The sequence below is a fragment of the Cyphomyrmex costatus genome, unplaced genomic scaffold, assembly GCF_001594065.2.
Source record: "Cyphomyrmex costatus isolate MS0001 unplaced genomic scaffold, Ccosl1.0 scaffold265, whole genome shotgun sequence".
Taxonomy (NCBI): Eukaryota; Metazoa; Arthropoda; class Insecta; order Hymenoptera; family Formicidae; genus Cyphomyrmex; species Cyphomyrmex costatus.
Window position 1 is genome coordinate 113,039 of NW_017276747.1, and position 64,491 is coordinate 177,529.

Genomic DNA, 64,491 nt, shown 5'->3' on the forward strand with positions numbered 1-64,491 from the left:
CCCCCCCCAACATACCTATCCTGATTTTCCTCTTTTATGAAACGATACTTTTATATTGAAAATCAGTCAATTAGCTTTCCTAGTCGCAAAGATATCGCAATTTCTCTGTTTCACCCCCTATTTTGGGGGGGCGCTTTCACCCCCTAAAAACGTTTTACCGCCGATAAGAAAAAATACGTGTCCCTTAGTTTTTCGTGTACTACAACATATCCCAATTGCAGAAAAATCGGCGTATGACACTTGGGTAGTGTTACTTGTTAGATGATAGATATGAGAAATTTTATTTACATTATATCAGGATTGCGCACCTGTGTTTTTAAACACATAATAATGAAAAGTACACACACACGCGCGCGCGTACACATGGAAAGGAAGAGTGAAATTATGTATTCGTATATTCTGCACTATCCTAATAAAATATTCCAAATTCAAAAATATTTCAAAAATACTCTACTGAAAAAGATTGCTAATTTTAATACGTGTTCCTTTTCTACCAATACGGCGAAATGTTTTACAGTAAACACACTACAAAATTATTTTATGTAAAGTAAATGAGTTATTTTACGAATTACAAGTTGTTTCTTAGGGGAGGTGTAAGTGTAAAATACTGCATTTCGTGATAAATTAGCTGCTCGAATTCAACTTCAGTAACAGTTTTTATTGCGTTCTCTGATATTTTTTCGATCCCTTGGTCACTTCTTTTTTGCATTTTCAAAGCTACGTGGGGATTAAATTGCAGTTCATTTGAGTTGCTCCTAAAAGCAGTTCATATCATGCAATTATCTCACAGTCACACTATCGATTGATTATAAATATCTAAATTAAGATATATATATATATGTATATATATATATATATATATCAAACCGAATGAGACAATGCCACAACGGCCTAAATTGGATCACGGGTGCTTCTAAATAATTGTGCGTGAATTTATATACTAGATACGAATTGTAATTCTTCGATTGTGCGCTGAAATTTTTTAGCAACACTAATGCGTTTCGTAGTATATAAATTCACACATAATTATTTAGAAGCACTCGTGATCCGCAGCTTAGGCCGTTTTGTGACATTTTATCTCATTCGGTTCGAAATTTAACGGCCTAATAAGAATTGATATTGTAAGATATATATATATATATATATATATATATATATATATATATGTGTGTACATAATATGTTCAACACATGGGATTTGTGGAGTGTAAGTTATCGAAGTATTATTGTAATCGTTAACGGAAATAATGTGCTCAGGTTGTTGCAACTTTTGTGAAATTACTGCGCGCGAAGCTCCGCTTTCGTCAACAGATTTTTTAAATCGTTTCATCAGATTTTGATCTGCGTCGCTGAATACACACTTTTTTTTTCTTGATAAATACGATTTGCTTTGCAAATCTTTTATGCTGAAATTTTCTTTATTTTTCCTGTGTGATAATAAAATATCGACTTAAATAAAAGAGTGTATATGTGCGTGAGTGTGTGTGTGTGCGTATAGTAATTATCTATGTGTATTGTGTACAAATATATATATATGTAATTATTCATATGCAAATTAATTATTAATTAATGTTACATTTTGTAATCTTTATCAATGATCTTTTTCATATTCGAGATAAACTCTTCATCATCGTTTTCTGTATCCTCTACAAAAACTATGTTCGGCTGCATTTTCGTTAAATTGTTTCTATATATGCAACCTGAACTTATTTCTCCTGTACAAAAATAAATTGGTATCTCGCAAAATCTTAATAATACAATAAGAATGTGCATGTATAATTTTTAATAGCTACTGCAATATATAATAATGATAATTTTACCTGTCATAGTGAGTGAAATATTTTTATAATCAATAATATTATTTTCATTATTCCTTTCCTCGTTACTTTTTGCTTTTGTTGTAAGAAGTTGATGTATTTTATTATATGAATGATTGTTATTACTTGAAAATTGCGGAATCAAGAATTTTTTATTTATTTGTGTATCACTTTTATTCATGGTTTAATAAAAAGCTAGATATTTCTGTATGAAATTTAAAAAATGCAGTTTCCGCCACTTGTAAGAAAAATTATTCTTCTAAAAATTGAAAATAGATATATAAAACAAAAATGATCATAGTTATAAAAATAAATAACAATTAATGAAATAATATCTTTCAGTTGTATAAAATTTTTTTCTTAACTTCCATAGAATAATAAGAAATTTTGTCTAGTCCTTTTTAAATCCTACGAATTTATAAGTTTTATATAAGTTTTATTTTATATTACATGAAAATCGTTTTATTAATTATTTAAATTATTTATGTATTGTAATAATTTACATGATATATTTAATTAATGTAAATATACTTAAATATTATAATGATTTAAATAAATTTATAATTAAATATGTAATTAATAACATTTAAATAAGAGTTAAAAAATCAAAACATATTATAAAATACTTTTTTTCTTATACGATATGAATCCTAAAAAAATTCAGTTTTATATTGCATAATATTGTTTAATTAATAACAGCTTTAAACAAAATTTAAATATATATTATTCTAATTAATAATTTATATAAAAAGATTCAAATCAATTCAAATATATTATTACTACCATAAAATTTCATCATTATTCGAATATAAAAAGTAAAAAATTGATAAAAATGTTATAAAAGTTCAATAATTTACATTACTAAGCGCTCTGTGATTGATGCAGATGTAGAATTTATAAAAAATTCTTTTTTTTCTCAAATAGATTCTGACAATTTCCATAAAGACAGGTAAAAGCAGGTCCGTAAAGTATCATATCATAACCTATATAAAGATCCAGCGGTATGTTAAATATCGAATGATTCCAAATGATTCAAATTCGAAAATAGATTGTCAGCTATTGGACGCGTTCAGCGGACTCAACTGTTGAATCCACTGAATGTACCCATTGGCAGCATTGAAAATTAGGACCTGCGCACAATGGAAAAACATAATCTAGCATGGCCTTTAAGTTAGGTTAGGATCAAGAAATACGCACAGCAAAAGTACAGTTCAGTACAGTTTCGTATTTGTGTATGTCATGTTATAACCTAGGTAACTTCCAAATCGTTATCTTTTCTTCTTACAGAAATAGTAAAGTCAAACAAAACGGAATAGTGTTTATGAGAATTCGCGATAGCTTCGGAGGACCATGCAACTCGTGACAGCAATGAGCGCTAAGTTACCGGGGATCCTGCGACAGTGCAATGCGAGCACGCGCTTATTCCGCGGAAACCGGTCGGCTTCGGATTATCGTACATTACTGCCGATTTACGCCAGATTGACACGAACAGAGCACTCAGGTTATAGATCAGGATTACTTAGAAGTACCCGAATTCACCCCGCAGTGACATCGGTGAGATTTTTCACGACGAAAAGATACTCCGATCGAGACCCTCCGAGGTATAAATTAAAGAATTTATTTTAGAATAAAAAAACAAAAATTATTTAATAAGGTTCTCGAAATTCAACAAAGGTAATTATTTAGAATACTCCCCCCCCCCCCACATAAAATTTTAATAAAAATACACTCATTCATCTCAAAATGAAAGAATCTGGCAAAAAAATGCGACGATTGGTCTTGTGAACCGAGATATTAAGCATTAAAGTTCAAGATTTAGAATTTAAGATGTCTGTCAACCCAACTAAATGGTCATATTCAGCAAACTCAACTCAACTGGGATACGTTCACGAATTATGCTCAGATAACTCTGGTGCATTTTTGCTATAATATATATGTAATGTAAACTATAGCCTACAGTTATCTAGGCACAATTCCTGAACGTAGTCCTGTGCAAAGCTGATCTGTGAATGCTTGCCACTATTGGTTAGTGATCTAAAAGAATTATGGTAATTCTACAATGTGCTCTTTGTTTCCTGTTTCTTACTGTTTGTCTCTTGGCTTTTGGTCAAAAAGACAAGAATAAATAAGGCTAATTTTACAATGTGCTTTTTGTTTCTTGCTGTTTGCCTCTTGCCTTCTTGATCAAAAAGCTAAGAGACAAACAGCAAGGAACAGGAAATAAAGAGCACATTGTAGAATTACTATAATTCTTTTAGATCACTAAAAATATAAAAACGCTACTTTAAAAACATAAATCCATTGCTTTAAAAACACATTGCTAATGCAAAAAATTTGTGTGTATAAAACAATGAATTTTTGTTTTTATAACAGTGAATTGTGTTTTTAAAGCAGTGTTTCATGTTTTTAAAGCATTAAATTTATATTAATTTTTAAAGTAGTGAATTTGTGTTTGTAAAGTCATGAATATTATATAATATATTTTTTTTGTGTAATTAGAGAATATTTATTTTTAGGAATGCAATAAGTTAGACTGAGAGACAGCTGTAGTTTGTTTCACTCTAACTTATTGCATTATTTCAAAACTAGTTCAGAATTCTTCGAAAAAGAACCGATCTTACGTATATATAGCATTGTAACAAGTCAGGATAACACATATCTTAACCTCTAAAATTTTGAACTTTAACGCTATATCTCTGTTCACGAGGCCGACCGCCGCATTCAATTTCTTGCCAGATTCTTTCATTTTGAATAAAAACACGTCGAATGAGTGTATTTTTATTAAGATATTTTATTAAGATTTTATATTAAGATGTTTAATGTAAAATTGTTCGGGGATATGAATGCATATTTTGTACTTATTGCACTTTGTTGATTTTACTTTAAATTTTAATTTTCTGAAAGCCATAGATAAATATTATTTTAAAATAAATAATAAATAATATTAATATTTGGGCAATGAGAGCATCAATACAGTATGTGAATGCACTCCCATTACTGCACTATATTGATGCTCTCATTGCCTATATATTAATATTATTTATTATTTATTTTAAAACAATATTGATCTATGGCTTCCAGAAAATTAAAATTTAAAGTAAAATCAACAAAGTGCAATAAGCCAGACATAAAATTCAACATTTTTTTGAAAAAAAAAACAAAGTTTATTAAAACTGATAAGAGAACAGGGCTACGAGCCATAGATTCATTAAAATCTTTAATTTTATTAATTCTAATATATTGCGAAGAATATCACGTAATGTTGGCGTTTCGTCCCGGCTTCCAATACTGGACTCATCAGTAAGGTATTGTAATGGAAGCCTACCTTAGACGCCGGTGTAAGTTATTAAATCGAGATTCTATATAAAGAGATATACGCGTGACTCAGCACTTGCGAGAATTTGCGAATATCAATAGACCTCTGATGGCGGGTCGACGTAGTAATATTCTTCGCAATATTAATCTAAAGTCATTATAAACGTGGAAATGGCATTGTAAGAGTCAAACGAAAAGAAAATTAACAACAAATTAATACATATATTCTAAAATGAACTTATAAAATTTACATAAATGTAACGATTAAAAAAACAGATGTTAATTATATTACTAGTTTCGACCACCAAATCTGGTCCTCTTCAGATGAAACACTTAACGTTGAAATGTACATAATTATGGACAAACATCAATACAAAAGAAAATCTTGTGCATAGTTAAATATATAACTGAGAAGTTAATCTAAAGTACTATATGTATTCCCCTCCCATCCCCCTCACATTGCGCGCCGAACAATCGTCGGTCTTAAAACGCAACTCATCTATCTGAAAAATCCCCCCAAATTGCGCGCCGAACTATCGTCGGTCTTGAAACGCAACTCATAATCATCTGAAATAACGTCCCCTTAATCAAATTGTAATACTAAACGCATCATTTTGCCCGCGTAATTTTAAATTTTTTAATTGTAATAAGGCTCAATGGATTTAAAACTGATAAGAGAACAGGGCAAATATTAGCCCTAAAATATTCTTCGCAATATATTAGAATTAATGAAATTAAAGATTTTAATGAATCTATGGCTCGTAGCCCTGTTCTCTTATCAGTTTTAAATCCATTGAGCCTTATTACAATTAAAAAATTTAAAATCACGCGGGCGAAATGATGCGTTTAGTATTACAATTTGATTAAGGGGACGTTATTTCAGATGATTATGAGTTGCGTTTCAAGACCGACGATAGTTCGGCGCGCAATTTAGGGGGATTTTTCAGATAGATGAGTTGCGTTTTAAGACCGACGATTGTTCGGCGCGCAATGTGAGGGGGGTGGGAGGGGAATACATATAGTACTTTAGATTAATATTGCGAAGAATATTACTACGTCGACCCGCCATCAGAGGTCTATTGATATTCGCAAATTCTCGCAAGTGCTGAGACACGCGTATATCTCTTTATATAGAATCTCGATTTAATAACTTACACCGGCGTCTAAGGTAGGCTTCCATTACAATACCTTACTGATGAGTCCAGTATTGGAAGCCGGGACGAAACGCCAACATTACGTGATATTCTTCGCAATATATTAGAATTAATAAAATTAAAGATTTTAATGAATCTATGGCTCGTAGCCCTGTTCTCTTAAAAGTTTATTAATTTGGAGAAAGTATTGTAATTTTTTAAATACAAATTACAATATTTCCTTTAAACGTTTCTCAAACACTGCAAATAGTTGCATACAATCAAAAATCATAGTGCCTAGTCATACAAGATATAAAAAGTGTGTATACTGATACCTTTGGCTGTCTGTCATTTATTTTCAATCAATTTAGATTAAACAATTGAGAAACATAGGGTTGCGTTCAGGAATTACTAGGTAACTTTAGGCTATAGTTACCTAGTAATTCCTGAACGTACCCCAGAGTGAGGCATTTAAAACAGGGGGTCAATCACGTAACTTTTTCTCTAGGGCGGAAACGTGAAAAGTGAAAACTTTTATGAATGTATGTATGAACATATACACACATACATGCAAAAAATTTTCACTTTTCACGTTTCCGCCCTAGGGGAAAAAGTACGTGATTGACTCCCTGGTCATCTAAATAACTCACTTGTTTTTAATGATACGAAAAAATGTTTTTAGATGAAACTGTTTCGATTTTTGAGGGAGGCGTGTTTTGGTCACGTTTTTTATCTAGATAGAAATACTAAAAAGATATGAAGGTCACTTCCATTTTCTAAAATAGAATTATATGAATTTTTTAATATGAATCCTTTAATAATTTTGTACATAAAAGTATAAAGGTACACATATATATATATATATATATATATATATATATATATAATATGAGAAAAAGCTGCTCGTATTCAAGTAAACTATTGGTTTTTTGATATCTGTACCTTCATACTTTTACATACAAAATTGTTAAAAGAATCACATTATATATAAAAAAAAAATCACGTAACTCCATTTAAAAAAGTGGAGGTGATCTTTATATCTTTTGGATGTCTTCATCTAGACAAAGAACTGTGACCAAAATACGTCCTCCTCGAAATTATTCCACTTTCATCTAAAACATTTTTTCATATCGTCAAGCAAGTTATTTAGGTGACTTGTTTTAGATACTTCACCCTATATATTGGCTCCTCTTTTGCAAGTAAATTTAAAAAGAAAGCGGACAGAAGGGAACAATACTAGTCGTAATATAATACACTTTTTATCAGTTAATTTACTTACATGAAGAATAATGTTTTTGATCGTTACTTGATCTTTCTACATATAATAAAATAAAAAAACATTCTACATATAATTTATTACGTTTTTTTATTGGTATCACTTAAAATTACTATGAAGAAGTTAGCTATAAAAAAATTACTTTATCAATTATCAAACTAACTTAACTACATAAAGATCATCAAAACGTTACAATTTAGAAATATTTTTTTTATACATTTTATGGAATAAAATGAAATTTTATTTTATATGTGTGTATATATATAAGGTTTTTTGATATCTGTACCTTCATACTTTTACATACAAAATTGTTAAAAGAATCACATTATATATAAAAAAAAAATCACGTAACTCCATTTAAAAAAGTGGAGGTGATCTTTATATCTTTTGGATGTCTTCATCTAGACAAAGAACTGTGACCAAAATACGTCCTCCTCGAAATTATTCCACTTTCATCTAAAACATTTTTTCATATCGTCAAGCAAGTTATTTAGGTGACTTGTTTTAGATACTTCACCCTATATATTGGCTCCTCTTTTGCAAGTAAATTTAAAAAGAAAGCGGACAGAAGGGAACAATACTAGTCGTAATATAATACACTTTTTATCAGTTAATTTACTTACATGAAGAATAATGTTTTTGATCGTTACTTGATCTTTCTACATATAATAAAATAAAAAAACATTCTACATATAATTTATTACGTTTTTTTATTGGTATCACTTAAAATTACTATGAAGAAGTTAGCTATAAAAAAATTACTTTATCAATTATCAAACTAACTTAACTACATAAAGATCATCAAAACGTTACAATTTAGAAATATTTTTTTTATACATTTTATGGAATAAAATGAAATTTGATTTTATATGTGTGTATATATATATATATATATATATATCAACATATATATATATATATATACATGTTAAAAATTTTATTGATATTTTTTTATTAATCAATAATTTTCTGTCAAGTTAAAAAATAATTTTTTTCAATTATGTTAAGAAACAATATCTTATAAATGTATTAATTCCAATATATGTTTAAAATATTGTATCTAATTTCTGATAAAGTATAGGTTTTTGTTTTTGTCATGTTGTTTAGTGATGGCAATGGAGAACAATCTGGAGATTATCCTGCTTCACTGCCTGCAACTGTAGTGGTGCCTGAAGTATGGCCTCACGTACCAGTCATTGCTATCAATAGAAATCCAGTATTTCCTAGATTTATTAAATTAATTGAGATTAGTAATCCAATTCTAATCGATTTAATACGTAGAAAGATAAAGCTAAATCAGCCTTATGTAGGAGTTTTCTTGAAGAAATCCGAAGAGTAAGTTCTTTCAAATTATTCTCTAGCGTTAATTTATACTGACGTAAATAATGCCCTAAAATTAATAATTATGTGAATGGTATATGTAGCGTATAAATAATTTCTATTCTAATATGTCATTTATTTCTACAGAAATGAAGCTGATGTCGTTCAAAGTTTAGATGATATTTATCCGATTGGAACTTTTGCTCAAGTACATGAAGTGCAAGACTTAGGAAATCGGTTAAGATTAGTGGTTATGGCACATAGAAGAATCAAGATTGTTAATCAAATTTTTGAGGATGCCAATCCAAAAGTAGAACACGGTACGAAATGTATTTAATTATTGCATTTTCATGTTGTTAATATAAAGTCACATTTTACAGAAATCTAATGTTCTGTCAATTGACAAAAATTTTCTTGTTTAACTTGACATGGCCCTGTTCTTGGATTATTCTGTTTAAATATTATCCTGCCTACTTTATACAGAGATGAAACTGACATTTCCACTATTAAATACCACAATTACCGTTCCTGCAGACGACACAATGACCAGTAACAAGATTAACCGGAGATCATTGCGTAAAAAAGAGAATAGACTTGTAGAACGAACTGAGAAAATAGAAAAAGTCAATGAAACAAGCTCTACGAAAATAAAACCGTTGGCACTGGAGAAGAATACGGAAAAACCATTAGTTTCATCAATTCCTCAATCTGATAGTCAACCTATATTAATGGTGGAAGTTGTAAATGTCACACATGAAAAGTTTAAACAAACTGAGGAGATTAAGGTAATATACAAAATAATATTAAAAAATTTCGTAATATTATATGTGAAAATAGTTCCATTTTTATATTTTGTTTAAATTAATTGATGAAAGCAAATTAAATAAATATTAAATATTCAGATTTTATACAGGCGCATTATAAGATATAATAGTATTAAAAATCAAAATTGAAAAGAATGTTTACTGAAGTTTATCTTGTCTTATTTCTTCTATATTTTCTTTTTATTTTCATAAAAAAGGTTTTTGCCTCGTAAAAATTGGTTATTTTAAAGATAAGTTAATTTTAAATGTATCTTATTATGTAGTGTTACTACAATATTAAAAATTGTATTATCAGAAATATTTTTTAAACAGGCATTGACGCAAGAACTCATTAAAACAATCCGAGACATAATTAGCATGAATCCTTTGTATCGCGAATCTTTACAACAAATGCTACATCAGGGACAAAGAGTTGTAGATAATCCTGTTTATCTTAGTGATTTAGGCGCTGCCTTAACTGGAGCAGATGCACAGGAATTGCAACAAGTTTTAGAAGAAATGGATGTGAGTACATTGTTGTTATTATAGCATATGTATAAAATTTCCATATTGTTTATATAGAAAATATAAAAAAAAATATATATATATAATACTTTATTCGTAGATTCTAAAAAGATTGAGATTGTCACTTGCACTTTTGAAAAAAGAATATGAATTAAGTAAGTTACAACAGAAAATTGGTAAAGAGGTTGAGGAGAAAGTAAAACAACAACATAGAAAATACATTCTTCATGAACAATTAAAAGTTATTAAGAAAGAATTAGGGTTGGAAAAGGATGATAAAGATGCGATAGAAGAAAAATATAGAGAAAGAATAAGACAAAAGACAGTGCCTAAACCAGTTATGGACGTGTTGGAAGAGGAATTGAATAAACTTTCTTTTTTAGAAAGTCATAGTAGTGAATTTAAGTGTGTATTCAATATAATAAATATGTATATTATATATATTTGTTGATGATTTATACAAACTTTACATGAATTTTGCGTTTCTTAGTGTTACAAGAAATTATCTCGATTGGCTTACGTCTATGCCATGGGGTGTGACAAGTACAGAGAACTTAAATCTTCAAGATGCCGTGAAAATTTTGGATGAGGATCACTATGGAATGGATGATATAAAGAAAAGAATACTTGGTACACAAATGCATTTATATACATGTCTATTTATGTATTATTTAAGTATAGTATGTTTTTTTTATTGTACATTATACTTTTAATTATTATAGAATTTATTGCTGTTAGTCAATTGAAGGGCAGTACTCAAGGAAAAATATTATGTTTCTATGGGCCTCCGGGAGTTGGCAAGACCTCGATAGCTAAGTCAATTGCTCGTGCTTTGAATAGAGAATATTTTAGGTTTAGTGTCGGCGGAATGACGGACGTGGCAGAGATTAAAGGACATAGGAGAACATATGTGGGAGCCATGCCAGGCAAAGTCATTCAATGCTTGAAAAAGACCAAAACTGAGAATCCATTGATTTTGATAGATGAAGTCGACAAGATTGGCAAGTATGTAATCTGTATAAACATAAAAAAAAATAGATATTTTCTTAAGATAGAAAATATCTCCAAAATATTTATAAACATTTATTTGAATAATTTAAAATTTTTTCACATTTTTATATTTTTGATAAATGATTTCTACATCATTTATAACATTACATTGTAGAGGACACCAAGGAGATCCGGCATCTGCTCTCCTTGAAATGCTCGATCCAGAACAGAATGCAAACTTCCTGGATCACTATTTAGATGTTTCAGTAGATTTATCGAAAGTACTATTTATTTGCACAGCAAATGTAACAGACACTATTCCGGAACCTTTAAGAGATCGTATGGAGATGATAGACATGTCCGGTTACGTTGCTGAAGAAAAACTTGCTATCGCGAAACAATACTTAGTTCCACAAGCTAGAAATGAATCTGGTCTCAGCAAAGAACAAATCAACATACAAGACAATGCACTCACGGCATTAATCAAATCTTATTGTCGAGAATCAGGAGTGAGAAGTTTACAGAAACATATAGAAAAAGTGCACAGGAAAGTGGCATTTAAAGTTGTCAAGAAGGAAGTCGAGACAGTCGATATTACTACGGACAACTTGCAAGACTTTGTGGGCAAGCCTGTGTTCACGCATGACAGGATGTACGAAACAACGCCTCCTGGAGTTGTGATGGGATTAGCGTGGACTGCCATGGGCGGGTCCACATTATTCATCGAAAGTACCATCAGAAAACCAACGGGAGGTAAAAAAGCTGAGGGTACATTCGAAGTCACTGGTCATCTGGGTGATGTAATGAAGGAGTCTATACATATCGCCATGACTGTAGCAAGGAATTATTTGAAACAGGAGGATCCTTCGAATACATTTCTGTATGATTCTCACTTGCATATACATGTGCCTGAAGGTGCAACCCCAAAAGACGGCCCTAGCGCAGGAGTGACGATTGCTACTGCATTGTTATCCTTAGCTAAAAATCAAGCTATCAGGCAAGATGTTGCAATGACAGGCGAATTGAGTCTTATGGGCAAGGTTCTTCCTGTTGGTGGTATCAAAGAGAAAGTTATTGCAGTAAGTATAAACATAATATTGTATATTAAGACTCCTAAATATTTAGCCAAGAACTCCGCGTTGATGGTGGCGACACCGAATTAGTCGGCAACTTGACAAAACTAGTAGTTACACACACAAATACAAGCCCATGTCCGTATGCTCATTTTCGGACCGAAGGCGAACACATGGACGTGCTTGTGTATGTGTTGTTATAGCACCTTGCCACGGTAAAAGGTTAAACTAATAGGTATGAAAAATTATGTTTTGACAATGAAATTTTGTGTTGCTTGCCATTTCCATATTTATATGCTTAATTGTGAAAATATGACTTATCTCGTATTTATGAAAGTCTTAAAAATGGGCAGACACTACATTTATTTTGAAATTTTGTACGTAAAAGCATATTTTTCACTCGTTTCGACAGCTGTTAAACCGTGTTTTCTGCCGAATATAGGCTCACTTTATGTTTTTATCTTTTACTAACTATCAAGTGAGGAAAGTATAGTTTCTGCCCATTCTTACAAATGTTAAGTGATCTCGTCATTACGATTTATCCAAATTGTCTTTATTGAAATAATCTCTTTGTTCTATATACAGTTTCAAGGTACAAAATTAATAAACTATTTTTAGGCGAAGCGAGTCGATGTTAAATGCATAATTTTACCTGAAGAAAACAAGAAAGATTTCAACGATCTACCTAAATATATCACAGATGGCCTAGAAGTGCATTTTGTCTCGACGTTTAACGATGTTTATCGTATATGTTTCACAGAAACAAATGAAACCGATTCTCTTCGATCTGCTAAGCCATTCACTGATCATACTTCATCCGCACAACCAACATTTGGATAAAATAATATACAAGACGGATCATTCCGAATCAGACGTAGATATGTTTGTATGAACTTTTTTTTTTACCATGTTCAATACTATCACTTCTCATAGTATTGATTTTCTGAATCTTTTGTATATAGCTAGTATTCTAAATACTATATACTAAATATTTAATATGTATATATACACATCATATACTAAATTACTATGTTACTGATAAAACATCCCATTTCGCATTTTATTTCTTGTATATATTTTTAATAATTGAAAAGGCAATTTATATATTATGTAACGAAGATATCTAAATAAAAATAATTTACTTTTTTATTCAAAAGATTTTTTTTTTATTACATATCTCGTAAATATCTAAAATAATTTTATTCCTAATTATTCGATTCATATTTAATAAATACTGGAAATTTTCTATTTGTAACACAAATGTAATTGAATAACTGATAAAGTAATTATTTTGGAGCAGTTACTTTAAGAACAGTGTGTGTACATATAATTATATAAGAGAAAAAAAAGAAAATTATATTTAAAAAGAAAACTGTTCACCTGTTGTTATGTTAAAAGATTCTATTATATTATTTTGTAAGAATATTCGTTATATTTTTAACATTATTATAATGCAATATGCAATTGGAATTGCAAATATATGTATATATAAATAAAATATCTCATTAATTTTTCTCGGATTGCTGGTATCTTTTCTTGTTAGAAGTTTAATTTTTTTCTTTGACAATTTATATCTAATCTGTGTATAATAAGTATGAAATATTTGTCTATTTTGAAGAAAAAATGTATATATGCTAATCCATTACACTTCCATTAACATTAAACATGTAAATTTGTGATAGTACTTTTCTATATGACATGTGAAACTGTATTGTATAAACAAAAATCTTGATTACAATAAAATATTAAAATAATATAAACCTTTGCCTTTGCAATCTTTAAAAGTTAATGACTCTAAATATTAATAAAACGAGCATCTTTCAGCTGATTACTGTCAAATTTTGAGCGGATTTCATTGAGAAGTTTTATTTCTGTAGACGATTAAAGCGAACAACATTTGTATTTTCTGTAAAATGAAAAAAAACGAGTTTCGTACAGTGATCAAACATCTACATATGAAAGGCTTAACGCCAAAAGAAATTCGGTCAAAGCCATTGGATAATCTTCATAGCACATCTGCACCAGCGTTTGCGACTGTATACAATTGGGTGAATGAATTTAAACGTGGTCGTACATCCACATGTGATGCACCTCGTTCGGGACGTCCAATTGAGGCTGCTACGCCAGAAATCATCGATAAAATCCACGATATTGTTTTAACTGATCGACGAGTGAAAGTGCGTAAGCTTGTTGAGGCCACAGGCATATCACATGGCACAGTGATTTCAATTTTGCACGAATAATTGGGTATGAAAAAGCTATCGGCAAGATGGGTGTTGCGTTTGCTCACTGTGGACCATAAGCGCGATCGTGTGACGATTTCAAAATAATGTTTGGAGATGTTTCAACGTAATCCAGATGAATTTCTGCGTCCATGGATCCATTACTTCACACCCGAAACGAAGAAACAATTAAAACAATGGACTTTACCAGGTGAACCAGCTCCGAAGAAGGCGAAGACCGTGAAGTCGGCCGGAAAGGTGATGGCCACTGGCCATCATTGGGATGCACGCGGTATAATTCATATCGATTATCTTCCGTCGAAGCAAACGATTATTGGCGATTATTACGCAGCCTTATTGGGCCGTTTCAACAACATTTTAAAGAAAAAACGTCTCCATTTGGCGAAGAAGAAAGTGCTCTTCCATCAAAACAATGCATGGGTTCACACGTGCCCGGCACCGCACATAATGTATACTGATGTATACTATAAATTTTTAGAATAGTAGTATTAATATATTTATTATTTTTAGTATTGGCAGTGAGCATCGAAACTGCTACAGACTCGAAATAGTCGTTAATTGATTTTGATTATTCAAACAAAGCGCCGCACACAATTTTCAACTGAAAATTGTATTTTGTTTGGCTGACTATAGGGTATATAGATCAAAGGTACTGACACAGAATAAAACTACTGTTCTTACTTATACTGTGACAGAGATTATTTTCCAATCACGAATTCGAATTACGGGAAGGAGACTTATCTTTGAAATATTACACATTACAATCTAAGAGAATGGCCTTAATAAAAATCAGACAGAGTTTTTACATCACGCCTATGCGAATATTTTAAATAATTTTAAGAGATGAGTTATAGATATCATATAAAAACATTTTTTAATTTTTTATATTTTTTATTGTTTTTTAATTCATTAGTTCACAGTATTGATTTTATTTAATTTATGTAATTGCATTTTTATCTAAATTTATTTTCAATATTATGTTATTTAATTTTTATATTGTTGAGATTTAACAATACAAAATCTCTCAGTGCCTGTTTCTTTGTCAGTTCTTACTTATTAATAATGACCTAAAACGCACAAAGCTTTGTCACACAAGGCTTTGTTAGTCGCTGTTTCGACTTCATTATATTGTTATAATGTACAGCGATCATACGCAAATTTTGTTCTTATGTAAATTATTTTAAAATTGGTCTCAGTAATTTGCACAACGGATATAACTTTGTTACGTCTTACATTAATTTTGTAATTGAGAATTATTTGGTCACAATAAGTAATTTTCAATTTTTAACTATATTATATTGTTAATATTAACACAATTAATTCAATCTTTCTACCTCACAATATTTTACTATTATTGAATATATGACAATAATGCAACGCCTTCGGATTTAGTAATTGGAATACGTTTGCCCATAACCAAGTCTCCCCAACATTTATTGACCTTATTTGAGAATTTTATGCTAAAGATTGACTTGAATTAAGTCGAAACGTTCGTATCAATTTATGTAATATGTTAGTATAAAATATTGTTTAATATTTCATGCAAATTGTTAACTTACGAATTCACTCACTTGCCTATTTTATTAATATTTAGAATCATTAATTATTTAATTTTGAGAGTTTGATAATTTATTTATATTTCAAAACTTAACCTTTAGAATTTTAATGTTAAACAGTAATCAATAAATAGTAAATATAATAAAAAATAAAATAAATGAAAACAAATTGAAATGTAAATTTTACTTTAAGATAATTAAGATAATAAAAAGTTAAGGATTAAGCAATAAATTAAAACATATAAATTAAATAATTTATTATTTTTAAATACAATTTAAGTGTTATAGATTTAACTAATATCCTTAAAATAAATTAATATGTAGAGAAATTAAAGATTATATTACATATAGCGCTGAGATAAAGATATTTTAAGCAATAACTGGCAATAGAATACAGAAGAGGATAAGAAACAGCAGAATTAGAGAGATATGCAAACATACAGGACAATAGTAAAATGAATGAGATCTAAGAGAAGAGAATGGAGAGTTGGATGGAGGTCATAGGAAGGATGGAGGACAGATTAGCAAGGTCAGGATAACAATGACTTAAAAGCCAAATATCCAAAATTCACAAGACCTTCGAATCGCTGACCAAAGTTGAACATCATCATCCTAGAGCAAGTAGAGGCACAAGTGACAGACAGGACATAGTCCTAACTTAGGAGAAAGAAGAAGAAAGATTATATTAAAGTTTTTAGTCAATTAAATATTCACAATATTATATTTATCCTAGTTCTAATATTAAGATTAAAAAATAAATTAATAAAGGATAATATAAGGATTAAGGCTTATTGATAGATGTATTAAAAAAAGTTACATTTTATATAATTGTTATCCATAAGTGATAAATATAATTAAATATAAATAGAATTAGATGATAGAATTTTACATTTATGTTAAGTTGGTATATCCATCTTGCTAAGTCTGATTATGAAGTCACACAGCCTCATTTGTACTTGAATTTCCACCGGATTATTTGTTACATAGAATCCTGGCACTCCAGCCTTCTCCAATATACTTTGCTGGTCAGCTACTTTTTGATCTAACTGCAATACCAATTTCATGTCCATTTGCTTCAATTCCTCCTTGTGCTTCTTGTACAGTGCGACTTTTGTCAAGGTCAGCTTGTCATCTGTCATTATTGCTGATAACACTTCTTGGAACTCAATCTTTTGTTGATTCAAAAGCTGGAGTCGCTGTTGGAAGAGATGCTTCTCAGTGACGTGCTGTATTTCCATCAAACCTTTCACTATCTCAAAAATAGTATCGTTTAGCAATGAGTTTGCTAAACCGGACAACAATTCGTAAGGTAATCGCATCTGATACTTTGGCGGTAATTCTCCAGCCATATGTTGCAACTGTTCCATCAAGAAGTACAATTTCGTTTGTAGATCTTGAGGAGTAGGGTTGACGGCATCCATACTTTTCTTTGAGAAAAAATAATTATTACACAGAATACAGTACCATTCTTCGATTTTGATGAAGGTAATTATACAGAATACCCCCTCCACCTCCGATTTCGATAAAATAGGGCCATTCGACGCGTTTTTGCATAAAACGAAAGAATTTTGCAGAAATAAGTGTCGCTCTGCCCTACGAACCAAGATATTTAATGTTAAAGTTGACGACTATTCAGGTTAGAAAATCTATCATACTTAATGGACAGAGGTCTGCCCCGACAGTACCATCATGGTATATATTCTTATACCATGAGTACCATGATGTAAGAATATAAGGTGTTTCAATGCGCATTGTAGGCGGGGCCGAAATTTGAGCAGCCAATAAAAATTTAGCCCCAAATTCAGCGCGAAATTTAAATCAAGTATTATACATGATGTGAATAAAAGCTTAAAAAATATATAAAGTTTTCATAATAGTGAATAATAATAATAACAGTTTGCTTCTTTCAGGGCAAATATGTTCATGTAGTAATTTGAAATTGAAGTTAAATACACATACGTACTGCTATAAAAAACCGTAATTGTACAACAAACTGTTTGGACACGGTTACTTGTCATAGATATGAATAACATTAATCATGAAGAAAAAACAGTCAATGATTAAGTAAAATGTCCATTAAAGCTAAAATAATTCAACTAACCTTAATGGATTTACGATGTCATTTGGAAAATTTTACTCTAGACTTAGATAAGTGAATTCTACATGTAAAATAACGTACTTACCGTAATGATTTTAAAATAGAAAATATTAAGCATTACAATTAGCATTATTTAGCATTACTTTTACAATTTTTCACGCAACACGACGGCATTGTAGCAGTAAATCAGGAATAAACTTATTAATGAAGCCTTCAGTCAATAGGTTATTAGCTGACACTGTTGCGGATCTTGGATGAAGCCATATTGTTTTTTGCATTTGAGGCAACTTTCTGATTGGTCGACACTGCGCATCTCGGGAGTTGAAACACCTTATATTCTCTAGTGACCCTCTAATAAGAGTCTGGCCACCTTCTCCCCGGTTTGTGATTGGTCCGACATTTATCATCCATTCCCGCAAATTTCTTTAAATTTATAAACTGTAAAAATTAATAAATTCGTAAAAATTAAAGTAGAATCAATTACAATTTTTATTTTTATTATTATTTAACTTATATTAACATTATTAAATATTTTCTATAAAAACTTTTATGTAAAAAAAACGTTGCAATATGTCTTTCATAAAATAAAAACAACAATTAAGTAAGTATTATAAATAGATTGAAAATATAAAAATTAATATATTAAGAATATATAAAATTTATAAAAATATTACAAGATTAAGAAACTTTAATAAAAATTAAATTTAAATACAAATAATACAATTAATGCTTTAAAATTCTTAACAAAAAATACTTAGGTAGCACCAATAGGGAATAAATAAAGTAGTATATTTATGTAGAAAAAAATATTTCATGCATATTTCATATTATTTATGTATATTAGATATACAGTATTTATATTTAATAAAAATGTTTTTGTAATTATTATATTTAACATATATAACAAAAATGTAAACATATATTCCTTTAACGCATAATAAAAATAATATAAATAATAATATTAATCATAATAATATAATAATATTAATAATAATAAATACGATGCATGAGGCGAGACGAAACAGAAACAGAAACTATGAAGTTTGTAGAGCTACAATCAACTACAACTTACAGCGCCACTAGAATGAGATAGCATGATTTTTTCTCTCTCGCACAATTTCGACGAATAATGGCGGACTTCACGTGTCCAGACTCTTATTAGAGGGTCACTAATTAGAGGGTCACTACCTAGGACTCGACACGTACGCCACCGCTGCTAACGCGGCATATTTGAACAGACTACGGGTGGACAAGTCGCTTTCTTACAAGTATGTTTTTGATATACTTACATTTATGTTGGATTATATATGTTTTATTATCAAGAATTGACTCTTATTAGCCTTTGTTTCCATTTTGTTATATTTTGAACATTGATAATGACCCGATTGGTGTTGATGTAAAATTAAACGACATTATTTTGGCTTGTAGCTTTTCTAAATTATTGAATTTTAGTATTTTTCTAAAAGTATATAATGAGTATCTTACAAATTTTGCAATATTTCAAAATTCACATTTCAAAACTTGTAGAAAAAACGTCGAACTTTGTAGTATTTTTATCAAGTGTTCCAATTTATATAAAAAAAATTTTCGCCAAAAAGCTACCAAGTATAACATATATCATTTGCCTTTGTTAAATAATTATGTAAAAAAAAATTATTAATTTGTAACAAAATTTTCGAGTGTAAACTTTTTAATAATTTTAATAAATAATTAAAATAAATGTGTCGCTTTATAATTTTTAGAACGTGAAATGAAATTTGTTAACGATATTTATAGTCATTTTCTCGATGTAATTATTTTCAATATAAATACTTTCTACATTTTATGAAATGTAAATGAGGGATTTGTGATTTCATTAAATCTCGGTATATATGTTATAAATTATAAAGTGTGAGGTAAATAAATTAAAATATTTAATTATTTACTACAATTGCATATTATAGATTTATTACAAATACAAGAATTACTATCTATAGGACATCAGATCACTGTGAAAGTATTAGGAAAAAGTTCTATGCAAGTATCTCTTCACTCCGTGTTATATTTTGCACAGCCTGTTTTTTTTCTCTTCTTTTGCGTAATTTTAATCAATAAGTAAATTAGCAATAATTAGCGAGGATGTATATATTCTAGTTTAATTCGCAAATTATACACAAATTCCTTTTCACTAATTTACTATATTATATGTACAATATATTATACATAACACTTCTATCTATCTTGTATCTTGACATAAAAATAATCATTTTATATTGTTCCTCATTTTCTTCGTCTTCTTTTGTAATGGACGTCCTACCATTATCGGAAGACCGAATACTAGCATCGTGTCTATTAAAATTATTATGCTACAAGTGTTTCTTTTTCTTAATTTTTCTTAAACAACGCGTAACAATAGCAATCACTTTACAAACAATCCTGGCGTGACAATATACAAAAATTTATTATGAATAGTGACATTAAAATTTCTCTTTATTATATGGCTTTTTACAATTTCGTATTTAATTGATCGGAATTTTTGTATTCATATTTCAACCTATTCCGTTTAATCAATTTATGTTCATCATGAAAGTTCGTTTCACCATATCAAATATTATAGTATTTAGATTGCTAAATTGAATTTAATAATGATATAATTGAATGCGCATATATATTTTAATTTGTCTCTTTACGATGTTTTATTATTAGATGTGTACGCATATTAACGCCGTTTTACTTTCGATGTTACCATCAATAAATGCATGCAGGATGTAAAACTTGATTGGATGTGGAATGCTATGTATGATTTTTTGACTTTTCCTGCAATACGAATGAATTAAACGATACAAAATTGATTTACATTTTTTCCATTGTCAAGAATTAGGTCTCTATATTTTCATTATTCTGACGATTTTTATTTTTATGCGACACTTTTTCTTTTGGAAGAGGCATTTCTAATGCATGTTCCAAATAGGCAAACTGCAAGATGCATTATACAGTTTACAATTTTATTCTTATTATGAAATCAAAAAGTCATTTTAAATACATCGGCATTCATATGTCAATATTGTTATTATTTGAAATAGATTAAATAATTTTCAAGAAATTTGTTGGGAAGAAATTTATATATATATCATAGAAGGAACATGTATCTGAAATACATGTCTATTTCTATCTTTGATACATTAAACAATACATTATATGTAATTAATAGTGCAGCAAACAATATATCTAATGTTGTACATAATATAAAAAATCGATAGAAATTCATCATAGCAAAAGAAAACAAAATTACAATTTGAGAAATATTTTAAATATATATACAGGACAGTTCGAAAACTATGTATGCGTTGTTCTCATATTATTTTTCTTTTTATATGAAATAATATATATAAAGGAATATATTATATCGTTTATAAAATAATTAAAATAGCGATTTTTTTACGCAAATGTTCTAATTCAATTTTTGTCTATAAAAAGTGTCCATCTACCGATAAAGAAACAGTTATACCAAAGTGTCGCATTCTTTAATTATTTGTTAATTATGTACATGCTGCGCCTGTTGAATATCATCATCATTGCTATCGTCTCGTTTCACGTATTGTGGTTTTTCAACGCCTTTCACGCACTGTTCTGTAATGTGAACGGACACTATGTCGCTCCCTGGTACTTCAAACATAGGTTCCAATAGGAGCGATTCCATTATCGCTCGCAGACCCCGCGCTCCCGTTTTTCTTTCCATTGCTAAAGAGGCAATTGCATTCAGTGCGTGTATATCAAACGTTAACTCCACCTATGTAAATTAAATAGAATTATAATTTAATTTATTAATATATTAACAATTATTGTGATTAAAAATAATTCATCTTGACTTTACTACAAAAATATAATTGAGGGGCTGGATTCTATAAGGGGATACGCGTGGATTTCGCGGGATAAGTATTGACCACAGGGCTAATTTTGAACATCGCTTCAATTTTGACAACTAATTCTTGTAGAAAATTTCATAGGAAATCTTTTTTGTCTTTAAATAAAATTTGTACTTTTTTTGTTTTCAAGTTATAAACAAAAAAAGTAATTTTTTTAATGAAAAAATTTCAATAGATTTTTGTGTTCAACTCGCCATATCTCAACCAAAGAATATTTTTCTTTGAAATTTTAACAGGATAAACTTTAATATGTTTCTCGGAATATAGAGCATATAAAAAGTTTTCGAAACATTTCACAGCCAAATACCGAATTTTTCAAAATAATCCTATTGAATTCGTAGTTTTATTCATTTAATCACAAAAGTTATAGTACGAATTTTCAATTTGTCAACTTTTACCGATACTACAGTTTTGTTTATTAGTTAAGAAAGTTTTTTGGAAAGTTTTAGCTCTTTAAATATTATATGATTGTAAAGTAATAACGATTTATATATCTATCCGATTACGTAGCGCGCTGCACGCAACGCGAAGTTCGAGCCGTTCGCTTTCGCGAAACGTAGAATAGCATCTCATTACATACAACGGAAAGGAGTATGTTTATATTCGCTAATAGATTAAAAAATACGCTATTGTGATCAATTTTTATTGACAATTTTTTATATGATACTCTAATTCTTATTTTGTAACTGTAAATAATTAAGTTGAAAAAGATTTTGAGAGCCTTTAAATATAGTTTTGATACATTATTAATATCCTTGTTTCGCGGAAGCGAATGACTCGAACTTTCGCGTTGCGCTACGTTATCGGATCTACATATAAATCGTTATTACTTTACAACCATAATATTTAAAGAGCTAAAATTTTACAAAAAATTTCCTTAACTAAAATTATAGTACCAGTAAAAGGTGACAATAATTCATACGATAACTTTTGTGATCGAATAAATAAAACTACGAATTTGAGAGGATTATTATGAAAAATTCGGTATTTGGCTCTGAAATGTTTCGAAAACTTTTTATATGCTCTATATTTCGAGAAACATATTGAAGCTTATTCTGTTGAAATTTCAAAGGAAAACATTCATATTTAGCTGAGATATAGCGAGTTGAACACAAAAATCTATTGAAGTTTTTTCATTAAAAAAATTACTTTTTTTGTTTATGACTTGAAAAAAAAAAGTATAAAGGACCCCGCACGTTTCTTATGGGAAAGTACTTTCGGTCAAAATGGCTGAAAATTTAATATGTTGTAGTTTATGGTGTCCTGATCAAAAGTCTCAATGGGCACGTGGTCCTGGAATCAACAAGTTCTGAGATATTGGAGCTCAAAGGGCGACATCGGCTTCATATCGATTATTATGAAAAGTAACATATTGCTACGTTGCCTTCTAATATACAGTATAAATATTTTATTGGTATATAAAAAAAACATGTTTTTATTGTCTAGAATATGTATTTATTGTATTATCTTCACAGCATGTGTTAGTTAGTTGTACGATAACAAGCGTAGTGATTATGTTATTGTGATGCGTGTGTAAACTTTTACCGCAGCACCTGTAAAGCCTCGGTTGCCTAAGAAAACCATTTTCTTTCCCTTATATGAGTATTTGTGTTTGCAGAAAATGGTTAATAGATTGCGAATACCATGTTGTATATGTGAAACAGCTCTAATTCCTCGAAATATGGTCAAACTATACGGTGATGATAATGCAGGTAGGCAGGAAATAATTATGTCCAGATGAATTGATGCTGGGAGACCGCCTCTTGACATAACACCACTAAAAAATATTTTTTCGACAATCTAAAGAAAGTCTGTGTACATCATGAACTGTATTGCAAATCATACAAGAATGGGATGAAGTTTATTTTAAAACATTTAGATTTAAGCATGAAGGATTATTTTCCAGTGCTTGTAGTTCTCGTACGATCGAAAAATTGCAATTGTTGCATATCCGAGTTAGTGGTGTTATGTCAAGAGGCGGTCTCCCAGCATCAATTCGTCTAGACATAATTATTTCCTGCCTACCTGCATTATCATCACCATATAGTTTGACCATATTTCGAGACATTAGAGCCGTTTTACATATATAACATGGTATTTGCAATCTATTAACCATTTTCTGCAAACACAAATACTCATATAAGGGAAAGAAAATGGTTTTCTTAGGCCACCGAGGCTTTACAGGTGCTGCGGTAAAAGTTTACACACGCATCACAATACCCAATTAATCACTACGCTTGTTATCGTACAACTAACATACCGTGAAGATAATAAATATATATTCTAGACAATAAAAACATGTTTTTTTTATATACCAATAAAATATTTATACTGTATATTAGAAGGCAACGTAGCAGCAATATGTTACTTTTCATAATAATCGATATGAAGCCGATATCGCCCTTTGAACTCCAATATCTCAGAACTTGTTGATTCCAGGACCACATGCCCATTGAGACTTTTGATCAGGACATAAACTGCAACATACTAAATTTTCAGCTATTTTGACCGAAAGTACTTTCCCATAAGAAACGTGCGGGGTCCTTTGATTTACAGACAAAAAAGATGCGCTATGAAATTATATATACAAGAATCAGTCGTCAAAACTGAAATTAGAGCGATGTCCACAATTAGCCCTGCGGACAATACTTATCTCGCGAAATCCACGCGTGTCCCCTTATAGAATCCAGCCCCTCAATTATTAAGCTTTACCTTATCCATTGAAAACAGCATCTGATATTGAGGAATAATGGCATTTTTCGGTTCAGTAAGAATTCTCGCTAGCATATCCCTATCGAGCGTGTGGAAAGGCACAAGAACAGGAAATCTACCAACGAATTCAGGTATCATGCCGAAATCGATGAGATCTCTAGCTTCCACTTGTTGCAACAACATGTCCTTTTCCTTATTGTCCCTCTCGGTAGAAGGTGACATATTAGCGACATCGGCTAAAGTTGCCGCTCTCCTGCCCGGGCTCTCGGCCGCGGGTGTCGCGCCAAATCCGAGATATTTTTCCGATTTGCGCCGTGCTATTAACCTGTCTAAACCGCTATAAGCCCCCGACGCGACGAAAAGAATATTCGTAGTATCCACTTGCAACATTTCCCCACGCAATTTTCTTGAACTATTTCTCTCCGGTACGTTCACAATTGTTCCTTCCAACATCTTCAGCATTCCTTGCTGTACACCTTCCCCGCCTACGTCACGCAATTGATGAATTCCAGGAATAGCACCTATCTTGTCGACCTCATCCAAAAACACGATGCCCATCTGAGCACGATCCACCACGTAATTAGCGTCCTGAAGGAGCTTAGCTATGACACTTTCAATGTCCTCGCCAACGTAACCAGCTTGGGTGAGAGTGGTACAATCACAGATGGCAAATGGAACGTCCAGGCATTGCGCTATCGTTTGCGCAAGTAACGTTTTACCAGAGCCCGTAGGTCCTAGCAACAGTATATTACTTTTTTCCAGTTTTAACTGATGTTGCTTGCTATCTAATATAGCTGATCCAGGAGCTGATTGACTGCTCGCTTTTTGCTCGCTTCCCGGATTGACAGTGTGCTGGAACCCGACTCCTGGAAACGGATTTCCGAGGCCTGATATATGCAATAAGTCTGCAGCAAAAAAAAAGACATTTTATGATAATTGTATATGAAATGATACATTTTTAATGTGGGAGCAAGTATTACCATAGATCGCAATCTGTTTCAACCGCTGTTCTAAGAATTCAATTAGTTTTAAAACATATTCTAATTTTATGATACTTATTATAATAGTCCAATTACACAAAAATACACAAATTTTGATTATTTCATTTTTAAACAATTTATAAGATTGGGGCGTTGTTCTTTACGTGATTTAAGACCTCTATGAGTGAAGGGATGATTTGTCTCCTGTGTGCTAACTGGATTAACGTTAGTTTGTGCCTGATAGTTTTGAGCTGGCAGATTGTTATAGATCCTCTTATAATGGTTGTAAACGGCAACACTCAGTACTTTCTTTGCATACTCCTGGCCCACTACGTGTCTGTTTAGATATTCAAATATCTAAAAATATCATATTATTATTATACTACTTTTTCTCATTCTAAAGCAGATATAATCAAAATGTATCTAATCTTATTTAGAAAAACAATCTGATTATATAAATTAAATAAAATGAAATAATCTTTATTAAAACCAATTAGTTCTAATTACCTTTTTCGGAGGTGGAGGAGGTTTCCTGTAAAAGCCCTGCTTACTATCTTCCGGCCTAAGTGCCTCTTTCAAGCTCCTCTTGGAATCAATTTCTGACAGCACAACGAAGAAATGATGGCACTTCTCGCACTTGACAAATCTCGTGGATGCTGTTATTTGTAAAAATAGTAGATGATGTATTAGAATGTAACATCAGTGCTTGTACACACACAAATATATGTAAGATATTAACTTAAATATAGATAAATATAATTCACAGCAATTTTGACCCGAGTTTGTTAAGATCAATTTCTATACAACAATGTTGTACTTACAAACAAATGTCTCAACATGTGTGCAGGGATCTCCACACTTGGGACAGGTGAGAGTACTCTTCTTTCCACCGCCTGTGCCACTACTTGATGATCCGTTTGACGAAATGGTGTCTTTCGAGGGTGGTGTGGGTTCCGTTGGAGCTTTACCCAAGCTGCCGCTGATTGTCAAGCCTCTGCTGGCCACAACAACTCTAACGATTTTGTGTACTGTGCCATCACAAACAGATACAAAATATGATCTTATTAGATCTCCAAGAATGTGTTCTGTTTCATGCGTAACATACATGATGTATAATTTTATCTTTGTTCTCTAGACTCTTTGGAGTAAAATTTTATTCTATTAAAAAGTAAAAATTGTGCCTCGAAAAAAAATAGTTCAATTTTCAAACTTTAAGAGTAAGATTTCATTGTTCAGAGTCACAATTTATTCTAAAAGTTTTAGAGAGTGTGTTGTTCATTGATTATTAAAAAAAGGATAAAATTATGCATCATGTGCATCATGCGTGAAACGAAACGCAGCCTAGTTATCTATCATACTTAACAAATTCAGCTGTTTATTCGAGATAGACGGGGCTGTTTACAAACAGCCTATACTCACCATGATTGGTGACATGGTTGGAGGAGGCTAAGCGACCCGCGCTAATCAGACAGCAACGCACGCAGCTCATGGTCGGCGGTGGATCTCCGTGGGGCCGAGAGACGCAGGGATAACGGAGCCTGGACTACCTTACGACGTTCCGTCCGTTGAAATCTAAAATCAGAGAGGTATTCTCTTGCGATATTGCTGAATCGCACCGTACGTTCGAATTGTGACGGGCCAATGGTCGCAATCGCACATTTACAAAATAAATCGCGACGGTTGAGTAAATAATCGCGTTGTTTGCCGCGTCTAAAAATATGGGACAAAGTAAAAGAGACACGATACCCTCCCCCTCGAAACTCTTTCGTTCTTCTCGCTGCGACTTTTGGAGCGGGTCGTCGGCGGAAAATTCACGAGACTCTGAGACGGGCGCGGATTCCAAGCGGGGGTGACCTACGTGACAGCCGAAATCCGCGACATCGTCGGACGACGTTGGCATCGCGCGACACGGCCGCAAGGACGATAACACAGAGAAAAACAGTGATATGCCGAAGGAGGGAAAAGGGAGGGAAGAAAAAGAAAGAGAGACAGATGCATGGGTGGATAGGAGAGACGAAACGTTCCCGGGAATCGCCGATACGCCGATAGGTCGGGGCCGCGTAGCACACTCGGCTGTAATCTTACCCGACTCTTATAACGATAAAAAAAACACGACGGACGTCAATGCCGCAGACGCGCAACGTAGCGCAACATCCCGACGAAAACATACGTCGGCGCCTCGAGAATCTCGAGATCTCTACCTCCGACGATTCTCGCATCCTCTCGCACGATTTCACGGAACTAGCTCTCGCGACTACCGCCGCGCGTAGAGAGTTTCTTTCGTATCTTCAGATATTTTATCGATAGTCAGTAATGTCCTCGGTTATCTTCAGTGGGATCAACTGTATATATTATATAATATGAGAGATCGAAGTAAAAATTACAAAAGTGAACAATACATACTACAGGCAGTGTTGCGCTTAGATAATTAAAAATGATCTAGTTATAGATAAGATAAATGACACAAAAATGTATTTTAGATAAGATAAAGATAATTAATTTTACATTAATCTAGATAAAAGATAAAATTAAAAACATTTTTATCTAGATAATTTTTAAGATAATTTTGTTTTTGAGTAATTATTATAGGTAGTAAAATAATTTAGGATACAAAAATATATTCATATTTTTATAAATATTTTATATACATATATCATATTTTATAAATCTTTATTTTTTAAAAATAAAAGTTTTTCGAATATATTATCTGATAAATGGTTTCTACGTGAATTAATATTTGTTATCCGCAACTAAAAAGACGTTCTACTGGCGCTAATGATGGCAATGACGTGTTGTATTTTAAAAAAATTTGTTTAATGTGTGGACATAAATTCAAAATATCTAATTCTTTTGATTTACTTTTTAAATATGGAAGTACTTCAATGTTGCTTTGAATGACTGGTGTCGAATTAATCCTATTTTTTTATCTACATCGCGAAAAAAATCCTCACTATTACTACTGGAGGCTGTTTACATAGAAATTTCTTACAATACTCTTCTACAATCTTAGATAAATTGAAAAAGATAAGACTTTTTTAATCTAAGATAAGATAAAGATAGTCTATATATTCTTAATAATCTAGATAAAGATAAGATAAAGCCATTTCTTCATCTAGATGATTATCTAAATAATTTTATCTAAATAACGGAAAACACTGACTGTAGGACTACATTTCTAAACGTTTTACAAAATTTTACTCAATATATATATATATGTAATATAAGATATATTATATTATGAGAATAAAATTTTCCTCGGAAAATATATGTTTAGAATATGTTATTCGAGATGTTATTATAACCAGTAGCTTTTATAGCCTAAGAATATGAATGAAGTTGTGTAGGTTTAATTGTCTCTGTAGCTGAAATAATATTTAACGAAAGCGAAAAAGTTCTAGTACAGCTGCAGTTTAGTGCAAGAATAAAAGAAAGCAGATAAAAATAAATAATCGATCCGTAGAAAGATATGGTTACAAAAATAATTTATACAAGGTTGATCACCTTTAATAAATATAGTCAGGGATTTGGATCTGATTTAAATAATTATTTTATAATGGAGATAGAAAAGATCTAATGGTTAAAAAGATTCTGTTAAATCCTATTAAATATAGAAGTAAAAATTAAAAGGATTAACCAATAGATTTTCTAATACATATAAAAGTAATAAACTCATTAAATAATAATTATATAAATAAATACATGGTTTTTCAGTCTAAAAAACCATTCTACTTGTGTGTGGGGGGGGGAGGGGGAGGAGAGAAACTGTTCTACTTTTAAGTATTTTCTGCAATTGAAATATACAGAGGCATATAACTAAACATTAGAAAGAAAAAGAAAAGAATGAAAAATATAATTATTCCATAAAAAAAAATCTAATTTAAACTGTATTAATCGTGGCTGAATTGAATTCAGATACTTTAGATTATATATAAAATATTATGGAATGTATCTATACGCGTTATTCAAGTCAAGCAAATCTATCATTTTATTCAATGTAATGAAAGAACTGCAAACATCTAACGTTTCTATCGGTTACTTAACTGCGCACCATTCATTCGCGCCTTTGTTACGCCCGAGAATTAATCGATTATTCAAACAAAAAACCCGGAGAGAGATTGTATCGCGACAATTGCGATCTTATTGACATGCGGGAGGCAATATAATATAAAATATACGTGAAACCTGCAAAAACATTCGTTCGCCGTGCCTCACGCGGTCGAGTTAAAGAAAAAACAATTCAAGGCTTTTCCGTTCATTTGTACAAATGTATACATATCTACACACACCTTGCGATAAAACTGCGCGCGTCTTCGATGGATGCATTATTGTCGCAGACGCCGTAGTGTCTTTGGTGTCTTCCCTTATCGATGGACGTTCCTCCCGGCGTTTCCAACAAAAAAAATCCTTCGACGTAGCCAATCTGAGGTTGGAGAGGTAAATTCAAATTGACTTTGCGTGATCCTCCTGAGCTTCTGGATTAAGCGCGAGATAAGGCGAAATAATTTCACGCAAACAATAATAAATACACGTCGTGAAAATACGCGGCGACGCTCGCGTAACCTATAAAAGGCCGCGTTTTGTGAAACAATCGCGTTTGATACGCTTTCCATCGCCGCCGTTTATTGATTCCGATCAATACGGATTAGATAACGATGAAGAGTAATTTTGCATTATTGTTATCAGTTGTATGTCAAGAGTACGCTCTTCTGTCTTATCTGAATAGTTATTATCAATTACACAACTCTAATCTCTCAAATGATATAATACTCTATTTCATATGCATTACAGAAAAATTAGAGAAAAACTGTGGATCAGTTTCGCTGTGGATACAGAAATAATTAAGACACCTCTTTTCATCAGAGAGAAGTTATATCGATAGATACATTGATTTGCCTTCGGATTATATATAGAACCCTGCTGATACGATGACACTCTGTTCAGTAAACACTGGTGACAGTAATTTGGATAATAAAATTACTGAATGGCTACAATGGAACAAGGTACATTTTATGGGAGCTTTCCATTTGATTATACAAATCAACATGTGTATCAATCTTTGTTACTCACTGATTGTTAAAAAAGATAGAATGATCTTTCCACTTAGATCTTTCTATCTTTGTGTTGATTTGTTGCTAAATGAAAAGCATCTTATTTGTTGAAATAATATAAAATAATAACATAGTATTTGTGCTAATAGTTTCAGTGGTATAATTTTATTTTTAATATGATATATTTTTTACATTGCAAATACATTTAAATTGCATTTACATGGGCAACTTGAAAAGTTTCTTAAGTCAGGAAGAAATCTTTTTTTTTTTTTTTTGGAAAGTTTATTTTATTTTTTAATATAATCTTTTAATAAACAAAATGATGTCAAGGGCGATATAAGAATCAAAAAGATTTTTGTTCAACAATAAAACATATAATTAGTCACTATTTTCAATAAAATTAATTTAAACATTGCTCAATCCGAGAGCCGAAACTTGTAACATTTTTATATTTATTAATACTTATTTTTATTTTTATTATCATAGTTATGAAATGTTTGAAAGCGAATTAGTGTCAAGCAATGTTTAAATTAATTTTATTGAAAATAGTGACTAATTATATGTTTTATTGTTGAACAAAAATCTTTTTGACTCTTATATCGCCCTTGACATCATTTTGTTTATTTTTATATAACGAGTCCTTATTTCTTTTTTTATTAATCTGTTATAATCTTTTAATTCAGTACACTTAGTTCAGCGGTGTTCCAATTTTTTCAAGCCGTCCAAAAAGTATGATGGCTGAAACTCTGGAAAATAGACGTTCGTGGCAGCGATGACTTCCTCATTCGACGCGAATTTCTTTTCTCCGAGTTAAATCTTTAGATTTGAGAAAAAGAATAAGTCGCATGGGGTCAAATCTCAAAAGTATGATGGATGAGGCAGCAATTCGTATCATAATTCGATCAATTTTGTGGTGATAATTGCGGATGAATGGGACGGTGTGTTGTCGTGATGAAACAACACTTTTTTCTTGAGGGTGTTTTTCCTTCAATTCTTCGTCGAAACGGCCCAGCAAGTCGGCGTAGTATTTTCCCATAATCGTTTTTCCCTTTTCTAAGTAGTCGATGTGGATGATGCCTTTAGAATCCCAAAAAATGGTGGCCACGACCTTCCCAGCCGATGGAACTGACTTGGCTTCTTCGGGGCCGGTTCAGCAGACAAATATTGCTTCGATTGTTGTTTTGTTTCGGATGTAATGGTGAATCCATGTTTCGTCCACAGTCACATATCAACGAAAAAATTCTCGTGGATTGCGCTTAAACAGATCCAAACACTCCTTAGAAATGGTCATACGCACGCGTTTATTCTCCACCGTAAACAAACGCGGCACCCATCGCGACGTCAGCTTTCTTCAACTTCAAACGGTGGTCACTCATAACAATATCGAGCATTTTATTGACCATTTCTTCGTTGGTAGCAGTTTTCGGGCGTCCATTGCGTGGTTCATCATCGGTGTTGATACAACCACGTTTAAATTCGTTTACCCTAAAACTGATGGTTGGTAATGAAGGAGTAGATGTGCCATGAACCTCCTGCAACTCTGTTTGAATCTGCGTAGCTGTTTTCCCTTTCAAAAAATAGTGTTTTATCAACTGCACAAAACTCCTTTTTATCCATTGTTGAAAAAATGTTTGACTTGCTTTGTTTGACTGCTAGTAACTAAATTACTAATGGACGCAATTGTCTGAAAATTTGACAGCATTCATAAAAGATGATGTACTTTTTGGCCATTATGTCTTTTTTGCGATACATGTGCTATCTCTGTGGGACTTAGGAAACTTTTCAAGTTGCCCACGTATATTATAATTAAAAAATTTTGTTTTCAATATTTCAGGATCCAAAAGCAGAAGATGAGATATTGGAATACTTGGACAAAGGACAGATTAAAGTATTATCAAAGTTGTTTCTTAAGAGACTCGAATTTGGAACTGCAGGTCTTAGAGGTCGTATGGGACCAGGTTACAACCAAATGAATGATTTAGTTATTGTGCAAACTAGTCAAGGATTATCAAAATATTTGATGGATACAATATTTGATGTTACACAGAAAGGTGTAGTGATAGGATATGATGGTCGTTACAATAGCAAAAGGTGAGCTAGCCCTATGTACTGTAATTATAGAGTATTAAAGAAAAATAATTAAGACTCATAAAAAAACCAAACATTACACCCTTTTATTAATAATTAAATTTTAATGTTCTTATCAATAATTCATTAATTTTTCAGGTTTGCAGAATTAACTTCAGCAATTTTTATAGCCAATGGTATTAAAATTTATTTATTTTCCCAAGTCTGTCCCACACCATTTATTCCTTACACTATTTTAAAATATAAGTGTGCAGCTGGAATCATGGTGACTGCCTCTCACAATCCTAAGGACGACAATGGATACAAAGTTTACTGGGAAAATGGAGCACAAATTATTTCACCACACGATAAAAAGATTCAAAGTTATATTCTTAATAATCTTAAACCACTTGATTCCTCATGGGATGTAAGCCAAATCTATGAAAGCTCCTATTACAAAGATCCAAGAGACGATATTATGCGATATTATTATCAAGACTTGAAGGATAACGTTCTGTATCCTGAAGTTAATAAAAATACTACATTAAAATTCACATATACTGCTATGCATGGCGTTGGGCAAGAATATATGACTGCTGCGTTTGAGGCAGCAAACTTTAAGGTAACATCTGAGTATACTGAGACAGTTAAAAATGCAATTTTTGAAAAATGAATATTATTGTCTTTTTTTTTTTTTAGCCATTTATAACAGTGGAAGAACAAAAGTTACCAAATCCAGAATTTCCCACGGTGAAATTTCCGAATCCAGAAGAAGGAAAAAGCGCTCTTGATCTCAGCATAAAGACAGCAAATAAAAACGATTCGTCTATAATAATCGCTAACGATCCTGATGCTGATAGACTTGCATGTGCAACGAAAACGGAGAAGTATGCGAACTCTCAACGAATTTAGATTGAACTGTAATAGACGAACAATGAGAATACATTTGATGATCTTTACAGCGGAGAATGGCATGTCTTCTCTGGAAATGAACTTGGCGCCTTATTGGGTTGGTGGATGATTCACACTTATCAAGTGATACATCCTGATATCGATCTGAGTAAGACATATATGTTAGCATCTACTGTTTCCAGTAAAATTTTAGCTTCAATGGGTAAAAAAGAAGGTTTCAATTTCGAGGTTTGTAATTTTAATATGTATATGTAGTATGCAGTAAAAAAAATTGCATAAAATAAGTTTTTAAATAAGAATATTTTTTTGATAGGAAACTTTAACGGGTTTTAAGTGGATGGGCAATAAAGCTATAGAATTAATGAAGGATAATAAGGACGTCTTGTTTGCATATGAAGAAGCTATAGGTTTTATGTGCGGCTCTAAGGTCCTGGATAAGGATGGTATCAGTGCTGGCGTACGTGTAGCTGAATTAGCCGCTTATCTTGAAACGATAGGATTGACTTTATCTGATAAGTTGGAGGAGATATATGAGGAGTATGTTACGTTTACGTGAAATTTGAAACAAATTTGACGCAGTATTAACAATTTCTATTTATTCCATGATATACAGATATGGTCATCATATCAATGATAATTCCTATTGGATATGTCATGATCCGGATACTATCAAGACGATATTTGAACGACTAAGGAATTATTCGGGTAAATCGGATACAGTAAGTACTATTTTAATTTCTATTATAAATTCTAAAAAGATATTCTTCCATCTAACAATAAGTAAAGTTAAAAAAAGCAGCCTGCATGCTAATTTGTACTAATTATCTATTATACATCATTTGCATTTTAACTTGAAAAGATATTGGTAAAAAATCTGTCTGATAAATAAATCTAATCATAGTTTTTATTAGCAAGAATTGATATCTTTCCAGTAATAAAAAAAATGTATTTGATGTAGAGATAAAACAGATTATATAAAGATAGTTTTCTATTTCAAGTATAACAACGAACATCGCTTCGTTCACTACTAATGTATTCTAATTTGCGTCTAATAGTATGTGTTCGCAAGGTCAATAAATATATGTAATGCATGAGGTAGCATAAATTGACTAACCACTTTGAAAGTGTAATAAAACCGATGTATTTCTGCATGTGTCATCCTAAGTGACAGTTGTGTCGACAGTGGCGCTTTATCATTGTCTGTGATAAAATAATAAATACAATGTAAACTCAAAGTGGTGTGTATTGAAAGTTACCTCAGGAAACGTTTTTGAATTGATACTTTGGTGTGCACTTATATTTATACTTAATGAATTTGATTTGTGTTGTAATGCATTAATATGTTTGGCATATATAATCAAGCAAAATTATTTCCAAAAAAATTTGCTTAAATTATTTTCTTTCTTTTTCTCTTGCCAATGCTTGTTAAGATGACAAAAAAAATTATTTACAACAAGTATGTAAATGTGATTGTTATATCATTGACGTTACTGCCTTCTGTGCTTCTTGCCGTTTTGTTTATTCCAGTAGTATTGTCATTATATCCTCTCACACCATTTCTTGAAGAAGAAACAGATAAAAATATGGTGTAAGTATATTTAAGAGATAAGTTTTTTTATTATTAGCTTAATCAGGATGCTGATATGATAGCTGTGTGTGTAGCTAAAAACAGATTTATTTATATTTCCTTTACCATTTCAGTAATAATAAAAATAATATTAATGCATAATATAAAATAGGAATGTTTTTTAAATTGTCTCAATATTTTACTCTTTTGGTATTTTTTTCTTTTTCTTATGAAGATTTCACAATGTAATTTATTTTTAATATTTTTAATACAGTACCCAACCGGAATTCTTAAAGGAAAATATATAATAACTGGCATTCGAGATTTAACAACTGGGTATGACAATACAAAACCTGACAACAAAGCAGTTCTTCCTGTATCAAAATCTAGCCAAATGATTACATTCACATTCAAAAATGGTTTAGTTACTACTTTAAGAACCAGTGGAACAGAACCTAAAATAAAATACTATAATGAATTATGTGGATCGCCTGGAGAGTAAGTTTTTCGCAAATACTATTTACAAGAATTTTCATTGTCACATCTTATTTTATTTAACGTTAACAGTACTTTATTGTAATTTAATGGTATATTCTAGAGTCTATTTTTAAACTTTCTAAGTTGTTTGTAAAAATTTAATATATTTTTGTATTATGTATTATATTATTTTAATTTTAGGGATTTAAACAAATTAAAAAGCATTCTCAGCGAAATGGTATCGGCTATTGTAGCAGAATTCCTTCAACCAGCAATTAATGGACTTATCGCTCGTGAGGAATAAACGATAATTGCATCTATTATGCATCTTGTGATGTTATGCGTCTCACGTAGCGATTAACTTATTTGAATATGAAATTTATTATATTATACATCTATTTTTACAAATATTTTGTAGTGATGTGGTTACACACCAAGTGTCCACTTTCTAAATTTATTTGATCGTTTGTGCATATTTATGTTACTCAGTTTATAATGCGTTTATGATACATTAATTTAATTACATTATAAAATAAACGTGATGTTTTTATTGTAAGCTTACAATATAATAGAAAATGGCTGTGTACTTGTACATGTATATTACATAATGTTTTGTTCACTGTTAAAATTATTGCGGGAAAGTTTTTACGTAGAAAGGTTTTACGTATTATCTTTACTGTTTTTTTTAATTAATACATTTCGAAGTACAATGTAAGAAACATCCTTATATCCTCTAATTCTACAATTTAAGAATTAAGCAAATATTTGTTCGTAGACATCGATTGAAATTATTTAATGATTATTTGAAAAGATCCATTTAGTAGAAATGATTAATATCACCGATTAAAATTAAAATACTAAGAAATATATTTATTTAAGTGTATTTATAATAATGTAAAACATTATGAAAGAATGAATATGAAGTAGTAGTAGTATATGAAAATAGTAAATAATTTGTGTCTTATTACAAATTCGCTTTGATTAGCGATATATTTAACTTCAGATATTTTTCTAAACTAAATACCGATGAGAATGAGCCATTTACGGTCAAGCATGGATCTTAAACGTTTCTAATTTTCGTGTGAATTTAATATTTATATACTACACGTATGCAGATCTTCCTAAATGCGCGTCGAAATTTTTTCAGACTTACAACGCAAACTAATAAACTACCGCAGTACTATCTCGGCTGAGGTAATATTTTTCGCAATGTAATTAAATTATTTACAGATTTTTAATGCCATTCATAGATTTTAATTGTCATTCAACATATTATTAAGATCCAAGATACAATGATAGTACTGCGGTAGTTTATTAGTTTGCGTTGTAAGTCTGAAAAAATTCGGCGTGCATTTAGGGATCTACATACGTAGTATATAAATTCACACGAAAATTATATTAGAAGCATTCAAGATCCAGCTTGACCATAAATGGCTTATTCTCATCGGTATTTAGTTTGAAACTCTCACGGTTCAAATAAGATTTGATATTGTTTTTTTAAACTATATTTTTACATTATGTAACATTTTTTCAATATATTGTAAAACAAGCTTGTAAGCAGATCTTTTTAGAAGAACAAGATAATCAATTAGTTTGAATAAATATATAGATGAATAAATAAAAAATAAAATAAAATGCCAATTTGAGCTAACACAAGTTATTGTCATTGAACAAAAAAAATGTAGAATTTAGAACCAATTTCGTTTTTGAGATGTCCGTATTTCGTTTTATAAGGTTTTACCTATTTGATATTCCATATATAAAACTAGATCTATTGATATGTACATTAGTAAAAAGTGACATTACGTCTAAAGATAAAAGAGAGGCTATGTCTAAAGATAAAAGTCAGGAATTTTTTGGTAAAGTTAATTTAGAAATGTTTTGGTAAAAAAATAACTGTTAACTGTAGAGCTTTCAGTCGGTGATAAACTTTTGTTGATATATAAAAAAGATGCTTGTGAAGGGGACTTCCAACAGATGAAACAATGACCTTCAACGGATATCTATAGAGTTTTGTGAATCTTAGGCAAACCGTAAGCTTGTGGTAAGATTGGTATACCAGTACAATTTAAATTATTATAATTATAGTTCGAAAAATATCCGTAATGCTCCCAACTTTTTAATAATGCCTTTAATTCTATAATAATTTTATTTATTGCCTTAAATTTTCATAGGTATAATTAGAGTCTGTGAATAACACAATTCCATTTTTTCTACTACTGCGCATTGCCTTCGTCCGTTCGTTTGAACATGGTTGGATTATTTTTTTAAAAAGTTTTTGTTGTTGAAAGAAGAGAGATAGAGAGAATAATGTCTAATGTTGGTTAAATGTTTAGAAACGTTTTTGATATCCTTTAATAAGGGAAATATTTTATTTCTCATTTCAATAATTTTAGGAATTTTTAGTCGCATAAAATTATATATATCTATCAAATTAATAAAAAAAAAAAATAAGGACTCGTTATTTAAAAATAAACAAAATGATGTCAAGGGCGATTGAAGAGTCAAAAAGAATTTTCGTTCAACAATATAAAACATATAATCAGTCATTTTCAATAAAATTAATTTAAACATTACTTAATACTTATAACATTACTAATTCGCCTACAAACAATTAACTATATGATAATAAAATCAAAATAAAATTAAGTATTAAAATATAAAAAATTATATATATCATTTAGTATTTTATTAAATCACTTTTAATATTTAAAAATTATATAAAACGCGTCGGTAAAAGAAACTCGTCGAAGAAATATATTTTGTATCTTCTGCGCGCCGTTCGATGGCACTATCGTGGTATTCGCCATTCGTACTTCGTATTCCATAAACGGTTTTTCGGTGTGGCGTGTTTGTGTGGTTATTTGTTATCACAATTATCTCTCTGTATACATACTTCAGTTGACTGTCATTCCTCCGCAACGCTCGACAGTCGTAGGCACATACGAAAGATACGAGAAGAAAAAAAGAATTCGGAGAAAAGTCGGTACGAGCAATCGCCACGTTTCCGTACGTATGACGGTGGTGGCATCGACACCCACGGGTGGAGCGAAGTCGCACGCGAAATGACGCGCTCGCGGCTGTCACGCTCATGAGAAGAGGCCCGACGTGTGTCATCGCGCGAACATGTCACCGCTGTTTCGGCGAGGGGATCGCGAGCAAAAAGCGACCAGCTTGAGGGTGGAGTCCGCGCCCGTATCCCAGGGACTTCAGGTACGCCGCACCCGTTGAGAGAGCCCGTTGTTGAGGTCAAGCAACTTGGGAAGGGGACTCCCCCCCGCTTCCGAGCAGCTGTCCCCCGCGAATCTCCATCCCCCGCGCATTACCGTGAGCAGTGGTAACCGTTCTCTTCTCCTACACGTGATAATTGCTAATAACGATATAACTTTCAACTTGCAGTTTCGCAGATAATACATGCAGCTGCAAAAGTCGCGGTCTACGATCCGTCGGAAATGACACGGGCCGTGAATTGACGAACGATCAATCCGCGATCTGCATACGCTGTGATAATTAGCGTATCATTTCGCACGCCTTCTCGTATCTTTTTCTTCTTCGTTTTGATAAATTTATTATGCTATCATCATGACCACAATTCCGCTGACTGATAAACAGCTTCATCAACTGGTGAGTCGAGAGATCGCACTCTATATACGTTGGATTATCACAATTATCTCATATCCTGAATGAGTTGGGAATTATGTAGACGACACTGAGTGTCCCTTTGAAAAAAGTTAACAAGAAAACATTATTTAGATGTCATCCGACAGTGACATTGAAATTATTTATCCCTTTTCATTTTTATCGTATAAATATATGATTGTTGTTTGTAGAGTATTAGCATTGGGAAAGCTGTAAACTCCACAGAAACACCGGTGAAGGAAAAACATGTTCGAAGTATCCTTTTCTTGTCTAGAATACGATAATATATATAATCAAGGAAGAATTAACGCCTATAACGGTCAAAGCTGGATCAACGTGCTAATAATAATTATGTGTGAAATTTATATATGCTACATATGTAGTCCCCCCATAATTGCGCGCTGAAACATTCAGACATATAACGCATAAATACTACAGTAGTATTATAATATCACCGATAAATACTTGATTAATTCCCAATATAAGTTGATAATTTAAAATTCGTAAATAAATTGGATCTTAATACTTTATTCTTTATATTACGAAAAATATCACAATGTTTTTTGGCGTTTCGTCCCGGCTTTCCATTACTGGACTCATCAGTAAGGCATTGTAATGGAAGCCTACCTTATACGCCTGTGTTAGATGTTAAGTCAATTTATTTACGAATTTTAAATTATCAACTTATATTGGGAATTAATCAAGTATTTATCAGTGATATTATAATACTACTGTAGTATTTATGCGTTATATGTCTGAATGTTTCAGCGCGCAATTATGGGGGGACTACATATGTAGCATATATAAATTTCACACATAATTATTATTAGCACGTTGATCCAGCTTTGACCGTTATAGGTGTTAATTCTTCCTTGTTTGTTTAACAGTATACGGTCGGTACAAAATTAGTTAATATATATAATATTTATTATTAATTTTTATCCAAGAGATACACAATCAAGAGAAAAAGATAAAAGTTCCTTATAAGCGAATAGGTGCCATTATTGGTACATATCGAGAGAAGAGTGGCTGCATCTTCTGGACGTATATGCTGAGACAGCCGCTGCAAGAGAATCAAATTGTCGCATGGAAATTTTGTCATGTTCTACACAAAGTTCTGCGCGAAGGACATTCTCGGGTTATCATTGATTCCCAGCGGTATCGCGGCAAATTGGAAGATATTGGAAAACTCTGGCAGCATCTCAGAGAAGGCTATGGTCGCCTCATACAGTTGTACACAAGACTGCTAGTAACTAAATTAGATTATCATAAACGGAACCCGCGCTTACCTGGGAATTTGCAAGTAACACCGGAAGAGCTCGAAGCAATTGGAGAAAACGATATTAATATATAGTGAGTTATATCTTTTTTACAACTTTATTAAATATGATGGCACACATATTTACATAATTTATTCTTTTAGCTTTCAGATGTCAGTTGAAATGTTCGATTATATGGACGATATCTTGAACTTACAGCATGCAGGTGCGTCGAATTAATAAACCTAATTGTATTTTAGGAACATGCTTTCAACATTATCAGCACATTTTATTCTTATTTTTTGTCTAATGAACGATAGAGATAGAATGACGTATTAATGCTGAAAGCACACTCCCAAAAAAATATGCCCTGATTTGTTTAAGAAGTAGAAGTTACAAATTATCTCGTTTGAGATATAAAAATTTGTATATAGTAGTATACTCATTGAGTTCTGTACTTGTAGTTTTTGGTTCTTTGGATTTATCACGATCCAATTCGATGACACCATGTGGCCAGTGTCGACTTGCTCCTTTAATTCCATGTATTCAGGATGCTTCGCAACTATATGATTGTTGTGTGAAAATCCTGTTTAAACTCCATGGCGCGCTTCCGGCGGATACCTTAACAGGACATCGCGATAGATTCTCGAAGCAATTTCATGAGCTGAAGAGCTTTTACAATACTATCAAGCATATGCAGTATTTTAAACATCTGATAGCAATTCCATCGTTACCTGAGGTAAAGTTTTTAATTATAATAATAATAATATCCATATCAGACCGGAGATCGACATTAAATTTAATCAAAAGAAAAACAAATCGATATATCAAGTTTAGTGAACATTGATTGGTCAAATTCAATCTTAATCTCAATATCTAATCTGATATGGGCATAAGAGAAATTGTGCATTATATCATATTTATATCATATATATTCTAGAAACCACCTAACTTTTTAATACAAGCCGAGTTGAGAACATATGTCACACCGATAGTGGTACTTCCGCCCGAAGAATCTATAGATTCTGAGACTGCCATAGAAAATCTTATTGATACATCGGATACGGGATCATTTACGGGCGATCAGTTAGATTCTGTGAATACGCGGAACGGCTCAATATCACCTGATGCTCTTGTAGAAAGGTATAATATTTTTTCTTTTTCTATATTTCTGTTTTGTTTCATTGAACACAACAAATTGAACAATAAGCAAGAAACATGGTGCATTTCATTTGATGATACAAATCGACACAAGGAAATTCTGTTTTTGTTCCTCATAGAATGTCAAGAAAGATAGACCAATGTTTGTGTCGACTTGTGTCGTTAAATGAAAAGCACAATAACTATTTTTATGTATCTATTCTTTTACAAATATGTACTCTTTCAGAGACAGCCTTATCGATCACTTGTATCAAGAAAATGTTCGTCAAAGGCAAGAAGTAAATCATTTGTTAATGGATCATCAACAAATAGTTGCGGATTTTAGAAATCGTGTTCTAGAACTGGAATCGACTCTTTCTGTTAAAGTGAGTAAACTGCTTGTGCTCACGCACTTTAACTATTCTATTCTATTTCATGAACTAATATTGTGCAAATATTCTAGAGTAATGAAATTGTAACAGAGAAACAAACTTGTCAGAAGTTAATGAAGGAGAACACAACTACATTAGCAAAAGTTCAAGAAATTGAAGGTAAAATATTATAATTTGTAATTTCTGTACGATTTTATATGATTGCATTGTTTATTGAAAATTGTGCGTACTCTTTTAAATGACTGATAATGATTTTGTTCTTGTTAAATCTTTCAAGGAAAAAATGAAGTATTAGAGGAAAAGTTTAAAAAACTCAAGGATGTTTACTCGAAACTGAGAGAAGAACATATCAGTTTAATCAGAAAGGTATGTATTTGAAATATCAGTGATAAAAGAATTATCTATTATGTCCATTATTTTATACACGACAACATTATACATGAAAGAAAGCTGAACTCGATAAAGAATTGGGAGGAATAAAGATATTACGAGAGCAATCTGAACGTCGAACGTTGAAAGCAGAAGAGCGATTACAAGAATTACTTCAAGGGCAAGCATCGACAGAACAAGAAACGCAGAGAGTAACGCAAGCACGCGAGGATTTAGAAGATGTAAGAAAGAAACTCGACGCTGTCCAAACTGAAAATTTGGTAAATTAAGATTTTAATAAATGTTTTAATATTATTAATTATTCTATCACATGTACTGACAAAAAGTTTGTTACTCGTAGGCGTTGATAGCAAAAATAGATTTTATTACGTCTGAGAAAACAACTTTAGAAGAAGATCTCCATGATTTACTGGTACAAAAAGAAGAGCTGGATTTGCGAATAATAAATTTGGAAGCCGATTCCGAACGATTTCATAATCAGATGAAAACAGACGCTAACACGGCTTTATTTGATTTATTATGTAAGTATGAATGTGTGTATTGAATAAATATTTTTGCTGAAATTAGTTTATACAGAAATATAGAAAAGAATATTTGTTTCAGTGAATGCTATATCAGAGGCGGAATCTATCTTGTATCACGCAATGCATGCGATCGATAATCCGGCCATATCAGCGTTAACTTGCACGCCCGATTATCTCGGAAGTTTATTAGAACCGACAGAAAAATCATTTAATGATTTAGAGGAGGCATACAATAATTATATGCTTGATACAACGAAGGGAAAAGTGCTAATTCGCACTGCTATACATAATGCATACCTTTTGGCTCTCTATTTGATATATGCAAAATCCACTTCGAATACATCGACAGATATTGGTATAGCTGACAGTAAGTTTTTTTATGATTGCGTGATAATGCTTTAAATATTTGAGGGCAAGATATTATTTTGAGAATGTGGAAACTATTGAAAAATGAATAACACTCTATCGGACAGTTCAAAATAAATTACAAAATATTGTGGAATGACAATTTTTTAACGCTTTCTGTAAGATCCATCGTACACTTGTAGGATTTGCCGATGAATGTAAACAGTTAGGTTCGCAAGGTTTAATTATGTTGAGTTATATCAAAGAGAAGTCCCCAATGACCGGTGTGCAAATTGTAAATGTCAAAAGTCAATTACAAAAGATTTCGTCTCTCATAAATACATTGTCAAGTACTCAGAACAACGTGGAAATTATCGGGACTTTAGTAGAAAGTGAGTTGCAGAGTATGGATAAAGCTATTGAGGAAACGGTTGCAAAAATACAGGTGCTTAATTTTAAAAGTATTTACACGATAAAAAAAATAAAAAAGCTTTAATCTTCGATTTATTTCTAATAGGATATGTTGGATAAATCCCGCGCGGCAGACTCAGGTTTGAAATTAAAAGTAAACGAACAAATCTTGGATTCCTGCACAGATCTAATGAAATGCATAAGAAAATTAGTGCAGAAGTCTCGCTTCCTGCAGAAGGAAATTGTGGAACAGGGAAAGGTATGATAAACTTATATTTTAACAATTATTTGAAAATACTAGTTATATATCTGATATATTAAATAATAGATAAATAATTAATATAAAAAATATTATAATTAGAAATCTTAATAATATTTTGTTTAGGGAACTGTTTCTGCTACTGAATTTTACAAACGTAATCATCAATGGTCTGAGGGTCTTATCTCGGCAGCAAAAGCAATTGCTATGGGTGCGAACTTTTTATTGTAAGTGCCAAATATTGAAATATAATCTTGTAATCTTTTGAAACATAGTTATATGTATATTATTATTATACATATTATTATAGAGAAGCAGCAGATAAAGTTGTATTAGGTAATGGCAAATTTGAGCAATTGGTTGTTGCTTCACAAGGCATTGCGGCATCTACTGCGCAATTGGTAGTTGCTAGTAGAGTTAAGGCTGATAGAAATAGTACTAATTTGACTGAACTCTCTAAAGCTTCGAGAGAAGTGACTCAAGCCACAGCGAACGTTGTGGCAACTGCTAAAAGCTGCAATCATCTTGTTGAGGAAAATGGTAATTTAATTTGAAAATACGTTAAATTATTATATCACATCTCGTGTACTGTTATTTAATTTTTTTAATACTCCTGTATTTAAATTTTACAGAAGATCTAGATATGTCTAATCTAAGTTTACATCAAGCTAAAAGACTCGAAATGGAGGCACAAGTGCGAATTCTAGAATTGGAACAAGCTCTAGAAACCGAGAGATTACGTCTAGCCGCACTTCGACGTTATCATTATCAACTTGACGGTGAGAATGAAGCGTAAGCTGAGCATGAATTTGAGTTTAGATTAAGGATATTCAACAAACACAAAAATCGTATGTAGATAGAGAACGATAGCAATCGTGTAAATTAGTCTCGACTTAACTAACCATAATAGAGATCGGTTTTTCGTTAGAAGCGAAATTTGTTATTCATTTAGCATTTATGTATTATTATGCATGTCTCGAAGATTCAACGATCTAATTTTTCCGTCATTATATAAATTATAAATATTTTAAATATGCTTTATTGAGAATGCTCGAATATATATATACACACACATATTGAATGATTTATATGCCGCTTTTTAATCTACTTCCAGAATCTTTTTTATATTATTTTTTTATTTAATAACGAGCATTTATAAGATAAAGTATATTTTGAAAATAAATTTAATGAGCAATGAAATTCAAAATATCTAATGTAAATTTCTATTATATTTATCATAGAGTAATTTTATAAGAGAATCGTGTTTTTTTTTCTAAACAAAATATATAGATATAAGGAGGATTGTATGTTAAGTAATCAATACTTGAAAATTTTAGAGCTACAAAGCTCTCTAAAATTTTCAGGTACTTTACCTACTTGTTAGATATACATATATGTGAGATATTTTTGTTTTAAAGTGAAAACAATTTGTGTTGCATAATAATTAATTTGAGCTAAAGCGCAAATTTCTATTATGTTTTTCCAACGATTAGTTTCATTGTCATGAAAGATTTAATATGTGAAAAGGAGAAAAACTTAACATAAAAAATCTCTCTAATGGTCTTACCAAAGTTATTATTTTATAAACACAATTTTCTCAATAAACCATCGAGAGAGAATAATCTGTGTGTTGATATTGATTTTCATATAAGTTAGTATCCTGATATATGTTACTGCATTAGCACAGTTTTTTTTTTTCATTTTTTCCATTAATAATAATAAATTATTAGATAACAGTAACGAAGAAGTAAAAAAGCTTATCTAAAGCTGAATTGTTCCGTTTTTCGATAAACTTCAGCTCTCTAACTCTCTTATTTTCTTACACTTTTACTTTTTTTACTCTTGTTTATCTTTTAGATAAATTATCACATAATTTATCTAAGGATGGAACAATCGGTCCTATATGTTATATTTATAAGCATAACTTTAATTTGTTTTATTCAGGGTTGGAAGTAACGCGTTACTTATAACACCATTACCATTTTCGTTACTTTTTTCAGTAACGATCGTTACATTTTTACAGTAACGGTAACGCGTTACTTTTTGAAATTGGTAACGAGTAACGGTAACGAGTTATTTTTTTCAAAAAGTAACGATAACAGTAATGCATTACTTTTTTGAGGTAACGCGCACAACTCTGGTTTTATTGGTGCCTGTCATCGATGCAATGACCAAAAATACAATCTAAAAATTCGCATGGAAAAATTTGTATAATTAACTGTAATGATATAATATTAATTTTATAATTATACATATAAAGCATTTATATAAAAAAAAAAATAAACCATGAAATAAAATAATAAATAAATAATATATTAACAGATCACCAAAGTTGCCTATGTGTATTACAGCGGTGTTGTTAGTGCTGAAATACAATTAATTATTTATTACATATAAAGTTCGCAGACGTTTCGATTCTAATTTGAGTCTTCTGCAATATAAATTTAGCAATAGCGAATGCGATTAACGATAGTAGTGAATGCGATCAATCGCACTATGTACAAATGTAGCTTTTACGGAACAAAATTACATTTGCGCACAATGCGATTGATCAATCTATAAATTAAAAAACTCGCCCTTAATTTATATTATATATATATATATATATATATATATGTGTGTATGTAGAAATTAATGCAATGTAAATTATGTAAATGTTTTACGCATCATCCATGTAAATAATTTATGATCGAAGTTGGAAGTTTTTGTTATATATTAGACTATAATTTCGATTATATATATACTTTTATTTGTTAACAAGATATATTCACAATTGCAAAACTTTATAAATACTGCTTTTTTCTGCATATTGTATTATCTAATTTATAATAATTAATTTACATATTTTACATTGCTTACATTATCTACATGAAGAAATTTGTGTAAACTTCATGTAAACAATATGCAAACATACCATGTAAACGTAATTTTGAAATATACGGCTCAACTTTGATAAAAATAAATAACACCAGATGTCTACATCATCGGTCAATAGGTGTATAGTATTATCGGCGGATCTTTTTAAACAAATCGCGAGTTATAAAACATGCAGTTGATAAAGACGGACTCCGCCGAACAAACAGGAAACTCCCCCCGAGTGGTCGGCAGGGCCTTCATTGTAACGCTATCAGCGGAATTGTCGGCCGCTCGCAGCATGGCGTCGGCCAAGACGTGTGTCACCCTGAAACGCGGATGAGAAGCGCGGTGTACGCTTCGTGTCTTGCACCTTTTCGAAGGCATTTTCGCGCATACAAATGTCTCGCGCATTAATGAAACTCCTCTCGTAAGGGCACGAGGAGCCAGGTGAGAGTCCAGAACGGGGGAGGGGGTAAAAAAAAGAGGAAACGCGCAGTGGTAAAACGGTGGGTACCTCACAAACGGAATCCGGGTATAGCCGTCGGCTCGATAGGCTTTTGGAATTCCGTCTGGGGACGATGCGGACTGCCACGGGACTCGCGCATTCTCCGGATATGGCGGCAAATTTCGGTTGGAACGCAGAGCGATATGCCGGGCGAGGACGGAGAGAAAGAGAGAGGGGAGACGGCGCGTTTGCACGCGCTTCGTCGCGGTACGGTTGATGATCGATGGGAGAGAAGGCGAAAAATGCGTTGTGTTCACGGCGCGTTCAAGATCACCACGTCGGTTCGCCGTGTGCACGTCGACCGCGTTTTGAAGCGCAGTGGCGACTTATCATGGCGGCGTGATTTTTTTTTTAGCTCCCAGTCCGTGTGTGTGTGTCTCTCTCTCTCTCTCTCGTTCGCTCTCTTTTCCCCCCTCCCCTGTGTGTATACGTGACGTCCCGCTCCTCGAGGAATTCACCTCGCAATAGTTAACTAACGCACGAGCTGAGACGTGGGTCTGATGTGTGTGTGTGTGTGTGTGTGAGTGTGAGTGGCAAATCCTGCAACCTCGTCCCCAGAACCTGGCCCATCGTACATCGCGATAAGCGCAACGTGTGATAAATAGCGGCCCGACGATACAACGAATAAGGCTCCTGCATTTAGTTGAAGGACCCTTTTTATGCACATATACGCACATACGTACGTACGTGACGTATGTATGCGCACGTACATTTGTTTACAAATTTTGTGCTCTACCACCGATAACTAACGGCCCTCCCGTTGCGACCGCGGCAGCATTTGGTGGACGCGATGTAGCGGCGCTCTGTTATAGATATACAGCTAAAAGATCATCTTGTGTACCTTCTAACTTTTTAAGGTATACCTCAAGATGAACAAACGGCGTAGGACGTCCTCGGTAGCGAGTCGTGGCACCGAGGACGACGGCGACGATACCCCACCCGAGCCGACGAAGAGGAGGAAAAAACTGGATCCTGTGAGTGTTTGCGCATACTTTCTTCCCGTTCTGCAATCTCTCTTAATATTTATGCATAGATTACTTATCCTGTACACATCGAATACACATTACTAATAACCTTTTACCTCGTACAGAGCGATTTGTGCCAACAACTGTATGAGATACTTCGTAATCAGAAAAAGGAAGATGGGACTCTACTGTGCGACGCGTTTATACGCGTGCCAAAACGTAGACAGGAGCCAGGATATTATGAGGTTGTTTCCAATCCTATAGACCTGTTGAAAGTACAGCAAAAGCTAAAAACTGATGAGTATCGTGATATGGATGATCTTGCTGCTGATATTCAGCTTATGGTAAACAACGCTAAAGCTTTCTATATGGTAAGTTCTTATAAATTTCGCTCAATTTATTTGTATCAATTTATTCAAACAGATGTTAAAGTATGCATAAGAAATTTTATTATTGTTCTATCAAAGTTTTCTGTCAAAAGATTTCAAAGTACAATTTGTAGAATTGCATATGTACATAAATTTATTTTCAAATATTTGAACTAAAATCTGCTTTCACCAAAAATATGTTAATTTCTCTCGTGATTTATGCTCATCAATGTAATATAAATTATACAATTTAAGCAATTGCTATCGATTGAGCATATATAGAACTTGATCCGTTCAGCCATTACTGAGATCTGATCATCTCATTCCCCCGAAACTCTCAGTTTCGCGTAAAGAAGACACGGCAGTGCCGTGGCGCTTGGCTTAGCGCCGAGACACCACCGTGTCTCCAGATATAATTATTGTGTTATTGATAGTTTTTTGCAAGGTCTGTTTTTTATAACTGAATTAGGATGTATTTACCTATGAGGAACTTAGAATAAGATATATATATGTTTGCTATAAAAAAAAAGAAACAAAGTTTTAGTACAACCTAGTATAGGAATAAGAAACAGACCTGTAGAATTAAAACCTTCTTGTCATGTATAATAATTTTTATAGCGTACATCTCCTGAATATAAAGATGCAACTGAACTGTGGGAATTATGTTTAAATACTAAAAACCGTATTATGGAAGAATATGAAGAACCAGAACCTAAAGGAAAACTCATTCTAAAAGTTGGCAGATTGGTAATATTTGATGATTTAATTGTGTTTAGTTTGTTGCACATACAATGCATACAATGTGAGATTAATCCATCAATTTCATGTTTAGGCGCGTAAAGTAACTGTGCGACAAGACGATGCAGAAGATACTTCAGAAAGTTCAACGAATCTTGACGAGGAAACTATGCAGCTATTTGAAGATTTATTTGCAGCAGTTATGACAGCAACAGATCCCACTGACAATAACAGACCTCTTCATATTATGTTTCAACTCAAACCGTCTAAAAAGGTTTGTTTTAAATTATCTCTGAATCGCTCAGTGCTTAATTCTTGGTGCTCATTTATAATCACATGAACGTATTTTATCGTAGCTTTATCCCGAGTATTATGATGTCATCGAAACACCAATTGATTTAAAGACTATTGCGAGAAAAGTTCAAGAGGGTGCATACAGCTCACTTGGCGATATGGAGAAAGATCTAATGCTAATGTGCCGTAATGCTTGTCAATTTAATGAGCCTGGTTCGCAAATTTACAAGGATGCTAAACTTTTGAAGAAGATAATTACCGCAGCCGCGAGAAGGCAAGACAGTGGATTTGGCAGCAATATTAAAATCGCTACAACTGCACCATCTACAAGAAGCAAAAGAGGCAGTCGTACCATGGCGCAATCATTAATAGCACAAACTGCATCATTACGTGACGAAGATGACGAGAGTGATGATGAGGAAGAAGAACCTGCTGAAACTGAAGAAGCTGACAATCCGCAGTGGCAATTGTTTCAAACTATTCGGACGGCTCCTAATAATCAAGGTACGATTTTCATGTTATTATTGTAAAAATAAAACACAAATTATTATTTAAATAATAACACAAGAAAGGCTATGAGCCTAACGAGTTATTATTTATTGAGCCTTATTATTTATTTTAATTTAACATTGTTATTTATTGTTTATATAATGTCATAACTACGTATTACATAGGTATAAGGATGAGCGAATATTTTTGGAAGCTTCCATCAAAGAGATTGTATCCTGATTACTACAAGACAATTAAGAATCCTATATCTTTATTACAAATACGTACAAAGATAAAGGTATATATAATAAAAAATTGTTTATTTATATTAATGTATTACATTGTTATAATATTAAAACTTAAATATTATAATTAAAATTTTCAGAAATGCGAATATGGTACTGTTAGTGAAGTAGCTGGAGATATGAATATCATGTTTGAAAATGCAAAGAAATATAACATGCACACTTCTCGACTGTACAAGGTAATTTCGTAATTAATACACATTTTACTTCAAGTTAATTGCCATTATGCATTTAATTACAAATATAATTAAAAAATATTAATGTTATAAAATAGATAATACATATAAGTGACTCCACAGTTCTTCATCGAATTCCAAAAAATATAGTAACTGAATAAAATGGAGAAATATTAATAATATTACTATGATGTACAATAATCGCAGTATAATTATTCACGCGTTTTTTTTGTTTTATTACAGTGTGCTGCTAAACTGCAAAAAATAATGCAAGAAAAAGTACAAGAACTCTTAGAATTCGATCAGGTAATATGTTATATAAATTGAACATGATGATTTAATCTTGCTGATCTGTTCAAATTTACTATACGATTATATAATTTAGGTCAATATTATATATGGCAGTGTCGCTTTTCAGAACATATAACGTTCGATTCAAAATTTTTTATATTTTAGTAGTTATGCACCCGAAAAATGGACTTTGGTAGCTCGGGATAAGAGACTCTGTAGTGTCTTTCAGTTTTTGAACATGGCCGGAAACACTATCGCGTCTCCTGATAATATATATTGTATTAATAATATATATATGAACACACAAAAAATACTAGAGTAAAAGTTAAAAAAATATTAGTAAGAAAATAAATTACATTTTGGGTTAAACAGATTCACAGAATAGACTAACAGAGTTAACGAATTTTTTGAAAGATGGATGTATAATAAATTAAATATTCGATATCTCTGTAGGACTCTGATTCGGATAGCGAATCCGAAAACAGTTCGCAGCAACCTAAATTGATTAAACGTGCTTCGAATTTATTGACACGAGGGAAATACAAAGACAATATACCATTGAAGAAGAGATTGTACGCATTAGTCAAGTGTGTCATAGAATACGTTGTAAGTAATTCCAAAACACATTACATTCGATTATTCAGTTGACGTATAGCATGTTGTATTGCATTATAGTGCGAGGATGGTCGGCAACCCATGTTAATGTTTATGGAGAAGCCTTCCAAAAAATTATATCCAGATTATTATCAAGTGATAGCAGAACCCATAGACATGCTAGCGATTGAAGCCAATATTAAAGTGGAGAAATATCAAAATGAAAACGAATTAATACAGGACTTTAAGGTACCTATCGTTTGAATTAATCAATCATGATAGCTTGCATCAGACATTTTTACGAAAGCCCTCGTTTTTTAGTTGATGTTTAATAATTGTCGCCAATATAACGAAGAAGGTTCATTGATATATGAGGATGCTAATACATTGGAGAAAGTTTTGATGGATAAGGTAAAGGAATTAGGACCTCTACCGGATACTCCTAGGTCCAAATCTTCCGCATCAACCCCAACTAGAAATGTCGGGTATGTCGTAATTCGTATAGGTATGATTCGATTCATGTTCACGACGCTCATAAGCATCATTTGGCTTTGTTTAACTTTGATAACAACAAGAAATAAATTTAAAAGCGTTGTAAGCGTGAATCGAAGTCATATTGGAGGTAATGATGCTCATTTGTTTTAGTCTTTTCTCTACTTCTCTCTTTTTCTGTCATCTATATTCAGGAGACCGAAAAAGATAGTACCACTTCATTTGCAAAAATTACGAACTCTGTACGATACTATAAAAGACTACCACGATACAAAAGGAAGGCAGTTATCTCTAATTTTCATGAAATTACCGAATAAAAATGAATATCCAGATTATTATGAGGTGATAAAGCAGCCTATACACATGGAGAAAATAGCTTCCACTTTAAAGAATAATGGATATGACAATTTGGACGAATTGGTGTCTGATTTTATATTAATGTTTGATAATGCTTGCAAGTATAACGAGCCGGACTCGCAAATATATAAGGTTTGTATTGCCAAAGTTCTTTATTCCATAAGCGTTAAATAATATAAAAGTATGTATATCTGATTTACTGAAGAATCTATCATCAAAATTTATTAATAATTAATAAGAATACTTTAAAAGATTTTTTGATGCAAAGCTAAGTAGCTTGAAATTATATTTAATTAAAATTTGATATTGTACAACTACTTCATTTTTACATTAAACTTCAGTAATTATTTTTTTTAAACATTAAAACATTTTTGGAAAATATTTAAAAATAAGATCATACTGAAAAAATTTAACATAAGATTTGATTATCCACTTTTAATGTATACAAAAGAATTAAATTTTAATTGTAATCTTTTTTCTTTAAAACATTTTTATGCCGAAAGATGTTTAAGAAAAGTTTACATTGAGTGTGAAACTTTAAAGTAAGATCCTGTTATCCATCATTAATGGACACAAAAGCATTAGGTCTGTTGATGTTGTATTTTTTGCATTTAGTATCTGCGTCTTTCTTTTCAACGTTTAAATATATATATCTGTTTCATTTTAAATTTAAAAATATTGAGGATTTCGAGCAATGCGAATAGACTATTGTCTAATTTCTTAATGACATACAATTAAAATTAAAATTATGATTTCTGACATTGAATTTCCCAAATGTTGTTAAGAAAATTAATAGCATATTAAACCTGAGATCTTTCAACAAATATTTAATTTACAAAAAATTGGTTTCTAATTTATCTTGCAATATTTTTCTCATAATTATATATTTTTTTTTTTTTTTTGAAAAAGTTAATACTGAAAATTTATCAAGTTTCTGGAAACTAAACTCAATACAGAAAAAATTGATTTGAAGCATAGTTTCCAGAAACTTGATAAATTTTAGACTAAAATTCCGATACGAAATACAGATTTCAAATCGAGAGTTAAAATATGCGGATGGATACGTCAATTGAAATTTCGCGGCAAAAGATGGAAAGTCCAATCTGTTTACGGTTGAAGTTTGGAGGTTACGTGAAAGGCTTCCTCCGCCGTCTCTTGCTTCAATCACGTCGTACAAAGCTTTTCATCGAACAATGCGCTTTAGCTTGTTTTGTGAAACGCGTGGCACGCGACTTTGTATAAATTTAAATAACTATACATAAAACTGTGTACATATAATATATTGTACATACATTTAATTTATCCGTAACGTGCACGATGTTCATGCACATTAACCTTTTTAGCAATTAGTGCATTTTTATCGTAATCTTCCAAGTCTTTCGTATGCCGTACAACATTTCTGAATTTTTCGTTGTGAATTTGATCGAGTACGCGTCAATATTTCGAGGATGTTCGCACAAAGCGAGCAAAATATGTTAAATATTAATGCCACGCAAAATCCGTTAAAAATGCGACCGTGTTTCATACGCCTATTAAGAGATAAGGAATTGGATAAGCATACAAAAAGATATAAAAAGACTGAGACAAAAGTAAACAGACACAAGAATAATTTTATTTCTGTATTTTTTTTTTCCAAATATCTGCTATATAAAATCTTTTGCTAAAGCGCGGTTACAGGTACAGATATCGCAGTGAGTAATAAGATATAACCATTTTAGGATGCCTTGATACTTCAAAGATTAGTGTTGCAAAGTAAACTGCAACTGAGCGAGGATGAAGAAAGTGTACCTGATGTGTCAGCTGCTGTTCAAGAGATACTGGCAACAATATTTACTGCGCTTTATAATCACCAGGACGAGGAAGGAAGGTGTTACTCTGATTCTATGGCAGAACTGCCAGAGCATGATATTGTTGATGGCAAAAAGTATGAATGCGCTTTGAGTGTTTCTAAATTGTCTTGGTTTTATTGTGAAAATTATTTTATTATTTATTAGATTTTTGTTCTATTATGAAACAAGTATTTCTATGTTAAAAACAGGATACGAGGGCTGTCATTAGATTTAATTAAGAGAAGATTGGATCGGGGAGTTTACAAAAGATTAGATCGATTCCAAGAAGATGTTTTCACCTGCTTGGAGAGAGCACGGAGATTGTCGCGTACAGATTCACAACCATTCGAGGATAGCGTAGAACTTCAGGCATTTTTTCTTCGTACTCGTGATGAGATGACTCGTGCAGGAGACCTGTTACATTCACCTGCGTTAAATTATACGCTTCTTGATCTGTCTGCTCAGGTAGCAGAACTTAAAAGAATAAAACAGCAACAAGAATTGAATTTACCCAACGAAGAGGAGAGTTGCGACGGAAATGAAACAAAGGTAAATTAGATTTTTCTTTATACCAAATTATATTTTTGAGTTTGAAGACTTATATATTAGCTTGATATGTAATTTAAAATGTTTATTATTGCAGGACTCTGAAACAAATACGGATACAAACAATACCGACAATGGAAGCTCTATGAGTTTTAATCAAGAAGTATACAGAGCTGGTGACTTTACTTATATCGAACCTACTGAGAGAGGCATGGAATATAGCGTGGTTCTCATAGAAAGACTTTGGACAAATGCAGATCATCAACAAATGTTGTACGGGAATTTATTTTATAGACCTAGCGAAACGTATCACGTGGCTTCGCGGAAATTTCTAGACAAGGAATTATTTAAGAGCGACGCTCACGTGGCAGTACCTCTAGCAAAAGTAGCTGGCAGATGTTGTGTTTTAAGTGTAAAGGATTATTTTCGAATGCAACCGGAAGGTTTCCTAGAAAAGGATGTCTATGTATGTGAATCGCGTTACTCCACGAAAGCTCGAGCGTTCAAAAAAATCAAAGTCTGGAATTTCGATCCCGATCATTTGACATTGGTTCCTAGAGAAAAGCCACTAGAACCAAAACGGGTAATTTCGGTGTACAAAGAACGGTTGGAAAAGCATAAAGAAGAGATCGCTGAATTGGAGGAGGGAGAAAAGTTGATGGAAAAAGAGAGACCCGTTAGTAGTAACTAAATCAATATCTTTATTTATTTGAAATATCAGCTCTCCTCTGTTTAATTATTTTGATTACTTTATTTATATCTTATCTTGCAGAATGTGATATTGTATAACCCGGAAGATACAGAGAACACATATTATGAACAGTATAGCACATGCGCGGGATCTGTGAAAACTGGTGATTTTGTTTATGTAGCGACAGATGGAGGCAGGCAACAAATTGCACAAGTCGATGCTATATGGTCAACCAAAGAGTAAGTAATAAAATTAATTTTTTATATTATTGTAATTTATATTACACTATTTATATAATATTATACGATATTATGTAATATCCTGTATTGTGTTTTTAGTGGAAAGTGTTATTTCAAAGGTCCTTGGTTATTGATGCCTACAGAAGTGCCACATACGCCTACGAAATTATTTTATAAACAAGAATTGTTTTTATCTACAGTGGATGGTACTCATCCTATTGTAGCTATTGTTGGAAAGTGTGCCGTCCTTGATTACGGAGAGTATATATGTAGTAAGTGTTAATCATTCCATTGTTTAATTAGTTTCTAAATAAATGTGTGAAATGAAATATATTAACATTATTATTAATGTATTATATAGGCAGACCGACGGAGATACCAGAGGATGATGTGTACATTTGCGAATCGCTTTATGACGAAAGTAAAAGTTTGATGAAAAAACTTAGTCAAGATGGTTTAAAGAAGTTTAATCATACGTCGGCAGTAACTGAAGACGAAGTCTACTTCTTCCGAAGGCCTATTAATCCTGCTAAAGTACGTATGATAGTTAAAACACATTGACTAACATAAATGCATTTAAACTATTCGGCAAATAATAAGATATGTTCTTAGTTCATTCTATGCGACTAACTGTGAAATTATTGCTTTGCATGGCGTGTTTGTTGTAGGTTTCGAGCGATGTGGCTCAGACGCAAAGTCAAGTCAAGTCCATTACGCCCAGCTCAGCTCAATTTGAAATGGTAATTACTAATTACGAAATCTCTTATATTTTTTATTTTTAGTAACGTACATACAATATGCAATCGCACGTTCTTTCAAGAGATCACACGCAAGCTGATATAGCAAAAGTCTAATCGCCAGTATGTCTACTAAAAAGACGCGAAAGGCGAAACATGCTTTTCTCTAAATCTAAATGAATTATTTTGCGTGTGATACAAGTATTTTTGTTATATCAACAGAATGCATTTACACGCATGTTTTCGATCTATATGCCGGCATATTCATTCTTTCTTTTGTTTTGATTATGTAACTATGTGTTAGTTTTGTGTCTCGAGCGGTTTCATCCGACAATTTCAAATCAGAGCACCTGTTGGGTTTATCGCTAGTATGTTATACGAACGCAAAGCACACCACCGAAAGATCTTGCTTCCATGTCATTCTAATCCAACTAATATAAGAATGAAGAATTTGCTTTGGAATATACATATCAACTAATCTGTTAATGCAAAATGTTTCAATTAATTAATAATTGACATGTTGCGATTATACATATATACGTTACATATCAATGTACATATATTGATGATGTCGAATTGAGAATAGAAAACGAATATTACATCAGTTGCATTACATTCAAGAAAGAGAGAGAGAGATTAAAATATACAGAATATAATGGGAGAATGTCGCGATTAATTTTCTTTGAATGGACACGAAGAAGGGATGACGTTCTTTTTATTATGTATAACTTTTACTACTGGATAAAGTCGCGAAAATATATCTCGTGTTCGGTAAGGGAATAACGAAGGTAACATAAATATAAATAAATGGTGTAGGAAGCGTCACCATTGTTACCGAAGCTGGAACCAGATGTACTAAGCATGGGGGTAGGATTAGGAGTGGGAGTGGGAGTAGGAGTTGGGGAAGACAGCATGGATGCTGGTGGTCCACCATCCGTTGGATCTACGGAAGCTCAACCGGTGCTCTCCAATACTCAGACACCTGTGTCGACTAAGAAGGTAGGCTTTACCGTGACCACTTTATTTTTATTTTTTTTCATTCTTACCAACTACTGTCACACGTCATATTTTATTTATTTTACTTTTTCTTTTTATTATTTAGAGAAATATGCCAGCATACATACCTCTTTTTCGTTCTCTGCACCGTTTGAAGACACCATTTGTCTTAACAATAGATCGACAATTTGATGTTACCTCTGTTAAAAGATGTAAAGGCAATATGCTCGTTTACATGAATTACGGTGACATTATAATTTGTGTTTTCTCTTCTGTTTAGAAAACGGCGGGTAAGAAATTAGTTACGGGCTATATTTTGTATTCGAGTAAAATGCGAACGCAGATTACACAAAACAATCCTGAATCATCCTTCGGAGAGATTAGCAGAATTGTTGGCAACGAGGTATTTATTTCTTTTTTTACTGTTGATTTTTTAGTTCATTAATAATGGAGTTTTGATGAAGGAATGTATGCGGAATAAATTTTCTCATACATGATCACATGATATCTTTGTCCAAGCATCAAATTTATTAAATTATGTAAACTTTGATCACCATTTATGTGATAAGGCAAAGATTTAAAAAACATAACTGACTATATAAAGGGATGTCATATTTTTTATACACATCGCTAAAACATTATTCAGCATACTTGATCCTTTATATCCAAGTAAATTATGTTTTATGGCTACTCCTTATTCCTATAAATATAGTAGATGTCTTGTGTGTACAAAATATAATAATGCATCTTTTGCATTTTTTTATCAGAGTAGTATATAAGCTTCTACTTTTCCATATAAACATTTTATTGTAATTTGTATCGTCTCCGCCTTGATTTATATATTACCGTCATTATACTCGAAGTATAAACATTTGTATCCAGTCTTTTGTGAAGAAAAGAGTAGCCATTGAAACAGTTTGCAAACCGCTTTTAAAATAGCGAATAATGATTTTGCCAACTGTTTGCTAACGTATTACGAGCAACGAGATGGGATTGATTATGTAAAACGTAAAATCACTTTCATTCCAGTGGAGGAAATTGCCAGCGGGGGAGAAGCAAGCATGGGAGGAACGAGCAATCAAAATGAACGAAGATGGCGGTCAGCTAAAAGGTACGACTGCAATAGTCACGAACGCCACGCAAGATGTTGTGTACGAATGTTGTTGGGACAATTGCGATTGGCAGTTTGAGGACATGACCGATTGCATCGATCACTGCATCGCGGAGCAGAACGGTCACGTACAATCGTCGTTTGCAAACGCTCCTAGCGGTGAGTACAGCCGCAGCCGCGCAGCATAACTTCGAATGATGCAAAAGACTAAATTGTACTGATATTTTATTAATGTTATAGATGTGGAGTATCAATGTCAGTGGCGTGGTTGTGGTCGAACGAAGAAATCTGTTCCGCCGTTCCCGAGTGTACAGAGACTCGCAAGACACGTTAAGGAGGTACATATTCTCAAGTCGCATGGACGCATAATACCACCTTCTGAAAGAAGCAGGTAAATATTTATCCTTTTTTTTTCATATGTTATTTTATAAAATACGCTTTTATAAACACCATGTGTTTGTGTTTTCATAGAAATTACATGCCTTCAAAAGGACCCACCGTATTGCCTCCAATGGAAACAGGTAATTATATATTATTACAAATTTTACATAAACGCGCGATACGAATAAGGGAAAAACACATTTCACGTAGAAACTTCAGCGGCCGCAACTCAGACAAGCAACTTGCCTACTGCTAAACAGCCAGAGCCGATGTTCGTCGCAGTACCACCGACACCAAGTCGCGTATTACATTCGGACGCCTATTTGAGGTTGGCTTTAAGTTAAACACTTCGTGGAAAATTATCTTTCAACATCATGCTGAATCGTATTCTTCTTTTGTTCGTAGGTACATCGAAGGTCTAAACGTAGAGAATCGTTACATATCAAATTGGGATAAACAGATGAACGCCAATCCGGATAATACGCAAATCCCTGATGTAACGAAGCTGCCCGCCGAATGGCTGGGTAACGGTGTTGGAAACCATGGGAATGTAGTAAACGCCTTGTGGACACTCAGAAATATGATGATGCGGGACGTGTTAGCCATCAATAAAACTTTATAGTTTATAAATTGTTAAGATTAATAACTTTTGAATGTGCGAAGCACATGTAACCTACACTACACAGATCCGTCGACGCTGGATGAAAGACTGACGGTATTCGATCGTTTAAACGACATTTAGAACTTTTCTCTTCTAATATTCTTAATTTTACTTTATTTAATTATCTACATTCTAAGTTTAATAATATATATCAAAGTATCTTTAGACATTTCTGAAAGTTGACTACGTTTGAAATTTATTTTAATCACTCAGGCACTATTTATATGATTAATAAGAGATTTTTTTTTTTTTTTTTTTTTTTTTTTTTTTTTTTTTTTTTTTTTTTTTTTTTTTTTTTTTTTTTTTTTTTTTTTTTTTTTTTTTTTTTTTTTTTTTTTTTTTTTTTTTTTTTGCGAATAAAATATTTACGCTTTTTTTGGTTTATATTAAATAAATTCTGTTTTAAGTACTTTATACATGTTGCATAGAACTGATGTGTGTACATAAAAAAATCATACTATATATAGAAAATCATTATGTAAATATGTCTGATTTTCATTTTTCACTTTTGAACAAAATTTTATACGTTCTGTATAGCGCAAGTAATACCTATTCTTGTATTAAGGGTATGACACGAAGCTGAAATTCTCTTCCTGTATTAGAAATTTACATAAAATGTGAAGCTGCGTATGTACATAGAAAAAACAACTTGCGAAGCATTGTATTGATAATGCAACTGATGTCGCGCTTCTTATCTCAGTGCTACTTTCATATTCTCAGAAGATGTTCAAGAGACATAGTGAGATAAATCAAATGATCTATTTGCTATTGACCAATAGCCAAGAAGGAAAAGAACAAAAAAAGACGAAAATCTGCGTCTTGTATGCAACAGTGTAAACCTCGTAGCATATTATTTTTTAAGAATTTTCGATACGATTGGAAAATTTTGAAGACGTACTGGCAAATACAAAATGAAATTTTTACTACATTGTCGTGTACACATGTTTCTTAATACGATATATCTATAGAATTAACTGACGCTCCTATTTTACGTAAACGGCTTAGCCATTGAGATTCTTTGAAAATTTATTATATATCTTGGCTAAATAAATTTTCGCTGCTACTAACATGAGAATATATTTTACTAATGAATGTGGATCAATTTAAATTCATTCGTTAACAGAGCTATGCATTCGATCCTTTATATACCTTTATATTCTTTATAATATACGTCGATATTATTAACAATTTAGTTGAATATTCATTTTCTCATTAGTAGCGAGAAATTTAACCGCTTTGATGTATAAAATGTTTGTTATTCTAACATACAGTATTCAGTATTTGACAAAGCATTGCATATTTTTATATATATACATATATGTATATATATGTATAATGTACTGATAATCTCTGTGCATTATGACGTAATTAACTTTTTGTGTAGGTCGCCATACTTTCAGAAAGAAAGTCATGAAATTAACAGTACCAAACATGGAATGTCGTTATTAACAAATTTGTAGTAACTTCTTGAAAAATTCTTACTCTCGGGTATCATAATCCAACAAAAAAGGCTCACTTTTGTATATTGTAATTTATTACCTGTTACTGATATACAATTTTTGTTTTGTAATACAAGAGCTCTCCTTCATATACATTTACTAATTTTTGTTTCTTTTATATCAAGAAATAATTTTGACTTACATTATTTCATTTAATACTGACTGAAATAATTAAATCTAATTTATTCTCCGCGTATAATTACAAATGCAAAAATTGATCATTGCAAGTCAAGAAGTAAGAATTCTTTCGAGTTCTTGAATATATTTATAGAAACTATATTAAAAAATATACACATGGCGCCTCCATTTCAAAAATCACTGACTCTGCCACCGTGTTGCCAGTCTCCCCATTTAGTAGGGTCTTGTTCGCTATTTGTTATCAGTTCTCCAGTTCTCGGGTCGGTTTTCACTAACACTAAATCCACGAACCGTTCCCGCGGTCCTACTTCTACGTATCGATAAAAAAAGTCGGATAAAATATGAAAATCCTGAAGTTTTCAGGAATCAATGTCTTATGAAAACTTTTATCGCGTCATTACAAAAAGATTTCATACTAATATCTTTGCGCACTGTATTAATTTTTATCAATCGCTATTACATACTTGGTATCGGTTGCAATTTAAGTTTTTCGTGAAACTGCTTCATTCGTGGCGACTCTCTGATATTCTCCGAGAACTCCTTTAAAGTCTTTGGTTTTAAGAAAAAAGCGCCTAAATATATATTATTCATTTAATTTTTGTATCTAATGGAATGAAGATTTTATATAAACATATATATAGAAGCAACGGTAAAGATAATTCGCAAAAATCCATTGAAGTTTGAAAATTAAAAATATTCTGAAGCATTGATAAATACTTGTGACAAATCGTCTATTTCTTGTTTGTAGATTCGTCAAAATATTACAACTTAAGCGAATCATCATGCGAATATTTTATGAAAAAACTAACATACGGTTGTCCACAATCACATAAAAACAATGACGTGATAATTTTTCTAATTTTGTTAATAAAACACTGTCGCCAATATGGCTAGATTGCAATTGAATATTTTGCCTCACAAAAGGCAATAACATTTAACATTTTTAATTTTATTTCACATTTACTTCAATTTTTGAAAATTTGAATGAAATGTCTTGAGCTTAAAATTCAAATATTAATTCAATTCTTATATGATTAATCTAGCTATGCTGTTTTAAATCAATATTTAGATAAATTTATCTCAAATCTCCTAATTTTATTAAAATTTAATTACACAAGATCCAATTGTCATAAAGATATATCGATTAACTTAATATTAAAGTAAACTTTTAATCGTATAACATATTTCAAAGCAGACATTCAAGTTTTAAATATATTGAATGTTTTTATTACAATTTCTCATTGTTATTAACAAATAGATGCTATTTTCAAACGAAGATGATTCAGAAGTCCGTCACACGACCTTTTCTTTCCCAATCGCCATAACGAGTCGGCTCCGGTCCACGGGGACCTCCGACTTCACCTGTTTCTGGATTTGTGTTGTTCGGGAATGGTTTCAGGGGTTCTTTCTCCTGATAAGGATGCTTGCCCTCCTCCAGCTCGTCCAATTTCTCTGTCACGTTCAAAGTTTGATTTCTTTACTACTTTAAAATCCTTGAGTAGAAATTCAGGAAAAGTTGTTACTATGTAACTACGTACTGTAACGTACCTATAGGAGCGCGTTCGCGTAATTTTTTCCTGAATTCACGTAATCTCGGACTCTCGCTGATCTCGTCTGTACTCTTTGATGAAAACGGACACGTGAATCCTTTTAAAAAGAACATTGGAAATTACAAATTTACATTTTGTTCATGTCAATGAATGGACAGACTCGCCGATACTTCTTCAGCTACAAATTCATACCTCTCATGTGTAGTAATAATTGACGTGAGCTTGTTGAAACTGCGCAATTAATTCCTGCCATTGCTCTCAAATTAATTTTTACTCTTCGAAAATAAGTCACACCCAGTCGATATATATCTGTTTTTTTTAACCTCACTTTTCAATCCTTTGAAATTACACAAAAGTTGGGTTTGTTATGTGTTATCTTTATACGAATTTTAAGTTCTTTAATAAATTTAATTAAAATAAAATATATGTCACATAAGGATATGTTGGATCATGTAAATATATTAAACATATAGTAGCTGTCATAGCCTATATAAAACAGATTTATTCAAATTCATTTTTATTTTACAGAGATTTTACGTGTAATGATAAATAAATAATAATATACGATATAAACATTAGACTTTCAAATTATTAACTGTATGATTATTTTGTTAAACATTGTTCATTATACACAAACAAGCGACAAATATCTTAGTATCTACATTTGAACAAACATCTTTTTCCAAAAAGATTAATTTATATTATGAATTTAAATGCCTTTGTAAACTTTCAAGGGAAATATTCACATGACATTTTGCGCGGTGGAAACCAGGTTAAGTTCAGGCATCTATATTTAAGATACCTTTAGGCCGGGTTCACACCTTGACGGAAAAGCGAAAAGCGGAAGAGCAGTTAACCGATCAGAACTCGCGCTGGTAGTAAATAGTACGTACAAAACTAACAGAAAGGTCGAGTACCTGATTGGCTACTGCTTTTCCGCTTTCCGTTTTTCCATCAAGGTGTGAACTCGCCCTTAGGCTGAGATCACACGATGCGGAATAGGACTGCGGAATAGAGAGTGCGTCATTGAAGTAACCAATCAGCGTTATTCCTCATTTTGCTTTCTAGCATTGATTGGTTGCTTGAATGACGCACTCTCTATTCCGCAGTCCTATTCCGCATCGTGTGGTCTCAGCCTAAAGGTACTTTTTCATGCGCAGCACGCTGCAGCAGCAATTCGTTACTATTGGTTAAGAATTTTATGTAAGCTAGATGACGCACTTCCAGCGCAAAATACATTTTGCCGCAGTTCGTTGAAGTTGAACCGAACGAACAGCAAGCAGCAAGCGGCAAAATCGAGAAAGCGTACAATATGTCCGTCGTTTCATTATGAAAATATTATTTATTGCAATAAATATTAGGAAAATAAACGAAGAATGGCCTCGGATAAGGTACGAATGTTTGTAAATTAGATCATTTTATACTTTACACTTTACTTTTTCAAATTTGTGATAAAGTATAAAATGATCTAATTTACGAACATGTATCCGTACCTTATCCGAAGCCAT

At 32.0% G+C, this 64,491-nt stretch overlaps 8 protein-coding genes and 1 pseudogene across 13 annotated transcripts; 5 read left to right on the forward strand and 4 right to left on the reverse strand.

Moving 5' to 3' along the window:
- Positions 1-3,119: 3,119 nt before the first annotated feature.
- Lon (lon protease homolog, mitochondrial) lies at positions 3,120-13,138 on the forward strand. Its single transcript, XM_018540736.1, has 10 exons — positions 3,120-3,417; positions 8,648-8,875; positions 9,008-9,180; positions 9,344-9,645; positions 9,997-10,188; positions 10,289-10,593; positions 10,679-10,818; positions 10,911-11,193; positions 11,354-12,257; positions 12,870-13,138. Exons 1-10 carry the CDS (start codon positions 3,167-3,169, stop codon positions 13,089-13,091), a joined length of 3,000 nt encoding a protein of 999 aa, XP_018396238.1. The 5' UTR covers positions 3,120-3,166; the 3' UTR covers positions 13,092-13,138.
- Positions 13,139-14,164: 1,026 nt separating this feature from the next.
- LOC108774609 (putative uncharacterized protein FLJ37770) lies at positions 14,165-14,610 on the forward strand (annotated as a pseudogene).
- A 1,796-nt stretch (positions 14,611-16,406) lies between these two features.
- gdl (gonadal protein gdl) lies at positions 16,407-17,577 on the reverse strand. 2 transcript variants are annotated; one of them, XM_018540752.1, is made up of 2 exons: positions 16,940-17,577; positions 16,407-16,703 (listed from the first exon to the last, which is right to left on the reverse strand). In XM_018540752.1, exon 1 carries the CDS (start codon positions 17,469-17,471, stop codon positions 16,947-16,949), a length of 525 nt encoding a protein of 174 aa, XP_018396254.1. In that variant the 5' UTR covers positions 17,472-17,577; the 3' UTR covers positions 16,407-16,703; positions 16,940-16,946. The 2 variants fall into 2 exon arrangements, with proteins under 2 accessions (XP_018396254.1, XP_018396253.1); XM_018540751.1 differs by having other exon boundaries at positions 16,407-16,707.
- A 4,004-nt stretch (positions 17,578-21,581) lies between these two features.
- Positions 21,582-27,952, reverse strand: ClpX (Caseinolytic protease chaperone subunit). Of its 3 annotated transcripts, none has more exons than XM_018540730.1 (7): positions 27,831-27,952; positions 27,165-27,317; positions 26,567-26,773; positions 26,253-26,401; positions 25,922-26,102; positions 24,766-25,670; positions 21,582-21,917 (listed from the first exon to the last, which is right to left on the reverse strand). In XM_018540730.1, the coding sequence occupies exons 2-7, from the start codon at positions 27,232-27,234 to the stop codon at positions 21,663-21,665; spliced, it is 1,767 nt and encodes a 588-aa protein (XP_018396232.1). In that variant the 5' UTR covers positions 27,235-27,317; positions 27,831-27,952; the 3' UTR covers positions 21,582-21,662. The 3 variants fall into 3 exon arrangements, with proteins under 3 accessions (XP_018396232.1, XP_018396233.1, XP_018396234.1); XM_018540731.1 differs by having other exon boundaries at positions 27,492-27,952; XM_018540732.1 differs by lacking the exon at positions 27,831-27,952 and having other exon boundaries at positions 27,165-27,461.
- A 2,165-nt stretch (positions 27,953-30,117) lies between these two features.
- Pgm2a (phosphoglucomutase 2) lies at positions 30,118-36,295 on the forward strand. 2 transcript variants are annotated; one of them, XM_018540734.1, is made up of 10 exons: positions 30,118-30,179; positions 30,534-30,745; positions 32,628-32,884; positions 33,020-33,482; positions 33,560-33,747; positions 33,823-34,000; positions 34,086-34,309; positions 34,386-34,491; positions 35,614-35,837; positions 36,018-36,120. In XM_018540734.1, exons 2-10 carry the CDS (start codon positions 30,671-30,673, stop codon positions 36,118-36,120), a joined length of 1,818 nt encoding a protein of 605 aa, XP_018396236.1. In that variant the 5' UTR covers positions 30,118-30,179; positions 30,534-30,670. The 2 variants fall into 2 exon arrangements, with proteins under 2 accessions (XP_018396236.1, XP_018396237.1); XM_018540735.1 differs by lacking the exon at positions 30,118-30,179 and having other exon boundaries at positions 30,671-30,745; positions 36,018-36,295.
- Positions 36,296-39,220: 2,925 nt separating this feature from the next.
- Hip1 (Huntingtin interacting protein 1) lies at positions 39,221-45,238 on the forward strand. Its single transcript, XM_018540744.1, has 17 exons — positions 39,221-39,440; positions 39,647-39,710; positions 40,451-40,808; positions 40,879-40,940; positions 41,179-41,453; positions 41,655-41,857; positions 42,102-42,240; positions 42,318-42,405; positions 42,524-42,612; positions 42,693-42,896; positions 42,977-43,157; positions 43,240-43,527; positions 43,709-43,950; positions 44,023-44,175; positions 44,302-44,402; positions 44,486-44,715; positions 44,808-45,238. The coding sequence occupies exons 1-17, from the start codon at positions 39,399-39,401 to the stop codon at positions 44,969-44,971; spliced, it is 2,883 nt and encodes a 960-aa protein (XP_018396246.1). The 5' UTR covers positions 39,221-39,398; the 3' UTR covers positions 44,972-45,238.
- A 2,099-nt stretch (positions 45,239-47,337) lies between these two features.
- Positions 47,338-60,007, forward strand: polybromo (protein). Its single transcript, XM_018540757.1, is given in 28 exon segments — positions 47,338-47,478; positions 48,394-48,510; positions 48,627-48,872; positions 49,488-49,616; positions 49,702-49,881; positions 49,964-50,405; positions 50,576-50,688; positions 50,776-50,874; positions 51,115-51,177; positions 51,616-51,768; positions 51,838-52,005; positions 52,078-52,241; positions 52,443-52,737; positions 54,324-54,529; positions 54,644-54,983; positions 55,078-55,656; positions 55,753-55,910; positions 56,010-56,182; positions 56,272-56,444; positions 56,579-56,650; positions 57,464-57,646; positions 57,924-58,046; positions 58,673-58,913; positions 58,995-59,145; positions 59,226-59,275; positions 59,346-59,463; positions 59,541-59,664; positions 59,667-60,007. Coding segments are annotated over 27 exon segments (4,929 nt in total). The 5' UTR covers positions 47,338-47,478; positions 48,394-48,405; the 3' UTR covers positions 59,748-60,007.
- Positions 60,008-61,488: 1,481 nt separating this feature from the next.
- On the reverse strand, positions 61,489-62,247 carry LOC108774608 (succinate dehydrogenase assembly factor 4, mitochondrial). Its single transcript, XM_018540755.1, has 3 exons — positions 62,151-62,247; positions 61,898-62,005; positions 61,489-61,743 (listed from the first exon to the last, which is right to left on the reverse strand). The coding sequence occupies exons 1-3, from the start codon at positions 62,215-62,217 to the stop codon at positions 61,604-61,606; spliced, it is 315 nt and encodes a 104-aa protein (XP_018396257.1). The 5' UTR covers positions 62,218-62,247; the 3' UTR covers positions 61,489-61,603.
- A 452-nt stretch (positions 62,248-62,699) lies between these two features.
- On the reverse strand, positions 62,700-63,845 carry LOC108774606 (succinate dehydrogenase assembly factor 4, mitochondrial). 2 transcript variants are annotated; one of them, XM_018540754.1, is made up of 4 exons: positions 63,786-63,845; positions 63,176-63,320; positions 62,982-63,080; positions 62,700-62,885 (listed from the first exon to the last, which is right to left on the reverse strand). In XM_018540754.1, exons 2-4 carry the CDS (start codon positions 63,234-63,236, stop codon positions 62,716-62,718), a joined length of 330 nt encoding a protein of 109 aa, XP_018396256.1. In that variant the 5' UTR covers positions 63,237-63,320; positions 63,786-63,845; the 3' UTR covers positions 62,700-62,715. The 2 variants fall into 2 exon arrangements, with proteins under 2 accessions (XP_018396256.1, XP_018396255.1); XM_018540753.1 differs by lacking the exon at positions 63,786-63,845 and having other exon boundaries at positions 63,176-63,393.
- Positions 63,846-64,491: the final 646 nt, after the last annotated feature.

Bases quoted from the DNA above. Each gene is read 5' to 3' on its own strand.
- Lon (XM_018540736.1), top strand. From the start codon at position 3,167: ATGCAACTCGTGACAGCAATGAGCGCTAAGTTACCGGGGATCCTGCGA. The intron at 11,194-11,353 runs GTATGTAATCTG...ATTACATTGTAG, and splicing joins GAAGTCGACAAGATTGGCAA to AGGACACCAAGGAGATCCGG. The intron at 12,258-12,869 runs GTAAGTATAAAC...AACTATTTTTAG, and splicing joins TCAAAGAGAAAGTTATTGCA to GCGAAGCGAGTCGATGTTAA.
- gdl (XM_018540752.1), bottom strand. From the start codon at position 17,471: ATGGATGCCGTCAACCCTACTCCTCAAGATCTACAAACGAAATTGTAC.
- ClpX (XM_018540730.1), bottom strand. From the start codon at position 27,234: ATGAGCTGCGTGCGTTGCTGTCTGATTAGCGCGGGTCGCTTAGCCTCC. The intron at 26,103-26,252 runs GTAATTAGAACT...TGATATTTTTAG, and splicing joins CTCCTCCACCTCCGAAAAAG to ATATTTGAATATCTAAACAG. The intron at 21,918-24,765 runs GTAAAGCTTAAT...TAATTTACATAG, and splicing joins TGCTGTTTTCAATGGATAAG to GTGGAGTTAACGTTTGATAT.
- Pgm2a (XM_018540734.1), top strand. From the start codon at position 30,671: ATGACACTCTGTTCAGTAAACACTGGTGACAGTAATTTGGATAATAAA. The intron at 34,492-35,613 runs GTAAGTACTATT...TTTTTAATACAG, and splicing joins ATTCGGGTAAATCGGATACA to TACCCAACCGGAATTCTTAA. The intron at 35,838-36,017 runs GTAAGTTTTTCG...TTTTAATTTTAG, and splicing joins TTATGTGGATCGCCTGGAGA to GGATTTAAACAAATTAAAAA.
- Hip1 (XM_018540744.1), top strand. From the start codon at position 39,399: ATGACCACAATTCCGCTGACTGATAAACAGCTTCATCAACTG. The intron at 39,711-40,450 runs GTATCCTTTTCT...ATAAGCGAATAG, and splicing joins GAAGGAAAAACATGTTCGAA to GTGCCATTATTGGTACATAT. The intron at 41,858-42,101 runs GTATAATATTTT...GTACTCTTTCAG, and splicing joins CCTGATGCTCTTGTAGAAAG to AGACAGCCTTATCGATCACT.
- LOC108774608 (XM_018540755.1), bottom strand. From the start codon at position 62,217: ATGATGATTCGCTTAAGTTGTAATATTTTGACGAATCTACAAACAAGA. The intron at 62,006-62,150 runs GTATTTATCAAT...ATATATATTTAG, and splicing joins AAATAGACGATTTGTCACAA to GCGCTTTTTTCTTAAAACCA. The intron at 61,744-61,897 runs GTATGTAATAGC...ATCGATACGTAG, and splicing joins TAAATTGCAACCGATACCAA to AAGTAGGACCGCGGGAACGG.
- LOC108774606 (XM_018540754.1), bottom strand. From the start codon at position 63,236: ATGGCAGGAATTAATTGCGCAGTTTCAACAAGCTCACGTCAATTATTA. The intron at 63,081-63,175 runs GTATGAATTTGT...TCTTTTTAAAAG, and splicing joins ATTATTACTACACATGAGAG to GATTCACGTGTCCGTTTTCA. The intron at 62,886-62,981 runs GTACGTTACAGT...TGAACGTGACAG, and splicing joins ACGCGAACGCGCTCCTATAG to AGAAATTGGACGAGCTGGAG.